The 72,089-nt window shown below is 35.4% G+C and overlaps 2 protein-coding genes across 4 annotated transcripts; one reads left to right on the forward strand and one right to left on the reverse strand.

Moving 5' to 3' along the window:
- The first annotated feature begins 16,815 nt into the window (after window positions 1-16,815).
- On the forward strand, window positions 16,816-57,587 carry LOC131166851 (uncharacterized). 3 transcript variants are annotated; one of them, XM_058125449.1, is made up of 17 exons: window positions 16,816-17,057; window positions 17,173-17,204; window positions 17,303-17,414; window positions 17,718-17,815; window positions 18,239-18,335; window positions 18,439-18,528; window positions 18,639-18,701; window positions 18,837-18,911; window positions 18,996-19,061; window positions 19,142-19,219; window positions 33,208-33,318; window positions 33,421-33,498; window positions 33,594-33,713; window positions 36,793-36,836; window positions 36,980-37,007; window positions 37,272-37,331; window positions 43,597-43,866. In XM_058125449.1, exons 1-16 carry the CDS (start codon window positions 17,025-17,027, stop codon window positions 37,272-37,274), a joined length of 1,128 nt encoding a protein of 375 aa, XP_057981432.1. In that variant the 5' UTR covers window positions 16,816-17,024; the 3' UTR covers window positions 37,275-37,331; window positions 43,597-43,866. The 3 variants fall into 3 exon arrangements, with proteins under 3 accessions (XP_057981432.1, XP_057981434.1, XP_057981431.1); XM_058125451.1 differs by lacking the exon at window positions 43,597-43,866 and adding an exon at window positions 57,363-57,587 and having other exon boundaries at window positions 16,876-17,057; XM_058125448.1 differs by lacking the exons at window positions 37,272-37,331; window positions 43,597-43,866 and having other exon boundaries at window positions 16,876-17,057; window positions 36,980-37,013.
- On the reverse strand, window positions 44,446-46,166 carry LOC131166734 (uncharacterized). The gene is made up of 2 exons (XM_058125308.1): window positions 45,663-46,166; window positions 44,446-45,160 (listed from the first exon to the last, which is right to left on the reverse strand). The coding sequence occupies exons 1-2, from the start codon at window positions 46,164-46,166 to the stop codon at window positions 44,573-44,575; spliced, it is 1,092 nt and encodes a 363-aa protein (XP_057981291.1). The 3' UTR covers window positions 44,446-44,572.
- Window positions 57,588-72,089: the final 14,502 nt, after the last annotated feature.

Below are 72,089 nucleotides of genomic sequence, written 5' to 3' on the forward strand. Positions count from 1 at the left end.
GACATCGAAAAAATCTGGTGTCGGTCGAAGTTTTCATAAACTTCTTTCTACCCCCGATTTTGACCTTAAAGCTATTCCAAAAACTTTGTATGATTTTGGTCTATTTAGAAAAGAGTTTTCGGTGAGATGTGCTAGTCCCTAGGGTCTATCTACGTTCGTTTTGAGCATTCAAACACATCATGCAGATGCATGCAATATTACAGACCAAAGATAAAAAATAAATGCATATACAAATTAAAAACAAATGTTTTCATCTTTTTGCTCTTCCGACTTCACGAAATGCGCTTGATCATATAGTCTTTAAGTCCTGCAAGCTTCCATCGTTGTTGCCTTATGTGTGTGTTAAATTAATGGACCTATTCACATGCTAAGCACACACACATAAGAAACATGTGCATTATCACCATCAAAATAGGGATCGGACTCAAAAAATCAACACACGCCCTATAATGTGGGCGGCAGTGCTTTAGATTATGACACTAGCAAGTCAGTAGAGGAAGAGTAGGATAGGATTAGGGATAACCGTTTATGATCCCTGTGGTTATTGTGCCTCTGCAACACAATTTTGTTTTCTTATCTTTCTTGTTCTTGTCCACCATGTTACTGTGGCAGTTTTTGTACTTGTAACTCTTTCTATGTAGTGTATTGCCTTGAATATGAATGAATATGCATGGTGCTACTATGTGTCTTTTGTGCTACAGTGTATCCTTGTATACATGCTCTTTCTAGATTCTATAATATGCAAGTACACTGTTTGTTATTATTGGCACCATGCACTATCCTCTCCCATGCCCGAGTTTTGTCTTTCTTTCTACACTTTAGTCAGGACACTAAAGTTCTAAGTTGGGGGTAGGGGGTGGCACACTGCATGGCACATTTAATGCTCAAAAATGACAAATTTCCAATTTTTGAAAAATTTCCAATGAACTCTATTTGTCTAGGCCATGCTAATACATATATTATACCCTCTACAAACACCTATATAACCTTGTGTTACATGCATAATCTTCTTAGTTACCTGATTTTTTTATGCTCACTAACAATGTAGTGAATTAGTTGTGTAAAATTCACATAACATGACCAATATCTTGGTATTACTCCAGATAGTTTTGACTAGCGGTTTGTTTAGGTTAATACGACTGTGTAAACTCTTGTATTTACATAGTACTTCATGGGGCTAAAAACACACTTACATGTGATTTGTAGAACTTAGGGTTCTTTGAGAGCACTAAGAGAACACCCATGGCAACTATGACACCTTGTGAGGTACTGTTGAGCCTTTTCTTCATTTCTCGAGTTGTTGACCTCAAACTCTGAGTTTGTAAAACTCAACCTTCCTTCTTTTGCCAGATGTCCTTTGCCAACTAGTCTTCATTTTTGCATTTTCTATCCTAGAGGGGACATCAATTGGGGAGATATAAATCTAGATCTTGTAACTTACTCAAGACATGAAGGTTAAGCCACCCCTAAAGACAGACTTTTTCCATCGACTCCTATTCGAGCTACATTCCCATTGGAAATATGAAGACAATATAAAAATGTGATGATTGTCTTAGCTGACCATATAAAGAAAGAAAATGAAAGAGGAAGAAAAACCTAAGCAGAGAAAAATGAAGACAAAACTATACACCTACTCCGAAAAAATATAAATAGGTCAAGCTAAGGGCACGACACTACAATTCTGCACGTATGAAGGATCTTCTACTAACCAATGCACTTACTGAATTCACGCTTAGTCTGGGAATAAGTTCATTAAGGGTGGTCTTGAATAACTGTGGTGAGTAAGTGAGAAGATGTTAGGGTGAAGGACCCGACACCTTAGTAAGGGTTGGATTCCTTTCCTATAAGACTAGTCCACTCCACATTTCTAGTGTTAGTTCTTCAAATATGTGGGATGTTTGATCATGACACTCTTCCACACATATAAGAGTGAACCCATTTTCTTGAGTGAATTTTGTGGGAATAAACCAATGAGGCTAAGTCAAGATGACCGTTTTGTAGGTGTCCTAGAGCACTCAGAGTGGGACAAATCATATACCTTACACATGCCTTGTGAAGTGGCCTATTCATACCTGGACTTACATGGTAATATTAACTCTGAATTATAATCATGGGTCGAATCTCTATGAGTTGTGTCTTGAGATGGTTGTACCTTGTTGAAATTTGCATGATTAAATTATTGTAGAGTGTGTGTATAATGGAGTCATGTATGAAAAGGCCAGGATGTAATTAGGGTATATTCTTGTATGTGTATAAATTTTGTTCCATGCGACTTTATTTCATGATTCACTGAACAGGTGTTTGTGGGTATCGCCCTAGAAAAACCATTATGAGACTAGAACTTGTCCATTAGGATCAATCTAGGGGTTTAAAGCCTTGTTGCATATGGTAAATGCAACCGTGTTTCCCGCGAAAGAGGATGCAGGCAGGATTTAGTAGTTGTCTTAGATTTTGCTTTGCTGGAGGACTAGCAAAGTGTAAGTTGGGGGTTATGATGAGTCCCTAAAATGCATGATTTTAGACCCTCATTTATCTTTGTTTATCCTCATTTTACTATATATTTACCCAAAGTTATTATTGTTCAGAGTTGTGCAAGGTTTGTTTATCTTTTCAAGAAAAATAGGTTAAAACCATGGAGTTAGGTATTACGAGAAGCCAAAGAGGATTTGGAGAACTCAAAATTCAAATCAGATGCTCAACCAAGCTCCTGAAGCTTCAGATCATCGAGGGATGAGAAGACAATTTTCGACCATGTGGCGCGATCAACAACACAGAAAGGCAACTTAGTCTTCCATTGCAGACTCCAAGGTTCAGACTGAGATCAAAATTCTACAAGGTTCGGTCAAGTCCTCAACCAAGTGACTCTCCAGGGTGACCATGTCGAGATACTGAACTAGAATTGAGATCAGAATTACCGAGAGCCTCAATAAAGTGTTCGACCAAGAGGCCTTAAGGGGCGACTATGTGGAGTTCTTGAGATTTCCTCAAGATCGAGATCCTGCAAGTCTCGATAATCAACTCAACTAGCAAAACCCTAAGGCTTGACACAGTCTAAGACATTGAAGATTTGAATTCCTGATTTTTCGCAAGTCTCAACCAGGGCACGTACAAGAATGACATAGGGGCGACTTGGTCGACAGCGACAATCTTCTGTGCAAGATTTGCTACAAACTTTCCTAACTTATAAAACAAACCTTGTAAACCCTAGAGCCTATAAGTATTTGCTATGATCATAAGATCTGGGTTCCTTTTTGGCCTCTCTTAGGTTAGTGACAGACTTAAGATGTCATTGAGAGCCCTTTTAGATTAGGAGTATAGTAGATTTCAAATCCTGTTTTGGCCTGTGCGTGAAGTGTCCGACGGCCTATGACAACCGGTGGTGTTCTTGTGTTTCCGTGTATATTACACGATCTTCTTTTGTACTTCCTGGTGTTAGTGATTGACGTGATGAATGCAAAGGGATGATCTGTTTACATGCTTTCTCCTTCACTTGCTTTCACTTTACTACTTTCTTTACTTGCTTTCAATTTCTTGTTGTGTGTGTGATGAAAGGTTGCAGATAAGGATAAGAACTACTACATCTCCATTAGAGGGAAATAGTTGGCCACGGATTCCCTAGAGGTGTTTGTGATCATTGAGACAGGGTATACGCTGGTTCCCGACCGTGCTCCGGACGGTTGGTGCACTCTTACTACCCTATGCCCTCGTACATCCCTCTCTCGTTTTGGCATGAGATTCTTGGGTTGGTACTTCTATCAAAGCCTGAAGGAGTGTAGTCAGAGGAATAGCGTGCCGCGCCTGATTCAGCCATCAACATTGCTTTGTAAGAGTAGGGTAACATAGGTTTTACTTGCTTTCTGATAGTGTTAATTTACATGCTTTTGTTTAATTGTTTTCCAGTAGTTAGATAGAAAATACCCTCAAAAATATCATATTTTACTTCTTTTCATAACAAGGCTTTAGTAAACTAATTTGTAAGAGGTCTTATAACTGCGCTTTAAGTCTCCGTGGATCGACACTTGACTTCCCCACTTTCTACTGAACTTGGGATACTTAGGTAGTATAAATTTTATCTTTGGTAGTTAAGGACCCAAGCCTTGGCGAGTGTACCAAGCAAGTTGTTGATCTTGTTGCTGAGCAGGTTTTGAAGCTTAGCGTTTGCGCCTTCCAAATTTTGGAAACCAACCTTGATCATGCTTTTCATAACCCATTTGTTTGAGAGTGGTCGAAGAGAAAAGGTCATAGTGGGTTCACTTAATGAACAAGGTGGAAAGGGTGACTACACTTAGGTGTGCAACGATAAGATTTAAAATGCCACCATATGGAATAATCGCTCATCAAGCTTCCTTTCTCAAGATCATCCACTAGAGAATTAAACTAGGTTAATCAAGCTTCTTACCTTTAAGCAAACACCACATGACAAAACAATCTAAGTATGAAACGTGGCCGTGTGATCTGGCTCGAGGCAAAATATTGTTTGTGATGAGCTTCTAGAGGATCTGAGATTGCAAATTCAATTGGTTTAAAAGTGGAGGATTTCCAAAATAAACAAGGCCTTCAGAAATGACTAATGGGAGAAATTCTTCAGGAGAGAAGTCCTGAGCCATGATCCAAGATGATCCAAAAGATGGACACTCAAACTCCCCTTAGGTGATACTAAAATTTTTTTCCAATGTTTGTGGAGTGAGAGCAAGTGATTTCCCCATTACTTCCGTTAAGGTTACTATGTCGCCTTTAACCGTATTCGCATAAAATTTTTTGACTAAGTTTGGATACACTCCCTTCACTTGATAGGTAATGAATTTTTTCCATCCTAAATTTTTGAACATGGGTAGAATGTCTGGAAAATCAGTGTCAAAGAAGGTAGTGTCTAGAACTTTACCAAAGATAGGATCAGCTACTCGAAGGTGATCTTTGTAGAGTTTCTTTGCATGAGGACTTATAAGCCTTTGCTCGATGTTCTCGCTATCATCTTTCCTAAAGTAGGATACTTTGTGTCCAACGGTTTTCATTCGTGGCATGATGATTCGAACGGTAAAACCTTAGAAAAGTGAGTGATAATGAAGTAGAAAGGTGAGACACAAAGAGTAATCAAAAGATTTTGAGTGAATAAAGGCTGGTATATAGAGGAGAAAAGAGTTTAGAGAAGAGGAGAAAAAGGATCAAGAGACTGAGGGTTTGAAAAATAAGAGTTATTTGTTCATGGGAATATAACCCGCTGATCATTAGTCGATTGAAATAGAGGGGTTAGTCACGTGACGTTTAGTAGTTTTAGAATTTGAACAGGCCCTATCAAGTCAGTCGAATGTGCTTCATAGAGCCAATTGCTTGACTAATGAAATCCTAGAAAAAATTTTCAAACAATGGCTAGGCAGTCGACTGAGCCACATGAGTCAGTAGTCTGTCCTGCAATTTTCCAAATTTCTATTCAAACTACATCTTTACTATGCAATAAGCCTAGTTCCCATCTTATAGAGATAAATCTATCCTCTGGAAGAGGTTTTGTAAATATATCAGCCCATTGATTACTTGTATTTACAAATTCAAGTAAGATGTCTTCTTTTTGCACATGATCTCTTTAGAAGTGATGTCTTATGTCTATATGCTTGGTTCTTGAGTGTGATATGGGATTTTTGAAAATATTTATGGTGCTGGTATTATCACACTTTATAGGTGAGTATTCCAAATTTAAATCTTTTAATTGTTGCTTCATGTAGAAAGTTTGTGGACAATAGCTACCTGCTGCCACATATTCAGCTTTAGCAGTAGATAAGGCTACGAAATTTTGTTTCTTGGAGAACCAAGATACAAGAGATCTTCCTAGAAAGTGGCAAGTACCACTTGTGCTCTTTCTATCAATTTTTCATCCAGCATAATCAGCATCCGAATAGTTGATCATTTCAAAGCCTGAGTCTTAAGGATACCATAGACCTAAGTCAATAGTACTTATTAAACATCTTAAGATTCTTTTGACAACTATTTGGTGAGATTCCTTAGGGGCTGGCTGAAATTGGGCACACATGCATACACTAAACATAATGTCTGATCTACTAGCTATCAAATATAGTAGACTTCCTATCATACCTTGGTAATATTTCATATCTACCGGTTTCCTTTTTTCATCCTTATCAAGACTTATAGACGTACTCATTGGAGTTCCTATAGGTTTGCTACCTTCCATGTCAAACTTATTAAGCATATCCCTTATATATTTTGATTGATTTATGAAGGTTCCAGTTTTAGCTTGCTTAATTTGAAGTCCTAGGAAGTAAGTCAATTCTTCCATCATACTCATTTCAAATTCATCTTGCATACACTATGCAAAATCTTTACTTAGATCTTCGTTTGTAGCATCAAAAAATGATATCATCCAAAAAGATGTGAATAATAAGCATATCTTCATTTTTAGATTTAATAAACAATATATTGTATACTTTTCCTCTAGAAAATCAATTATTCAATAGAAATTCACTCAACCTTTCATACAAAGCTCTAAGAGCTTGTTTTAGTCCATATAGTGTTTTTGTTAATCTAAACACATGATTAGGATTATGAGTATCCTCAAAACCTAGAGGTTGTGCCACATAGACTTCTTCATTTATAAATCCATTTAAGAATGCACTCTTCATATCCATTTGATAGAGTTTAAATTCTTTGTGAGATGTATAGGCTAATAACATTCTTATGGCTTCCATTCTAGCTACAGGAGCAAAGGTCTCATCGTAGTTTATTCCTTCTTCTTGATTATATCCTTGAGCTACAAGTCTAGCCTTGTTACGCACTACAATACCGTTTTCATCTTTTTTATTCCTTAATACCCATATGGTTCCAATCACTGAATGGTCATCGGGTCTAGGAACTAATTTCCATACTTTACTTCTTTCAAACTGATTTAATTCTTCTTGCATAGCTATTATCCAAGAATCATCACTTAAGGCTTCTTTTATATTCTTGGATTTTTCTTGAAATAGAATGCATAATGATTACGTAAATTTTTCAATAAGGATCTAGTGGACACACCGCATGAAGGTTTGCCAATGATTTGGTCTTTTGGGTGATTTCTTACAAACCTCCATTCTTTAGGTAGTTCAGATTTATCTGTAGGTCCATCATTTGAAGTTGATTCATTGTTCTCATCTTTTATTTCTTTAATTTCTAAGTCTTCTAGTTTTTGTATTGTTTCAGCTTCCTCACTTTCATTTGTTTTAGTGAATGGATTTGCCTCATCAAAAGCTACATGTATTGATTCTATGATTATGAGTGTTCTTTTGTTGTAGATTCTAAATGCTTCACTATTTAATGCATACCCTAAGAATATTTTTTCGTCTGATTTCACATCAAATTTTCCTAAGTCATCTTTATCATTCAATACAAAACACTTACATCCAAATACATGGAAATAAGATATGTTTGGTCTTCTTCCTTTCCAAAGTTCATGGGGGGTCTTTTTTAGGCTTAATCTAAGAGATACTCTATTCATCACATAATAAACAGTATTTACCGCTTCAGCCCAAAAGTACTTAGGTAAATTGTGTTCATTTAACATAGATCTAGCCATTTCTTGGAGTTCGAGAAGCTGAAAAGTTGTGAGCTATTCCATATTCATCACAAAACTTTTCAACGTATTTATTTTTTAATTCTCTTCCTTGATCACTTCTAATATTTAGAACTCCACACCCTTTTTCATTTTGGAGTTTCTTGCACAAGTTGATTAGCATTTTGCAGGCTTCATCTTTAGAGGCTAAGAAGAGTACCCCAGGTAAGCCTGAAGTAGTCATTAATAATGACGAAAGCATATTGCTTTTCTCCTAGACTATGTGTTCTACTAGGTCCAAATAAATCCAAGTGAATGAGTTCTAGGGGTCTACTAGTAGAAATGTGTTTCTTCTTTTTAAAACTTGTCTTAGTTTGCTTTCCAAGTTGGCAAGCGTCACAAATTTTGTCTTTTACAAACCTTGTGCTAAGTAGACCTTTGACTAAGTTCTTTTTAGCTAATTTAGACAACAAGTCCATACTAGCATGTCCTAGTCTTCTATGCCACAACCAGCTAGCTTCATTTATGGCTATTATGCATGTGATTTCTTAAGCTATTAGATTTTCAAAGTTTATACAATACACATTATCAACCCTATTAGCAGTGAACAACACATCATGTTTTTCTCGATTTTCAACTACACACTTATCTTGTTTAACGATTACATCAAAGCCTTTATCATTTAATTGACTAATGCTAAGTAGATTATGTTTTAGCCCATCTACTAGTAAAACATCATCAATGGTTAAGGAGGGTTCTTTACCTACTTTTTCGATATCGTTAATTTTACCTTTAGCATTGTCACCGAAGGTGACATATCCACCATCTTTTTGCATTAGTGTGGTAAAATTTGATTTGTCTCTGGTCATGTGTCTTGAACACCCGCTGTCCAAGTACCATTTGTCTTTTGATGGAGTGGTCCTAAAGTACACCTGCTAGAAGGGTTCAAGGTGTTACTTTTGGTACTCAAACCTTCTTAGATTTTTTTATTTCAGGTTTATTTTCAGTTTTGATTCTCCATACTTCTTGATTTTAACATTTTTCCTTTTAAATGGACATTCGAACTTTATATGTCAGTTTTTCTTACACAAGAAGTAAGTAGTGTGTTCATAAGCATTTGTAGAAGATGTGCTAGCATAATGTCTTGATTCTTTTACGAAGTATCCCATATAGAGACTCTTTTTCTTCTTGTTTTCAATTCCATTGTATCCAATTCTTTCTTTATTTAATGACATTCTTTGCGTTCCAATCAACTTTTCAAATTTTCTTTTCCTTTTGTGAAGTTGTAGATGATTTTGTCTTTATCCTCAATTTGACTTTTAAGGTTACTTATTTCTAAATCCTTTTTACTTTCATCATTTACTTACAGCTTTATTAAGTCTTGAGACATCTTCTTTATTTTGTCCATGAGATCATCAATGTGTGAGTTCTTTTCTTGTTCAGCAGATTTTGAGGTCTTAAGTTGGTTCTTGAGTATTTCATTTTGCTCTTTCAAAGCTAAGTTTCTTTTGGTTACTCTTATGAACCTTTTATGCAAAGTAAATAGTTCAGCTTGGATTTTTCTATAAAAAAGGCAGCTTTCACACGAGTCACTACATGATTCATCACTAGATTCTTCAGATGCGCTAGTGTGGGAATTTACCTCAGCATCAATTGCCATGGAGCAAAGGTTTGCAACATCTTGATCACTTGATTCGCTTTCTGATTCACTTGAGCTCAAGTCATCCTATGTAGTTGCTTTCATTGCCTTCTTTTTCTTCTTCTTGGATTCTTTCTTTTGCTATTGACAATCAGGTTTAATATGTCCAGCTTTCTTGCAATTATAGCATAAAGGAAGTTCATTCTTTGTTTCTTTCTTACTAGTTTCTCCTTTATCAGTTTTCGAGCCTTTGAATTTTCTAGTAAATTTCTTGTTTTTCTTGAAGAATTTTCCAAGTCTTCTTGTAGTTAAGGCTACATCATCATCATCAGCATCATCTAGTTCGTTGTCTTCCTCTTCACTAGAACTTTCTTTTTCAGCCTTAAGGGCTATTGATTTTTTGTTTTTCTTACCTTCATAATTTCTTTCATTGATTGTCATCTCATAAGTGAGGAGTGATCCTATTAATTCATCTAGAGACGTGTTTTTCAAGTTCTTTCCTTCCGTTATTACAGTGGCCTTAGGTTCCCAAATAGGTGTAAGTCCTCTAATAATTTTTTGAATCATGTCATAGGTAGAGTAGTTTTTCCCTAATGCATTAAGAGAGTTTATAATATGGGTAAACCTAGTGTACATACTGGTGATGTTTTCTTCAAGGTTCATTCTAAATGCTTCATACTTGCTAGTGAGCATATCAATTCTACTATCCCTTACTTCAATCATCCCTTTATAAGTTACTTCAACCTTATCCAATATTTCTTTAGCTGATTTACATGCCATAACCCTATTGAATTCATTTACATTAAGGGTGCAATATAGTACATTCATTGCACTAGAATTTATTTGTAGCATCTTTAGGTCATTATCAGTCATCTCTTTTCTTCCTTAGGTATGTCTTTGTTGTCTATGTTTTTAGTAGGGATGAGGTCACCATGTGTGATTACTTTTCCAATCCATAGTTTGCAAGTAGATTCTCATTCGTTGTTTCTAGAAGGTGTAATTAACACTACAGAAGATAGGTGGTCTAGAAGAGGATTGGCCTTTGGAAAAGGGAGATACACCTAGGCATGCCATAGGGATCTTTATGTAACTTCTAGATTAAGATTTACTATAACCTAGTACTCTAATACCAATTGAGAAGTAAGGTGTAATCCTAAGAGGGGTGAATTGGGTTTATTAAAATTTCTTTAAAACTTTTGTTCTAAAAATTCCTTGATTTAAGAATTAACCCAATGAATTAATATTCAACAATTACACAATTACAATGATATTGATTTGAAACCCTACAAGCACAGCCAACAATCCTTTTAAGTTAAGACAACAACTAATCCAAGTTCAATCCTTTAATGAATAAATGATGATAAAGATCAGTTTGAATAAAATCTTAGAATATTCAAAATCTGAATTTTTAATCAATGAACAATTAGAATAAATAGTTTTCAAAGATTTGATTTTTTAAGACCTGAAACTTTCTTTTTAATTGATGGAGCAAGATTAACTTCAACAGTGTAGTAAAATCAATATTCAAGATTACTTCTAAGTTTGTCAAATCACTTAACAACCAAATAATGATAATCAATATATTTCTTGGTTTTAAATATGAAACAAATTCAGTAATTCAGTGAGCTTCAAAATTTGATAATCTAATTTTTCAATCAATCAATCAATATAGTATGTTGATTTCAAAAATGGATCAAAGTAAGAAACTTCACCAACTCTCAATATTTAGCAAGTGTTAAATAATCATACACGCAAGTTATATGTTTGCAGAAAATTAAAGAGAGTAGGGAGAAAAGCTGAAGACCGTATTTTTTACAAGGTTCGGCTAGTGGCCTACGTCCTTACCCCAAGCAACCGCTATGAGGATTTTCCTTTCCAACTTATTTAGAGGCCAAGTTACAACCTCTCCGTATCAGGTGGAGATCCCTCTCTAATAAGAATACCTTTTCTCGTTAGCCAACGATTCAATAACCCTGAATCGTCAAATAACAAAAAAAAAAAAACAATTTTATGTACAAATATAACTCTCTTAGCAAGAGCAAATTAGTACAATTTAAAATCAAAATATTTCAATCAATAATCAATATAAAAGAGTGAAGCTTAGATTATTATCACCGGGATTCTGATTTGATTTGAAAATCTCAGTAGAGAATGATCAGACACCGTGAGTTATATATCAGCACAAACACAGCAAGACTTCAGAGAATATTTGAGCAAGAAAACTTTGAAGAGTAGGAAGAATTTAGATTGATTGCTGCTTGTAGGTGTGTATAATCTTTAGGTTTACCATGTATTTATAGATATAAAAAGTAAATTTTCATATTCCCCAAGTTTCTTAGAGTGTTTCTCAAGTTTTTACAAAGTTTGGGGTCAAGCAAACAATTTTGGAAACTTCCTTCACTGTTTTAAAATTTAAAAACACGAAGGTCAGTCACCTGATCCCGAAGGGTCAGTCGCCTGTGCCTTGAAATTACAGCGTATTCTGAAAGTTAGTACTAGGTTAGTCACCTGAGCCTTATGGTCAGTCGCCTATTGCAGTTTTGTTTGCATACTTAAAAACACATAAAAATGTCAATCAACTGATCTAACAAGGTTAGTCGCCCAAACTTACAACTTTCAAAAAATCTTTGATTTTCAACACTTTATCCCTTTGATCTTGGAAAAACTTAAATGAGACTTATTTAAAAACATTTTTGGGGGTTTTCAAAAATTGGTTTCTAAGTCAATAATGATTCCTAAGAACTTCAACCATTTATATTGAAATATATGAAGCTCTTACATGAGACTTCTCAAGACTTATACATTCTAAACACTAAGTTTTCATGTTTTTGCTTCCATTCTTTGAGTTTTTCTTGACTTCTTTCTTCAATACACTTTAGCTTTATCAGATCTTCTAACTTTGAGTCCAAGCTATTAATGTACTTTATCTAGCACTTGTGATCTTGAACCTTTTATCAAAAACACTTGAATCCTGAAACATCATCACTTAGCCAAATATATTAAATTCCCTTGATTTGTTATCATCAAAATAAGATTCTTAAGCCTTGTTAGGCCAGCATGATACTTTTTTCTAGTGCTATTTTTTGTGATCTTGGTTGAGATATACAGGTCAATATGAAGGATCATTTCTCGCAAGTCAATGGCCTCGAATGTATCACCTTGAACAAGAAATTCACTACCTTGTCCAAGGCAATACATAGATAGCCACCTACTTTACTAAGCTAAAGTTCTTATGGGATGAACTTGCATCACTTCAATCTCATTTCTTCGGAGGAGATATAGTTCAATACTAACAGTACCAGTGAATTATGAAGTTCCTCATGGACCTTAATGAATCCTATGGTACCATCCATGCTCAGATCTTGTTGATAGATCCCATTCCCACAATTAATCACATCTACGGCTTGGTCCTTCAAGAGGAGTGTCAACGAAACATTCAATTTCCTTCACCCATTGATGGCATTGCATTAGCTACCAAAGGAATCATTTCCACTCCAAAAGATGGTAGACCTTTTCGTAAGACCAAATTGGAATACACTCACTGTCACAAAGAAGACCACACTATTGATCATTGCTACTTCATCCACGGGTTTCCATCTGGCTCCCGCAAGATTGGATCGGGTCCCCAACCAAGTGCTCACCAAGTCTCTTCCGCTGACAACCAACCATCCACCAGCAGTTTCCTTTTCACCAGCGATCAATGCCAACAACTTCTAGCCATGCTCAACCATGCCACCTAGACACCTTCTATGGCACACCATGTAGGTAATGCTGAGTCATCCTTATTAGGCATACCATCTCGCCTTTCTCTTGAAACTCTTTGGATTCTAGAAAGTGGAGCCATCGACCATATGGTGTATTCTCCCGCCGATTTAACATACTTTATCCTTGTGCATGGTCGTACTGTACGACTACTGAATGGATCTCATATTGCGGTAACCCATATTGGATCCGTTGTTTTTTCTCCCTCTCTCATCTTAAAAAACATCCTTTGTATCCTTTCATTCCACTTCAATCTTATATCCATTCGCGTGTTATGTCAAACTCTTAATTGTCTAATCATTTTTTTTGCTCATATGTGCCTAATTCAGGACCTACGCTCGATGAAGATGATTGGAGTGGGAATTGAGTGGGATGGCTTGTATTACTTTACAAAAACAAATCTTGCTCGTTGTCAAGTGGCTACATCAAACTCCCAACTTTAGCATTGCCGACTCGGCCATTTATCCAATAAAATTATGTCTTTACTTTCCAATAATGTTTCTGGTATTTGTTCAAATTTAGAGCCATGTTTTATTTGCCCATTGGCTAAACAAACTAGCATTGAATTTCCTTCTAGTTCAATTTTTTCTCCTGCAACTTTCCATTTAATACATGTGGATATTTGGGGCAGTTACTGTGGTCCATATCTCACTAGGGCTTAATTTTTTCTAACTAGTGTACATGAATGTACCTGGGTATATTTAATGCATCATAAATCAGATACCCGTTAGCTACTCCAGTCTTTTATTCGGCTCAGTGAAAATCAATTTTCAACCACTATAAAGATTATACGTAGTGATAATGGGTCAGAATTTTATATTTCCTCCTGCTATTCAAAAAAAGGAATCATTCATCAAACTAGTTACGTATCTACTCCCTAACTAAAATGAAGTAGTGGAACGTAAACATTGTCATCTTTTGAATGTTTCTCAGACCCTCCTATTTCAAGCGAACATGCCTAAACATTTTTGGGGTATTGCTTTCCTCACAACAGCTTACTTGATAAATAGAACACCTACTCCCATTTTGGGTGGAAAATCTCCTTATGAAAAGCTATATAAGACCCCACCTGAAATACAATCACTTACGAGTCTTTGGATGTCTTTGATATGCCTTCACTCACTTCTGACATCCTTCAAAATTTGATCCTCGAGCCATCCGCTATGTCTTCCTTGGATATCTGTATGGACAAAAAGGTTATAAACTTTATGATCTTACAACTCATAACACCTTTGTGCCTCGTGATGTGATATTCTACGAGGATCAATTTCTTTTTAGCCAAACTATTTCTAAGTCACCCTCTTTTGTTTTACCTTATCCTATTGATTCCCCAAATCTTCTGTCTAAACCTTCCACCCAAACACCTTCTTCTCCTATACTTGACTCTTCCCATTATCCCACTCCCACCATCCTAATTCGGTGATCCACATGCCCCATAAAACCCCCTGCCTACTTGCGGGATTTCCATGTCGAACAAGCACTCCCATCTCGGCCTGCTCCATCCTCTAACTCGATGTCGGTCCACTCCTTAGGCATTCTTTATCCCCTCTCACATTTCCCTTTTTATGATTCTCTTTCTCCTGCACGACGTGCCTTCACCACTGCCATATCCCTTGCACAATAGCTCAAGTCCTTCTTACAAGCCATGTAGGATCCTCAGTGGTGTGATGTTATGCGTGCTGAGACTGATGCTTTGGAAGCCAACCACACTTGGACATTGACTTCTCTTCCACCCAATAAGAAACCCATTGGTTGCAAATGGGTGTACAAAATCAAACACAACCCAGATGGTTTTGTGGAACATTACAAAGCTCGTCTTGTTGCCAAAGGCTACAATTAGAAAGAAGGTATCGACTACTCTAAAACCTTTGCTCCAATTGCCAAAATAGCTTCTGTTTGGACAGTTCTCGCCCTTGCTGCCGCATAAAATTGGAATCTTCATGATGTCAATAATGCCTTGTTGCATGGTGACCTTGATGAAGATGTCTACATGCATCTTCCTCCTAGTTTCAGACGAAAGGGGGAGACTAGAATCTACAAACTCAACAAGTCCCTATACGACATCAAACAAGCATCAAGGCAATGGTATGGTAAGCTTTCTTCAACCCTCATTAGTGCCGGATATAAACAGTCTAAAGTAGATTATTCTATGTTCGTTTGATTCCACAAAAACAATTTTACCATTATCTTGGTATATGTAGATGACATCATCTTGGAAGGAAAAAACTTGGAACAAATTGATGCACTCAAGAAATACTTGGGAGAATGTTTCAAACTCAAAGACCTTGGAACTTTGAAATACTTTCTGGGGATAGAAATGGCTCACTTAAAAACTGGCATCTCTTTATCACAAAGGAAGTATGCCTTGGAGACAATTGAGGAAACTAAATTTCTTGTGCTAAACTAGAAAACCTACCCATGGAACCAAATTTGGCTGTTAGTGAGACTGATGGAGAACTACTCGCAGATCCATCTTCATATCGACAATTGGTTGGAAAACTCATATATTTAACTATCAGAAGGTCAGACTTAGCATATGCAATACACATACTAAGTTAATTCATGGACAAACCTCGAGCATCTAATTTAGATGCAGCACATCGAGTCTTACGATACCTTAAACAATCACCTGACCAAGGAATTGTTCTATCAACTTCTAGTGATATGCAAATACATGCATGTTGTGATGCGGACTAGGCTCGATGTAGAGATACTTGTCAATCTGTTACTGGGTATTGCATCCTACTTGAAAAATCACCAATCTCTTGGAAGACCAAAAGGAAAACTAAAAATTCATGATCCTCGGATGAAGTAGAGTACTAATCTATGACATTAACTTGTTGTGAAGTCACTTGGTTGAAGCAACTTCTAACGATCTCCAGATAACACATCCACAACCAGTCAAGTTATATTGTGACAACAAAGTAGCTATTCATATTGCATCAAACCCAGTATTTCATGAGCAAACAAGCATATAGAGATCAATTGTCATATTATTCGAGAGAAAGTCCAAACTCAAGTTATTTAGACAATCCACATACCCACAAGTCAATAGTTCGCAGATTTATTTACCAAAGCACTTGGACCAACACAATTCTACCTATTACTTAACAAGTTGAGTGTCATTAATATCCACTCGAACTTGAGGGGGAGTGTTAAGGAAATTGCCCAGACAAAGACAAATTTGTCGGAAACAAATAAATGCAAGAAATCATGCTTTGAATTGGTCAAAACAATACAAAAGGAATACTCACCAGTCACAGGCTAAATTGTAGTGATGTGAATTTGATTTAAGTATGATTTAAGTAAATTGTCTATAAATCTATATGTATAAGTACCCTTACAATGCATTGTAATATTCATACCGAGAAATACAAGATATACATTTCTCTTCCTCCTTTCTTGTCTTCCTTTATGTTATTTCACATTTTGAATTTTTTCACTTATAATTTCATCCAACATTTAATAAGAAAGGAATATGCATTTCCACGGTGAAACTCGAAAATAGTTCTTTGTTATTTATTTTTATATAATGAATTTTTTTTACAATAATAATATATTTTTATATAATTAATTGTAACTAAGCATAGTTAGTTTATTGTTAAGAAATGACATCCTATGATTCCACAAACCAAACATAACATAATAATTTTAGAACCATCAATGCAACAAATTGAAGTTTTTGAGATTTATGTATAGTTGTCTCACAATTGTAGGTCGGACAAAGTATAATTTACCTTTTTATATTTTAAATATTTTAAAAATACAGGAGAAGATTTTCATGTTGAATGACATGAGTGTCTTGTGTAGATTATTAATAAGAAAGTGAGAATTTTATAATTTGGATAATATAAAAATAAATTTTGAATGAAATTTATGAGAATGTTCTTTGCATGAATTTTTTTTGATGCGCAAACGATTGAAAAGCCAAAAAAAAAGGAAAAGAATCTAAAGCCCCTCAGTTCAAATGCGGCCCAGCCTTGATCAGACTACCCCTCCCATCCTCTTCCTTGCACCTCCCCTTTCACTCAACCGCACGCGGCATCTCTCTCTCTCTCTCTCTCTCTCTCTCTCTCACAAACGCACACAATGTCTGCAACGGATACCGACTTCAACCTCAGTGTACGATCTCCCGAAACCCTACAATGTGCTTCATAGTCAACTCTCTCTCTCTCTCTCTCTCTCTCTCTGACTTCGCTCTCTCTTTCTGACTAATTTTCTTTCTCCGACTTCGCAGCCATCGTCTACTCAGTCTACCTTCGGCATCGTGTAAGTTTATTTCTCTTTCTCTCCGACGGGGTTTCTTCCGAGTCACAAATGCCAATGCGTGATACTGAATCTCTGGGGCTTTGATCCGAATGTTTCAGGGACTATGCATTTGCTGATGCAGGAAACCTGGAGCACTGCGCCAAGTACCTCAACCAGACGCTCGTCAACTTCGGCTTCCCCGCTTCGCTCGATCTCTTTGCCAGCGATCCGGTACTACTTTTACTGTTTGCATTTGCTCTGTTGGTTGCGGCAGAGTTATAGGGAAAGAGATGAATACATAATTTTGAATTTGTTAATTTTTTCTTAGATTTGAGACCCGAGACAAAAAATCTTTTTGAGTTTCTTGACTCATGCGAGCAATATAATTATTTGCCATTCAGCGATCATTGGATTAAAACTTATCTTCGTAATTTTTTGTTTACTTTAGTTGACTTGGCGGACAGTGCTGAGCTTTTATATGTTTAAAGATTTGTGGTGATTTTTTTTTTCTGACGCAGCTGTTGTTCTTTGTAGGTTTCGATTGCACGGACTTGCAATTGCATATACTCTCTTCTCCAGCAAAGACAACGCGATATTGAATTCAGAGAATCTGCCAATGAACAGAGGCAGCGGTAAGGGGTTTAGAACCTCCTTTTGGGTTCCATTATTCTAATTGAGAGGATAATATTTTTGATTTTGAAAATTTGGTGAAATGAGCTTGATTTGGGTGCTTTTGTAATGGTGTTTTGATTTGCAAATTGTTTTCAATAGTTGTTTATTTAATTATTTTTGCAAGAACAATGCTTTTAAGCTCAAGTTGAGCAATTTAATAATTAGTTTTGGCATTCAAATGACTTGGTTGAGTAATAACTTTTTAATTATCATTTTTGTTATTTCTTCTTCCTGTATTTGGTTTTTGTTTTTTTTACTCTGATCTGTTTTATAGCATTTCTCATAATCCATGTATATTTTTTCCCCTAAAAATATCTTTCATTTTCTATAGGAAAAAGAATGATTTTCTTTTCTCCTAATTGATCTTGTAATTACTCTTGTAGATTTCTATCAGACATATCAAGATTAGAGGCCAAGGTTGAGAGGCTCGAGTCACTGCTATCAGCCAAAGATAGGGAGATAGCGACGATTACTCGGATGGTTAGAAAATTTGGTCAATTATTCTTGAAATTGCACAATGAATTGTTCTGTATCAGTTTGGTCTTTTTATTAAATTTTGCATGTGTTGTGTTTATGCCATTAGGAAGCTAAAGCTACTGCTGCATTTAAGGCTCAGATTGAAAAGCTACAGCAGGAGCGAGATGAATTCCAGAGGATGGTTATTGGTAATCAGGTTAGCGCAGTTTGGTTTATCAGATTTCTTTGTTGCATTGTGGCTTATGCTACATGGAAGTGTGTGGACTTCTTGCAAGCATTAATTCCAATTTGTGATTGCTGCAAAAGCAATTGAGGACTCAGCAAATACATGAGATGAAGAAAAAAGAAAAGGACTATGTAAAGTTGCAGGTTCGGTCCCTTTTACATGCACTAGTGTAAATAGGCACTATTTTTGAATTTATTTCACAAGAAGGATTGAATTACATGAACATGTACTATGGAGAAGTTAAGGAGCAATGACTGAAGGAGTTGTTTTACTTGTAGGAGAGACTAAACCAAGTTTTGATGGAGAAAAAGAAGGAATCAAGATCAGGCATGGAGATAATGAATTTACTTCAGGTATTGATTAGCCAATGGTTGTCACATGACCTTATTTTGGTAATGGATAGCCATGTTTAATAGCTTTTTTTGCTTTGTAAACAGAAAGAGGGCCGGCAAAGGGGGACATGGAATGGGAAGAAGGCTGATAATGACTTCTATAAGAAAATTGTATGAAAGATGGTTGATGAATTTAGAGCTCTGTAGCTAGTAGCCACTGCTTTTTGCTTATTTTTATATTGTATTTGTAGGTGGACGCTTATGAGGTTAAAAATCAAGAGCTGATGGCAGAGAATGCTGATTTGAGGGCCTTATTACGCTCAATGCAGGTATATGTTTAACGTCTCTCTATCTCATTATAATTTTAATTGTTTTGGTGGCATGTTATTATTAGAAGATAGGTTCAAATTGTAAAGTTATATTTCATATATAACATTGGCTAATGCCCAAAGAACACTTTTTTGAAATGACTAAAATAATTGAAACTTAGGGGCCGTTTGATATCATTGTCAAAAATTAGAGAAACGAAAATCAGAAATAAAAACTGAAAACCAGAAACAAAAACTAAAAACTAGAAACCAGCAGCTTGTTTGGTTAATATTTATAAAACTAATACAAATTAAAACTTAATTGAAAAAAATGCACATTTTCATTTTTAAATCAAAATGTTTATAAAAATATGATTAAAATAATAAAATTAAAAATTATTCACGTTAAAAAAATTATTATAATAAAAATAGAATTTGTTATAGTTATTTTACAATTGTTCTACTTTCAAAATTTACTTTACAATAAAAATTTTATTTGACATGACAATTGAAAAATAGTAAAAGTATTTTGTAATTGGCTTTATTATTATTTTTTGAAATTTATGTATATTATTCTTTTAGTTATATTTAAATTCATATGATCATTTAATTTTGATTTTAATTTAAAAAGTATAAAATAAATAATTTAATCCAAAAAAACTATTTTTGGATATTAAAATTTCCGGCAACAAGTTGCCAAAACAATTGAAAACCATACGATTTGATTTTAAAATTTTTGGCAAAACAACTAAAAATTGGCAATAGAAACAAAAAACTGATAATTGAAACAAACGTGTTTTTATAATATGTTTTTTCATTGTGGAGAAATAGAGATAGAAAAGAGAAAATAGCAACGATACCAAACAGGCCCTTAGCTTGCCGGGTTAAAGAGTTGTTTTGTTGATTAATGGTGTGATTATTGATGACCAAGATTTATGTTTTCATTTTTCTATTACAAATTTGAGTTTTATGTTGCACTAGGCAATTAAATCAATTGTTATTCTTTGAATGCATATGAGCTTAGGATATTTTTTAAAAACTTTTTAATGATTAGTATGCATTTTTTTTTTCATTAACGAAAAAATTATTAAGAGATTCTAGAATGTTCAAGGTGGATAAGCAATGCTCAAAACAAAACAAAAATGCAAGACAAAGCACTCTATACAAAAGAGTAGGTCATAGGCAAGCGTATTGCTTGAACAAGCTTGACTCATGACACATGGTTCTCTTATCGATGATTCACACTAAACCACAATCTAGGTACAATTGAATCATGTAGCAATAAATAGAGCTCTGACTCAGTTCACTCCATGTGAAGGGGCAGGCGGCACTAGTTGTAGCACATAGGCTTAATTAGCTAGCCAAAAGCAAACTTCAAACTTACTGTTAAAGCTTGATATGCATTGTTAGCCCACAATCTAACACCATAAGCTTTTAGGTAAAGTGGTAATCTAACATGGTATCGTAGCTGGTTATTTGGAAGCCCTAGGTTCTAGTCTTGTTGCCTGTGTTTATTATGTGGTGATCAAATGAAATAAACACGAGAAGCAAGCAGTAAACAACAAAGCAACATAATTCATCTTATCATACCTCCTTAAACAACGAGTGTTTAGCAAGGGAGCCCAGTGGGCTAAACATTTTTATTATAGTAAGTTATACAAGAGTTTTGTTTGCAAGCACAAGGAAACATCACCATCATACTCCTTTTTTTTTTTTCTCTAAGGTATTACTCTAGTTAAATAATAAACCCTACCCTACTATTTACATTCTGGTTACCCACCGAACAAACACTAAGATGAGTGGTCGGCAAGCTGAAGGACTTGAACAAGCTTGCTCATGGCTGCTAGTGTTGAAGGCTTGAAGTTATCCTTTGGAGTGTCACATTTCCTCACAAAAGATTGTTGTCCAGGAAGTCTTTATAGTGTAAGAAAATAAGCAGCTTCTTTGACTTCCTTTGTTAAGAAGCAGTTGATGAAAAGAGAATCAAAGCACAACAACGTCTTGAACATTATCAAGCTTACTTGTCTTAAGAAATTAATAACAAAATTCAACCATGATACTTTCAAATTGGCAAATTTAGTGTTGGTAGTAGGGGTGTTCATGGTTTGGATACCCAAAAACTAAAGTTTTAAAAAACTGAACGTAGCCAAAGGTTTCCGTTAGTGTTTTTGTGAACAGAAACTGATCCAAACTCATTGATTAACCGATAGTCTAGTTAATCAATGGTTTAGTGTGGTAATCCAATCTGAACTGATTCCCACAACATCATGGTTTTATTTATTTATCTATTTATTTTTTAAAGAATTCGATCTTTATTTGGTTTTTGATTTAGTGTGTGTAATCACAATTTATTTACATAAGCCAATCACCCAAAGATATTTGTACGTACTATTTTGTAACTTTAGGATATTTTATATATATTTCTATATAATAATATATAATATAAAGAATGTATATTGTAAATAAATACATATATGAGTTTGGTAACCATCGGTTAATGAATGTTACCAAAACCGACCTGAAAACCAAAAGCCATAAAAAAATGAACCAAAACTGAACTGAACAAATTGGTTGACTGGATTTTTGGTTTAGTTCAGATCAGATTTCGGATTGGTTTGGTTTTTAAATATTTTTGACTAGCCCTAGTTGGCAGTTAGAAGGCCAATTTGTCATTTCTCGCCTAATGGGCGATAATTCACATCAAATTCGAATGGATGAGAAATTGTTCAAGAAGTTCACAATAATTTTGCATTCAAGTTGGTAGGACAAAATGACCTTAGAATTGGTTTCGTAAGTACTAGTTTTTGAAGCAATCCTGCCCATAAGGCTATATTGTGCTTGTGGCCTGCATAAGCTGAAATGTTAGTGGTGCCTAAAAATATTAAAAGAATAATAAACGAAAAAAAGAGTCTGGCTAAAAATCTTGTGAAGTGCAATCGGGGCAAAAGTTGAGGCCAAAAATGTTGAGCTACATCATGACTTAATCCTTCATCCTATGATCGTATCCAGCTTGGTATACAGTGCCAAGTTTAGCGACCCAAAAGAACGGTCTCATTGTATGTTGTTAAAAGATCCCATTAATTAAATATAATGACAAATCTGAGGTTTGCCATGTGTCACTAGATTAATCCAAAGGAATAAAATGAAAATTTGCCTCATTAAAGATAATGCAGTCAAGCTGAGAAATTAGAACCATATGTCATTGCTTGATGCTTTAAATGACATCGCAAAAGCAGACAAAATAATTCCATGCATCTTTTAAGCTCCATATGCATTTGGATATAAGTATCCCATTCTATTTATCCTTGATATATAACATCAAAGGAATATATGGATGACATTTTATGGAGTTTCAATACGTGTTGCCCACATGTTCCCTGAGGTCAAACCAAAGTATGATTGTTTCCTTCAAAGTAAAGGTTCCCTTAAGGATTTAGGGCAATAATCTTGGAACTAGGAGGCTCTGACGAATTCAAGCCTTAAAAGCCTTGAAGAACTTCAACTTTCATGCCTTTAAGCTGTCAAGAACATCAAAACCACAAACAGTCCTGGGAGCCTGAACTGGTGGTATCCATCGTGGGTTGAATAGGACTCCTGCCAAACATACCTTGACACGTGGCATAATTAATTATTTTATTTTTATTTTTAGACATACTGAGACACCCCTTGACACATCCCAAGACGGCGAGAGTGTGTATGTGATCTTCTCATAGTAAAACTCTGCATTTTGTTGCCCCCTTTAACTCAGTTAACAAAATCCAAAAAATGTTTTGTTTGAGAAGCCAAGAGACTGAGTATCAAGAAGTTCTCTGACATTTGAGGGATTGGACTTTGGAATCCTAGCATCATTGTGCCAGCCTTATAGAGCATTGCTGGACCACCTATCCCCCATAATTCTTATGCTCCACTAGTGCCAAGATGACAGTAGGAGTTGGGGCTTGCCAAAGGAAGATCTTTAGCTTCCTTGCTTCTTCATTTTGAGCTTGGAACCTAGCTGGCACGACTAATAAGTCCATTTTTCTAGATTTTTATTCTTATTATTGTTGTTGTTGTTATTGTCGTTATTTTACAAATTTCTTGATCAGCTATGCCGACCAGCCATGCCCTTTAGTTGTTTTTTGTTGTAGCAATATTCTCTAATATGAATTTGTTGATGATTGTATATCTATAGTTTGTGAAATATGCGATTGATAATTGTATTTTTATATTTCATTTTGAATTTAAATTTCCTAAATATTTGTCATCTAAAAGGAAAAAGAGGCCTAAATTTTTATATGTATATATTCTAAATTGGTTAATTATTGTATCCCTGCTGTATCCTATCCTAAATTTTCCCAAATTAGTGTATTTCTGTGTTGGCATTGTGCCATATCCATGCTCTGTGTTGGTGTTTGTGCTTCCTGGATCAAGAGCTTGTTCATAAGTCTCAGGCTAATTCGATCCCTTCTTTTCTAAGTGGTGGTCATCTTCTCTATTTGTTTGAGATAAAGTCTTTTAGATCCTTGATACAAATTTTTTGCGAAGAAAAGAATCAGAGGACACTAAAGCAATTGTCACTTAATTTCTTTTTTGTCTTTTTTGATTTGAAATTTGTGCAGACTGATTCTGGGCCTGTGATTTTACTTATCTTCCCAACTAAATCATGTTTTGGCTGAGAATGGGTTGCTTCATTAACATTCCCGATGGGGCCAGCTTATGAGCCTCGGTACCACCTTGGATTTGACAAGTCTCAATTGGAACAAAACCCTACTCAATGGCTTGCCCAAGTTGAAATTACAGGGAAGAATGGCTGGCCTACTCCAATGCATGGTGTCTCCAAGATTAGATTCGCATGTCTCATCTTCTCCCCTTATCACTGAAGTTGGAAACCCTAGCTTCAAATCCTCTTGTGCACAGCCACCTACATCTTGCTTTAAAATGCCTTCACACAACCACTGTTTGAACAATGACCACCATTCTCTAAGGAAGCCAACCAACCTACCCCTTTATAATGTCATTCCAACCGACACCCGTCTTCACATTCGCCAAATCCACCCCCCCCCCCTTGCTTTGTAGAGGAACCCTCTCTTGGAGATGCTTCAAATTCCATCAGTTTTTGGTTCTTTATTTTGTGGATTAATGGCTGCAGTGTTTTTTTCTTGGTGTTAATTTTCAGCTGTTTGTTTTTTGTTTAATGTCTTCCAAAAGCTGGATATTAATGGTGGTATTTGAATGGTCAAATACCATTAATCTGCTGCAATAACCGGCTGGAAGTTACTCCTCTATGCAGCCTATAGAAAAGCTATCTCCAGCCCTTTCCAAAACACAACCAACGAAACATATCTCTTTTCTTTCTTACATATTTTTTCTCTCCATCATCCAGTAGTAGTCTCTTGTAGATATCTTGTTATTATTTTCTTTTCTATCATCTGATTCTTTTTTTTTTCCCTCTACATTGGATAACCGTATACTATAGCTCCTAAAGCTCTGTAGTTTGTGAGTGCACACAAACTTGAGCCTAGTGAGTAATCTTGGAGACCGTGCGCGTTGTCATTATTTGCTTTGAGAGGTTTTCTCCATAGGCACGAAATCGGTTTTGATGATAGTGGTCCTACCATGCCTTAGCTTCTCTTTTTGTAATTGTTTCACTAATTTAATTTAAATTATTATTTTTATTACATCTTAATTCATACCACGCCTCGGCTTACAAGTGGAATTCTCAATAATATCCCCCTCCCTCACTTCTGAGTTCCAATCACTCTTCCTTGAATGGAAATTGTCTTCCTCATGGGAGTAAAACTCAATTCTCCAACATTTTCTGAATTGTGCCTCACCCCCACGCCTTACGTGCCTTGAAATGCATTCTTGACCATATTTCGATCCATCTACTAGGTCTAAATGATTCTTATTGGCCTCGGTCACACACTTAATCTTCCGATTGTTAGCACGTCAGATGAATCAGCTTCACACCTCGACTTTATGCTGTTGCTCGCCTAGAGTTACGAATCGTCGACTCTGATTCCACTTGTAATGATTGGGGAGTCCATAGGTGGGCCTGATACACATGGATGAGTACCAGTTTGACCCAAAAGCTTAAGCCTATTAGCTAGATAAGTAGAGGCATGTAGTTTGTTGAATAATTGGGTAAAATGGAAGACCTCACCTTAATGATAAGTCTCTCCCTATTTATAATATATGTCAAGTACAATACCAATGACCATAATACCCTTACTAACTCACACAATCACACTTATTAGCATAACTCTTAGCACAATAATAATAATGCTAAATGGCTAAATAACCACTAATACTTCCCCTCAAGATGGAGCATATATATAATACACTTTTAGCTTGTTACGAATGAATTTCACACAAGCACCTCCCAAGGCTTTAGTGAATAAATTAGCAAGCTGAAACTTAGTCTTCACATAAGTGGTTGTAATGAGCTTCTGTACAAGTTTCTCTCGAATAAAGTGACAATCAATTTCAATGTGCTTTGTTTGCTCATGGAAGACCATGTTGGAGGCAATACGAATAGAAGCTCAATTATCACACATTAACTTCATAGGCTGAGAATGTGGAAAACTTAGTTCTTTCAATATGTTCTTCAACCAAACTAGTTCACATGTAGTATACACCATAGCCTTATATTTTGACTCGGTACTTGATCTGGCCACGACAGTTTGTTTCTTACTTTTTCAAGACATCAAATTACCACCTACAAAGATACAGTAATTGGTTGTGGATCTTTGGTCAAAAAGCGACCTGGCGTAATCTGTGATTTGTTGCCTAACCTAGGATGGTACCAAAGACTTGTTGGAAAGTTGAATTATCTTACAGCCACTTGACCAGATATATCCTTTGCAACAAGTGTTGTGAGTTAGTTTCTCAATTCCCCGAGAACAAGTCATTGGGATGCAGTAATTCGCATTTTGAGATATCTCATAGGTGCACTAGGGAAAGGTCTCTTATATTAGGATTGGGGCCATACCCATGTTTGGCAGTAACTTTCTATTGGGATCCACGGGTGTATCAACAAGTTTGGATCCTAATAGCCCGTCTCATCCAAAAGATAAAGAACATAGTTCCTCTAAAACAAGATAGTTCCTATACAAGGTCTCGGTACTTCTATACCCAAGAAGTACTTCAATGGTCCCAAACCCTTTGTCTGAAAGTTAGTTTCCAGGAAATGCTTTAGGGTTTGAATACCTTGATCATTATCACTGGTAATCACAATATCATCCACATGCATTATAAGTAGAATTCTTCTGGATGGTATGGCAATAAAATATAGAATAATCTACTGCACACCGTTGAGGGCCAAACTCAAGTACTATAGTACTGAAGCGACCTAACCATGCCCTTGAAGACTATTTTAAACCATATAGTGACTTCTTAAGTCGTAGATGGTTTGGGCACTTACAACGTAGGCCACATAGTGCACCAGTGAGGAGGAGTGAGATAGTCAAGGTCTTAAATTTCGATTTCGACTCAAATTTCGAAGCTCCTAAAGTATGGAAATTTTGACAGAAATTTTGTTTTCGATGTCAATTTCGATTTTGATTTGAAAAAACAATGAAAATTAGTAGTAAAACATGGAATTTATGAAACTTTAGAAATGGTTAACAAACATCATAATATAAGTTTTAGGACTAATATATTACAAATTAAATACATCTATGTTTTGTATAAGGTGAAAAAGTTGTAAAATAGTATGTGTATCAAACATATTTTTAAGATAATGTACATTAAACATATTCAGTTAATACAAATGAAATTCATAAATCATTTAAATATTATTTATTATACAAATAATGATAATTTAGACATGAATGGCTAAATAAAATGTTGTTGTAAGTTTATTTTTTCATATAAATCCAAAAGCACTTGTAATAATCTTTTGTTTCGATAAAATAAATATAATAAATTAAGATAGAAATTTCACTTCACTCCTAAATTTCTCATTTTGAATTCTAACGAAATTTCATCGTATATTTAAAATTTCAACAAGTTTCACTAGAATTTTGAGATTTCGATAAATTTCAGATGATTCATTGAGATTTTGACGAAAATTATGCAATACGGAAATCAATTGCCATTTCGATTTCGAGGGTGACAGAAATAAGAAATTTCGACAATTTCGTGGAAATTTAAGACCATGGAGATAGATATTGTGAGGGGCAATAGAAAGTATAGAGGTAGACCTAAAATAACTTGGAATGAGATAATGAGTAAAGATTTAATAGCTCTGAATTTGTCGAAATAAATTGTCCATGATCGCATAAATTGGCGGAAAAGTATTTATATAGCTGCCCCATCTAGTAGGACTTAAAGCTTGGTTTTGTTGTTGTTGTTGTTGTAATGACTTCTTGAGTCAACACACTAAACTTGACTCCCCTTGAGCAACAAACCTAGGTGGTTGCTCTATATAGAGCTCCTCCTAAAGATCACCATGTTGGAAAGTTCTTTACGTATAACTGGTGTAGAGGCCGATGATAGGTGGTGGCTAAGGAGATGAACAAACATATTCAGTCCAGGCCATGCACCTGAGTATATCCTTTAGCAACAAGGCGGGCCTTTAGTCGAGCCAAGGAACCATATGGATTAACCTTCACATTGTACACCCAACAACAACCAACCACAGACTTATTAGGAGGAAGACGTGCTAAGTCCAAGTATCATTATCTTGTAGAGTACATGTTTCTTTTATCATTGCATTCCTCCGCCTAGAATGGGATAGGACTTTAGAAATAGGTTTTAATAGAGCAACAAAAGACAAAGTACTAACAAAACAGTGATATGATGATGACAAGAAATCATAACAAACAAAGTTAGAGATTGGATGTTGGGTACAACTACATTTACCTTTTCGAACAGTAATGGGCGGATCAACATCTTGGGAAATAGGATCATTTGACAAGGGAACTAAAGGCGTAGAAATGGAAGCTAGAGCAGGCTCTCCTCCCTTGAGTCACTGTATGTATATCTGCAAATTGGGATGATCCAAGCAACGAGAAGGACTCAAGCTTGATGAATATGTTGGAGGATTGGGCATAGATATTAGGTTAGGATTTGGAAGACAAGGTAGAGAAAGGGACTCATTAAGGTCAATAGAACTCAAGGAATTAGGGTAGTATGGTGTAGATTCAAAGATGGTGACATCAAAAGTGCACAAAATCGATGTAAATTAAGGCTATAACATTGATATCCTTTTTGAGTATAGGAATACCTTAGAAAAATGCATTTGATAGCCTGAGGATTCAAATTATTCGTTCATGAGTTAACTAGTGGACAAAAGACACACAACCAGATATACGAGGAGGAAGGGAGAACAAAGGAGCCTTAGGGAAGATAAATGAATATGGAATTTTACCACCAAGGAGGGAGGATGGCATTTTATTAAATGAGAGAGCAAGTAGTGTGCCCAACATCACTCCAAAAAACTTTGGAGACATTCATTTCATACAATAGGGTACGAGTGACTTTGAGAATATGTCTGTTTTTCCATTTTGCAAGTCCATTTTGTTGAGTGTGGGCACAAGAAGACTGATGGATCATACCAGAATTAGTCATATAGTTATTGAGTTGGGTACTGAAGTACTCCTTAGCATTATCGTTACGAAGTATCTTGACTAGCATATCAAACTAAGTCTTAATTTGAGAACAAAAGGCACAAAAGATATTAAACAACTCAGAACAATCTTTCATTAAATGCAACCAAGTCATCCTTGAGTAGTCATCGACAAATGTATATGAAACCCCAAGTTTAACGTGACTTGGACCCCAACCACTAGAATGGATGAGCATGAAAGGACTATTTGCTCAGGAAGCAAAGGGAACGATGATGTTTCGCCAACTGACAAGGCTCGTACTCAAGACTAGACACGGAACTCAAGGTAGAAACTAGCTGTTTTAATTTGTTCAATGACGAATGGCCAAGGTGACAATGGATTTGAAGCAGTGTGGCAGCGGCTGTGCTGGCAATGGGAGAAGAGAGTAACTCAAAAGTAGTAGAGTCCATGAGCCTCACGTCCTGTATCAATTGTCTTCCTCATTTTAAATCTTGAATAATCACAAAATTAGGAAAGAAGGTTTCAGAGCGATTTAGTGCCTTTATAAGCTTATTGGCTGACATATGATTGAAAGGGGACTTAGGAATGTATAAAACAGAATAAAGAGAGGTGCAAGGAGTAGGATTTAATTTTCCTATCCATTTAATTGTTGTTGTGGAACCATCAGAAAGGGTAACTAGAGGTAGATTTTTAGGATATTGGAGTTCAGAAAAGAAGTTGGTTACACTTGTCACATGATTAGTAGCAGCAGAGTCGATAATCCAAGGACTAGTGGGAGATACTAGATGCCATACAAACTGTAGGATTACCCTTCTAAGCAAAAGATGTAATGTGATGAGATGCTTGTTGGGATGTTTGATATTGTAGGAACCTTGAATACTCCTCCTCTGGGATAGTTATAGTATGCTGCTCACCTGAACAAATGCCTGACGATGGAAACACACTTTTGGGATTTTAGGACACCATCCCAACACAGACAACCTCGGTGCAGCAGCAAATCAGAAATACACAGCGAACAAAATGCTCTTGGCATTCCAAAAAGTGAACTTCTGTCCGAAACAAGCACAAGTGGATTTTAAGACCAACCGAACCAAACACAAACGAGTCAACCATTGATTTAGCCATGAACGAGTCACCACAACTGGACATAGCACTGCCACAACCCTACAAAATCAATGTATAAATGCTGCCACTGCTCCAAGAGACTTAAACAATTGGAGATAGCACCACCACAACTCTACAAAATCGATGTATAAAGGCTGCCCCTCCTCCAAGAGACTTAAACACATTCCCAAGAAACCAACATGCAGCTCTAACAGTACCAAACAGCCTCTATACAGTAGAAAATCTGACATACACAGCAAACAACATCCTCCTGGAATTCATGGAAACCATCCCAACCCACAATATTCGAAAACCGGAGCAAACCACAAGCACACAATGAACAAGAAAGATGAAAGACAAATCAAGAACACAGCAATATCACTGTTTCAGGCCTCAATGAACTCTATAATTATTGACCAACAGTTTCAGGCATTAGCAAGCAATCATTCCTGGAATGCCGCACATGAACAACTGAAAAAGGTGATACCTTTGGACAAAAAGGATGACAAACATCTTGTTGGTGTGAGGAAGAATTCAAGATATTGGGGAGGAAATTGGAGCAAAAATGGCTGCTAAAAAATGTCTCACGCGCTGGTGCGTGGGGTTGGCATTGCCAGCTTTCTGCTGGCGTGTGGGGGGTGCATGGAGGATCTTCTGGCTATCAAATTTTGAGGCTGGCAGATCGGCAGGTTCTGTGGCTTGCTATGTGGTTAGTTTTGCAAAATATGAGGCATTTCTTGAGGTGTCGAAGAGGACAGCAGCATCCAGGATTTTTCCGGCGGCTGCATTTTTTTTCCGGCAAATGCTGAAGCTGCTCCTGGACTTTGGTGATGCTGATGACCCTTCTACTGCAGCTGGTTGCATTGTATTATGATATTTTGGGTTTGATTTAGCAGCAGTCATGCGACTAGGGTTTAAATCTGATCTTGCTTTGATACCATGTTGAATAATTGGGTAAAATGGAAGACCTCACCTGAATTATAGGTCTCTCCCTCTATTTATAATATATGTCAAGTACAATATCAATGACCATAATACCCTTACACTTATTAATATAACTCTTAACACATAATAATAATGCAATGACTAAATAACCACTAACATCGTTAAGTATATGTAACATTGTGGTATTTGCATTTTTTTTTGGGGACAAATCTAATGGACCTGTTAGAATACCATTTTACCTAGATGCTTAAACTGTTAGGTTGTGGACCAACAACATATATCAAGTTTTAACACATCCTTGCATGTGCAGTCTGACAGTATGTGGAGAGATAAACACTTGATAGATAACACCCATTATGGGGAATACAACAATTTTTTAAACACCACAACAAGTGCAGGCAGCAAAACTAGAACCCAGGACCTCGTGGTAACCAGCTCTGATACCATGTTAGACTATCACTTTACCTAAAAGCTTTAAGCTGTGTTAGGTTGTGGATCAACAATGTATATCAAAGCTTTAACAGGAAGGACCTTTTAGTGAGTCTGCAATTGGAAAATTTTGGTTTAATCAGAAGTAGTTTAACACCAACTAAGGGGTTTACCAATTAAGGCTGGTTCATTGAATTTTAGATCATTGAGAGCCTGTCCTCTATTAGATGCCTATTAATTGGCAGGTGTTTGCTTGCACATTAAGTTCTAAATGGGACTGATTCACTTAATTGACTTCAAATTAAGAGGGCAGCCATATTTATTTGCATACTTGAATGCCCTCTAAGTGCCTTTGCTGACTACCATCTCCACCATATTAGCAATGATCATAGACCTGGATCAGCTGTTATGAGATTTGTGACAAGCACCATTTCATCCTGCGTTCAAGGGCTCTGGATTTCTCCTGCAGTCTATTTGTTCGCCAGTGATGCATTTCTCTGATTTGAGATCAATTTGGCCATGGGGGAAACCATTGCCAATGATCTGGAGTTCTCCAGTTAGGGATTAAGTTGTGATCTGTGGTTCTCCATCTTCAAATTTCAGAGTTTGGTTGCAGATTTGTGATGAAGGGGGTCTGGCTGTGTTGTTTGACCGTGGGAACCATTGCCATTGTCTATGCTGTTGTTGGCAACCATGGTGCTGATTTATTTCTGTTTTTCCCCAGATGGATGAGCAGTTTTGATCATAAGTTTCTATAATTCTGATCAGAAACTTCTGTAAATTTTTAAGGTGATGCAGATGGAATTGCTACTATGATTTTTTGGGAGATGCAAGTTGAATTTTCTTCTGCCTTTTTTTTTTTTTTTTTATAAAAAGAATCTAAATATTCCTGTATTTTGGGTAATGCAAATTGTTTGGGTTACATAAGTCTCTTTATATTCTTATGATGCAAAATTTCCCCCCTTTTTGGGTGATACATGTTGAATTTCTATATTTTATTTGGGATGAAAGGCTACAATTTTCTTTTTCATTTTTTTTTTCGATTTTAAAAATTTATGAAGTCCAGATAAACTGGCAATATTTAAGGGAAGTAAAATATTCAGATATTTAAGAGGACTAATCATCAAACAAGCAATTGTTTTGTGTTCAGTGGTTCAAACTAGTTCTGAATTCAGTTCACTAATCTAGAACTTGAGAATTTAATGCTTAGTTTTATCAAATGACCCCTAACAAATGGGACTTAAGTTGGCACTTGCAAAACAACTGCAGGTATCAAAGAACGTTCAGCCTAACCCACCATCAGAATATTAAATGCCAGCAACCAATTACTAACATTTAATAAAAAATTCTGGAAATATGTTCTGCCATCTAATAGTCTATATGAGCCCCTCATCATGTCCACTTGGAACATACACTTCCTGCACTGACTCAGGAGGAACATGAGATCCAAGTATATTTTATAGTGAAACAGACTATACATTTTAGTGTGTTATCAAGGATGCATGTTAGCGTGTTATCAACGATACTGACAATATATTGGTTGAGGTATTAATTATTTTATCATGCCCAGCTGACATATTTATTTAACCTTTTGGAAAGTGCAAATTTTTGGCAAGAAGTTGTACATTTAAGTTCCACACTTAATGTTTTGTAAAAAGAGGTGGTTGTACCAATGTCTTTGTAGATATCTGATTACTGTGTTCAAAAGGAGATGGTGCAAATTTAAGACTCCTGCATCATTCTTTTGTGTGTGTGTCTCTATATGTGCAAAAGTCCAGGCTTTCCTAGCTGTGATGATTTGGCAATGAATGAACCCCTTCTTTGTTCTTGTCTTTCCTGCTAGTTATCACTTGAAGCTGTATTGCTGGGTTTTATCCATGGCATTGCATACTTCTATAGCTAAGAAAATGTTGTAAGAAGCTTATAATTGTTTGTATTAACAATGGTTCTAAGTTTTAGTCGCATGTGTCTGGCTTACAGGTGGATATGCGTGATTTCTTAAATGCTCCAAATGGTTTGGCTAAGCAATCTTTGGCTGTCAGTGAAAGACTTGACACTGATCGATTACAATCTCCATTGGGAGGGAGGACGGTATGGCAAAGTGGTGAAACTAATGGGAACGTCTTTTTTTTTTTTTTTTCTTCTTGATGGATCAAGTTCTACATTTAAGAATCAAGAGTTCATTACTCGCAGGATGTGTTTGACCTGCCTTTTCACATGGCTAGAGATCAAATAGAAGAAAGTCTCCGAACTAAGATGGCTTCTATAAAGGTAATTTGCTTTTTTTGTCACCCATGCTCATCTAGTGGTTTATGTTAACTACAGGTCTTGATGCATTTTTTCCCTTTCTACTTTCATATTTAAAGGAACGCATGGTTCAGCTGCAAGATGCACAAAAAGGAGCAGAAGTTACTTCTGAGGCAACTGAGAGGGAGCTTGAGCTTGAAGCTCAACTTGTTGAGGCAAGGAGCATAATCCAGGAGCAGGTGCTTTACCATTCTAAGTACAATAATAACAATAACAACAAGCCTTAAGTCCCACTAGGTGGGGTCTGTTTCATGAATCCTTTTCTGCCAATTCACCCGCTTCTATTAGATTAAAGGCTAAAAATCCTTCCTCACTACCTCATTCCAAGTTATTTTAGATCTACCCCTACCCCTTTTCATGCTTGACACAATAACTTACTCCTTATAGGTGCTCTACTAGGCCTGCATTTCAAATGGCCAAACCATCTAAGTCACTCTCCCCTTATCTTGTTGTCAATTGGTGCTATGCCTAAATTATTACGTATATGTTCATTTCTTGCTTTATCTTTTAATGTTAAACCACTCGTCCACCTTTACATTCGCATCTCAGCAACTCTTATATTTTGTACATGTTTCTTAGCTGCCTAACATTCTAAACCATAAAGCATAGCTGACTTTATAGTCGACTTATAAATCTTTCCTTTTCATTTTAAGGGTATTCTACGATCACACACTACACTTGACGCCATTTTACCTAGCGTGTTTTAATTCCATGTACTACATCTTCTTCAATTTCCTCTTCAACTCGCATAATAGATACAGAATATTTGAATTTATCAGTGCTATTAATCTCTTGATTATTAAGTTTAATTTTTACTCTATTTCTACCCTTACGTTACTTAAATTACATTTCATATATTTTGTCTTATTCCTACTTATCCTGAACCCTTTAGACTCTGATGTGGCTCTCCAAAGTTTTACCTTAGTTTCCGCTCTGCTCCTACTATCATCAACCAACACGATATCATTTGCAAACAACATACACTAAGGGATCTCATTTTGGTTATTCTTAGTTAGTTCATCAATTACTAAAGTAGAAAGATAAGGACTCAAAGTAGAACCTTGATGTGCACTTATTATGATTGGAAAATCTCTAGATTCACCTCCTATAGTCCTAACACTAGTCACTACTATATTATACATATTCTTAATGACCTGCGTATATCTATTGCAAACCCTCTTCTTTTCTAAGACCCACCAAAGAACTTTTCTATATACTCTATCATAAGCTTTCTCTAAGTCAATAAAAATCATATGCAAGTCCCTCATCTTTTTTCTCAACTTTTTCATTCGACTTCTTAAAAGATAAATAGCTTCTGTTGTTAATCTCTCAGGCATAAAGCCAAATTGATTTTCTGAAATCTTCCTTTCTAATCTTTTCTATGTTCAATTACCCTTTCCATAATTTCATCATACGACTCATAATCTTAATTCCACGATAGTTATTACTATTTTGAATATCGCCGTTGTTTTTGTACACTAGTATTGATGTACTTTTCCTTTCATTTTTTTAGCATTTTCTTGGTTTTTATAATAGTATTGAATAGATTAGTTAAACAAACAATTTCTTTATCCCCTAAACATTTCCAAACTTTAATCGTTATTTTATTTGGTCCTATAGATTTCCCACTTTTCATCTTTTTTTATGCAATCTCAACTTTAAGAACTCTAATTTTGCGAATAAATCTTCTATTTGTAGTCCTCTCCTCATTTGTCACTTCCAAGTTCAATCGTTCATTTTGGTTTTCATTAAACAACTTATCAAAGTATATCCGCCACCTCCCTTTTATGTCTTCTTCTTTAATTAGACATTATCATTCTCCCCCTTTATACATTTTACATCATCTAAATCTTTGCATTTTCTTTCTCTAGCTCTAGCAAGTTTATAAATGTTTTTTTCTCCTTTTTTGTATCTAGTTTAGTATATAAAGTATCATAAGCTCTATGTTTAGCGTCACTAATAGTATTTTTTGCATTTTTTTGCTTCTTTGTATTTTTCAAGATTTTCTATATTTCTACAATTTTTCCATATTTTATACCATTTTTTTTTTGTCTTAATGACTTTTTGAACTTTTTAATCCCACCACTAACTTTCTTTACTACCCGAGTATCTTCCTTTGGACTCACCTAAAACCTCTTTTGCTATCTTTATGATAGAATTTGCCATTTTATTCAAAACAGTATTTGCGTCAACCTTAGCCCCCACTGTCCAATCACACTCTTTGTTCATTTTATCTTTAAATTTTATTATATTATTTCCCTTCAAGTTCCACCATCTAGTTCTTTTGCATTGATTTATGCTACTCATCCATTTATTAATATGTATATCTAGTTCTAAGATTCTATGTTCTGTGGACAAACTTTCACCTAAAATAACTTTACAGTCCTTACAAGATAGACGATCCTCATTCTTAGTTAAGAAGAGATCTTTTACCATTCTAAGTAATGCAAATAAAAAATTAAATTGAACTCCTTGTAACTGTAGATTCAGGGAAAAAGAATGTGTAAGCTGCATTGCCTATCTTCGATTCATGCTCTGTTCTATATTATGCTTGTCTTTCTGTGTTAGCTTTGAAGCTCTTCTTCTTTCCATTTCCATAAAATCTTCGTCTGATTATTTTGTGGTTCTGAGTTTATCCAATCCATTAACCCAGTTTTTTTTTTTTGGTATTTCTTTGATATGCTTTGCTAGTGTTTGATTTAGGTTGTAAATTGCACTTTTTATTTAATTTGGATGTGTTTGGTGTTGGAGGTGTTTTTTATAATGGTTACGCTCATTTTAAATTGTCCTACTGCAAAAAAAAAAAAAAAAAAAAAAGCCTAAATCTATGCTGAATCTATTTCTGGAGTTTGCTTGTTTATGGCAGATTCTTCTTTTTTAGAACTTTGTCCATGATCCACTAAAACAAAAGTAGCTTTTATGGGCTAGTTTTCTTGGTGGGGTTAGGTTTCCAAAATTTTCCTGTAAAATATCTAGCATATTTAAAAAATTTTCTTCACTCCTGTAAGTAGAGCCATGTTCATTGTATACTTTCTGGAAGTCCAACAGTTCAAAAAACAAGAAACGTTTCATCAATTATCACTTATTTATTGCCATTTTCTTATTTTCTTTCATGTCAAAATGAGAGCTAAGGTTGTATACATCATGCCCTCCCTAGGATCTTGATATGGGGGCCTTGTGCATTGGGGTTTGCATTTGCATTTCACACTTTCTTTCATTCCAAATAATTGGAATATAATAATAGCTTAATTATTGCAGGCATCTATAATGTCAAAACATCTTGCGAAGTCTGAACGGCCAAGGTATTCCCTATATTCTATCTCCTCCACAAGTACATATTCAAACAGTTATTATGTACTTTACATAGTAAATATTCAAATATTTATCATCAGACTTATATGTTTTTGCGCAAGAGACTGAATGCTCATTTGAAATATTTTGACAGGGAATCTATCATTTCATCACCATCTGAGGTATAATTCTTTCATTCCTGTGAGATTCTCCTCTACATATTTTCTTTTCATCACACATACAATTTGTTTGTTGAGTGGGAATTCATTGTTTCATTGGATGATGACGAATGGATCATTAGTGATATTGACTCGTACATTATAATCCTTGTTGTAGCTGTTGTGCTTGGAAAATGAGCTTGCTTAGTTTACGTGTGTTTTGATAATGATACGTACACATTAAGATGTGCTTTGATTTTTGAATTGTTTTCTTTTTATGTTTTGCAGTGATTGTAATTTGGAACTCAACTCTGCAGACTATGTCAGGGTTCAAATCTTCTACCAAAGGTTTTCATTCCTATTTTAACAATACACTTTTGCTGTGTGCTTGCATTAGACATGAAAATATAAAGCATAGTACTGAATTGGTTATGTAGAAATTGATTAGTTTCATACTGTCAGTGGCCCTTTGACGCCAGTGCTCTCTGGTTTGTCTTTGAAGTGCATGATAGCCTTGACAAGCTTAATAACTTCCAAAGTTCTATTGAGCAGTGATTGTTGAGGATGCTGAAACTTTTGTAGGAAATAGGGCAGAACTTGTGTGTTTTCATTGCTCATTTCTTGGTTAGGTTTAGTAGAGGGTGGAGGCTGTCTGTTGCAGTGAACAGAGGCAAGGTACACCAATCATAATTTATCACCAACCTAGTTATCAGTTTCATGTACTTCATAATTTATCTATCAAGAGGGCAGGATGATTATTACATGAAGGTAGCGTTTGGTTCACGGTTGAAGTTGGAATCGTAATTGAAATTCACTGGAATCGGAAACGGAATATTAGATTCTTCTCTCATGTTTGGCTCGGCAAGGAATCGGAATCAAATCGTGTTATAGTGTTTGGCATATATAAACATAGGAATCAGAAATGAGTTTAATTTATCAATTATGTCATTATAGCATAAAATATTTATTAAATTAATTTAATATGGAATAATAACATTATGAATATGTAATTATTACATACTATTATTTTATTAAGCTATATAATAAATATTTTTTTACAATAAAACCAACCATTTTGATAATTATGTACTTGATTGTAATTTGCATATTATATTTTATTATTATCTTGTTTTAATTATATTATTAATATTATATTTTATCTTATATTTTATAAGTATTATTTTTTAATATGTAATTTATTAAATGTAATAAAAATATCATGTATTATAGCACTATAACATAATTTATTATTTAATATAAAATAATAATATAACAAAACAACCACCATAGCATTATATTTTATTACACAATAGTATTTTATTATTTTTTATATATTTATCATTGGTAAAATTTATTATTATATATTTTTATTAATGATATTAATAATTAATATTTTATTTTATTTTAAGTTTATACATAATAATAACCACAATTATATCATTAGTATTCTATAATTTAATACTATTCAATTACTTTTTGTGTTATAATATTATTATATATAATATAAATATTAATAATACTGGTTAAAATATTTTATATTAACAATGTTACTATATATTTATATTCGGTGATGTTAAAATATTAATATTATTTTTTCGATTTATGTAATTTTTTATTATATTATATTATATATAGTATTATATTAATATTATTTTTTATATTTATGTAGTATATATCTTGTTAAATTACAATATATATGTGCAAGCATTAAATATTTTTCTATTCTATATAATTTTAAATTTTATTATCATATATTTATAATTGATGGTAATAAATATTTGATTTGATTTTATTATTTTTAAGATTAAAAATAATAATATAATAAATCAGTAATCATATTACAAGTATATCATAACATTTAATATTGTTCTATTAATTTTTATATGTTATAACATTATTATATATAATAAAAAATATTAATAATGATGATTTAATATTTATATTAAAATACATTTTAAAATTTATGTAATACATACTATATTATATTGATATGAATTAGCTTATTATAATAAATACTGTGTTTTCAAGAATCAGAATTTGATTCCACAGTAAAAGTCATGAATCAAAATGTAGATAAAAAAGGGGAACCCCATTCCTGCATGGAATGAGATTACCGTAAAACAAACATTAGGAATGGAAATCAACTATTCCGATTCCGATTCCAATTCCTATAGTTGATTCCCAATTACTAAACACCACCAAACTGTAACACGAGTGATTCCACAGTAAAAGTCATGAATCAAAATGTAGATAAAAAAGGGGAATCCCATTCCCACATGGAATGAGATTACCATAAAACAAACATTAGGAATGGAAATCAACTATTCCGATTCCGATTCCGATTCCAATTCCTATAGTTGATTCCCAATTACCAAACACCACCTAACAGTAACACGAGTTATTTCTCTAATAATCTTTTTACAGGAGGAATAAAAAAAAAATCAATCCAGAACATAATAAGGTCATAAAAGGAAAAATAACTGGCTTTTAACCCATTCTTTGGTGTGGCTAGAAGAAATTGTTTTAAGGATACCTCACTGGATAGGGGGAGGGAGAGAGAGAGATTGTGCATGAGTTCCCTAATTTTTGGCAAGTCACCCTTCCTAGAGCCACTTCTGACCATTTCCTATTCTGCTGGTATCTAGGAAGGTGGCTTAGGGTCCTACCCCCTTTAGATTTGAAAATATGTGGCTGGAACAGGGGAACTTTCAATCTTTGGTGAAGGAGTCTTAGGGTGAGGCAGTAGGTAGGGGTTGGGAAGGTTTTAGATTCATGAGGAAATTGAAGAGGCTCAAAGAAAAATTGAAAAGGTGGAATGGGGAGGTGTTCAGGGACATTAGGCTTAAAAAGATCCATATTTTAGGTGAGCTGGCTGAGCTAGATAGTAGAGAAGAAGCTTTTAATCTCTCGGGTGAGGAGAGCTGAAAAGAATATCCTAAAAGAATGAGCCGGAAGAGGTGATTTTTAAGGAAATGAGAAGTTGGAGGCAAAAGACAAAGCTTAAATGGGAAAGTGAAGGTGATTGTAATACAAGACTTTTTCATAGGCTAGCAAGCGGGAATTTGAGGAGAAATTCTATTAGGGAGTTGGAGTTGGTTGGGTTGGGGGGGGGGGGGGGGAATTATCTTGGATAATAGTAGGGATAGCTTTGGAGATCACTGATTTTCATTGTAATTTGTTTTTTGAGGAAGATGATTATAGACCGATGGTGGAAGGGCTAGCGGGGGACCCTTTATCTAGTGATAAGATCATGGTTTTAAATTGCGGTAGCGGGTAGCGTAACGTAACGGTAACAGGTGTAACGGGAAGCAGGAGTAGCGGATGTTACATAACGGGAAGCGGGTGTAACGGCCGTGAATTTTTTTGAAGCACGCACAACGTTGTGCATATTAGCGTACTTGCATGTTTTAAACTTTTAGTCATTCTTAGAAAGGGTTTTAGTGTATCTTGGACCCTTTAGTTCGAGTAACTAAGTTATTTGGTAAGGGCAACAAGTGTACATTTGTTTTAAACCATCATTGATAGAAAATTACGTGTGTGCGCGTATTTATACTTCTCATTGTTCTTATCTGTGATAAATTCTTATGTGTGATAAATGAATTAATAAAATAAAATACATTATACACTCCATTAATCTATTCGAGACATAAGACATATGAATAATATAAATATAAAATAGCTAGAAAAGAAAGGAGGTTGAAGTTGAAAAATAAAGAACATAAATATCACATTACTAATATTATTAAAAAAAAAAATTTCCTAACAAGTTAGTATTTTGAAATTGTTAATTAATGCATCTATTGTGAGTATTTAAAGAAATAGTAAATTTTGCATCAAAGTCATCCTCATTATAATCTTTTCCCCCTCTTGCGACTTGGTATATTGAGAATGATATATTAAAGAGAGAGAAAAAGTAAAAAATAAAATATTTTTTTGGTGTAACAGTCCTGTAGCGGTTACGTAATGGCCGTAGCGGCCTTTATGTAACAGTCGCGGTCCGTAACGGCCGCTACGGCCGTGATTTTTCTTCCCACCGATTTCGCGGTGTGTAACGGTATCGGTAACCCAAAAAACCTTTACGTAACGGCGTTACGTAACGGTCGCGGCCTTTATTTAAAACCATGGATAAGATAGCTTGGTTAGAGAGACCTTTCGAGGAAGTGGAAGTAAGATCAATGAATAGGGATAAAACTTTGGGGCTGGATGGCTTTAATTTGGATTTTTTTCAAGATTGTTGAGCAGTGGTTAAGGATGATTTGATGGTCTTTAATGAATTTTATTGTAATGGAATTTTATGCAAGAGTATTAACTCTGCCTTCATAACTTTGGTGTCTAAGAAAAGCAGGTCTATCAAGATTTCTGATATAGGCCTATTAGTTTAGTATCCAGTTTTTATAAAATGATCACTAAAGTACTAGCTAGAAGATTGAGTGTGGTTCTTTGTAAGACTATTACTAAGGCCCAAAGTGCTTTCGTGGGGGTGGTGGGTTGGGGGGGGAGGGTGGGGAGACAGATAGTGGATGCAATTTTGATCAAGAAGGGATTAGGATTTGAGTTGGATTTTGGGAAAGCCTATGTTAGGGTGAGTTGGAATTTCCTGGACAAGATTTTTATGAAGGGTTTTGGTGAGCGATGGCGGAGATGGATGAAAGTCATGTCTAATGTGTTTTATTCAGTGATAGTGAACGGGGAACCTAAATCTTAGTAAAGCTATTAGGGGGATTAGAGGTTGATAAAGCTGTGGTTAGAGGTTTAGTGAAAGGCTTGCAAGTGGGGAGGGAGGAGGCAATGGTTTCACATCTTTAGTTTGCTGATGATAGTATCTTCTTCTTAGAATATCATAGGTCATATTTTTTCAAATAATTTGGGGATTCTACATATTTTTGAAAGGGTTTCAAGGCTTAAGATCAATTTGGGGAAGAGCAGTATTGCCACCATTAATTTATTGGAGCAAGTTAGGGAGTTGGCCTTGGAGGTAGATTGTGTTGCTTTGGAGTGGCCGTTATCTTATTTAGGAGTGCCTTTGGGGGGTAATCCTAGATCAGCTTGTTTTTGGGACCTTGTTATCGAGAGAGTGGCTAAGCATTTAGATGGTTGGAAGGGTGTGATTTTCTCTTTAGGAGGTAGGATTACTCTCATTTAAGCTTGTCTTTCTAGTATCTTGCTATATTTTTTTTTGTCTATTTTCAAAATACCTGTGGGTGTGGCTAGTAGAATCGAGAGAATTATGAGGGATTTCCTTTGGTAGGTGGGGGGGTGTTAGGGATCATTTGGTGAGTTGGGGGGTGGTCTTTAGGCCTAAATAGGAGGGTGGTTTCAGTCTTGGGAATTTGGTGTCTAAAAACACGACTCTCTTGGCCAAGTGGCTTTGGAGGTTTCCTTTAGAGATTTCTTCCTTGTGGCATAAAGTTATGAAAAGTAAATATGAGCTTGATGGGGAACGAATGGGATACCAATTTGGGTCTTAGATATTCTTTGGAGAGTCTGTCTCTCATTTTTATTCATTCTTTATTCTCCATAAATTTATATTGTGTAGGATAATATTCGCTTTTGGAAAGACCTATGGTTGGGGAATGTTGTTTTGTCCACCTCTTTTCCCTGCCTATTTTGATTAAGCTCAGAACAATCTATTTCTTCTTTCATTGTCGAACCGGGTGGTCCTTTAATTTCTTGGGATTTTCACTTTAGGAGATCATTGAATGATAGGGAGATGGAGGAGTTATCCTCACTTGTTAGTCTTGCTAAATAATTGTCGAGTCTCTTTGGAAGCTGACAGTCATTCTTGGTACTTGGATCCCTTGGGATTTTATTCCTGCAAATCATTTTGTGAGTTTTGGACTAGCTCTGGTTTTCCTTTCCTCTATCAAACTATCTAGAAGGCCAGAGTTCCCTCTAAAATCAAAGCTTTTATCTGGCTGGTTGTACTTAATGGGACTGACATCAATAACTAGCTACAGATTAGAAGACCTTTAAAGGTTCTATCTCCGGATGTACGTGTGTTTTGTTTTAATTGCTCTGAAACTGATTCACATCTTTTTTTACGTTGTGATTTTGCCTGGAGGATTTGGAACAAGTTATTTTATTATTTTGGGGAATGCTGCGCTTGCCAAAGATGGTGGATGAGTTGTTGGCAATTCAGTTTGTTGGTTTGGCAGGAAAAATGAGGGTAAGGAGTTGTGGAATTGTGCCTTATTTTCTGTCCATTGGGGTTTGTGGATGGAATGAAACACTCGCATTTTTGGTGGGAAGAAGTTCTCTTTTACTGGTTTGGGAGAGGATTCAACTTTGGCATCTCTTTGTTGTGTGGGTAATGGGAACTTCTTTCGTTTTTCAGATACTCAGCGTAATTGGCTTTCCTTGTTGAAATGATAGGGCTCTGCAGATTTTTTGGGTTGTTTCTAATGTTCCTTTTGTTTTTTCTTTATTTCCCTGGGGTTACCCAGAATTGTGAAAGGAGATGCCCTACTCTGTCCTTGTATCCCTATTCTATCAATGAACTTTTTGTTATTAAAAAAATAAAAAAAAAACTAATGGCAACAAAATTTGTTTTGTCAAACATAAAATTTGGAAACTGTTTGATGATGTTGGACTGACAATTTTCATCCTCGTTCAGGGGGTGAAACTGGATACTGCAGATGGTTCCCCTGCTTCAATTTTCAATCCATTCAAAGTCATCATGCCAAGTTGTCGTCATTCACCAGCAGAGAAGAATGTGTAATTATGTATGCATAGTTGTAATCATCTTATGTTATATATTTGGGGTGCTTGGAAGACTTCGGCCTTAGTAAATCTGTATGATGTTAACATGATCAGTATCTAGCTGAGTGATGCCTTATGATGAAACTGACAGCTTTCTTATAAAATGCTTTCTTGTTCCACATCATACGTAACTGATGAGTGAACCGTGAAAGACTTCAGTTTCACTTGGATATAGGTTACCCCTGTTCAAAAACACCAACTCAAAAACCTAGGTTGCCCAAGCTTGGTGAAGTATTTTGATTTTCAAATGGAGTGCCTGTCTGATATAGTTGCTAGCATCCATCCTATTATGTATTATCTATGCATTTGCCGTAAAAATAGAATTGATTCAGGCATGGAATCAAATTTATTACTCCATTTTGTCATGTTTTTCATTCAAGTTTTCGTTCCATGTACTTCATTCCTTTCCATTTCACAAACAGCTCGTGATGCAAGTGTGTGTTTGGAATGGAATGAAATGGAATTGAATTTCTTTTGTTACTTGAATTTTGTATGATATGTATTTAATTTTTTAAATTTCATTTCATACTTATTTCGTTTCATGTAGATGTGAGTTCAGAGCAGTGTAGTTTGTGTAGTTTTATTTGAATTTAGCTATCTACCCATCCTTACCTCTGTCGCTATTCCAATTTCAATGTTGTAAACTATCCAAAAAGCCACATATAACTTGAAACAATTTTCAGATGAAGTTAAAAAAAAAAAAGTAATAAATAAAGAAAACTGAACACTGAAGAGTTCTACGTGCATGGAACTTGGTAGAAAGGTAGATAAAAAATTTAGGAGGATAGAAGCTACTTCAAAAGCCGATTCTATACAATAGAATCAACCTTTCAGTTGTGCAGTGGGAAGGCAATATCAGGTATTCTTTCAAACTTCCAACTGCCATTCCCACAGTTTCCTTCACAGCTTGTCATAGAAACACACCACAAATAATCTTCTCTTCTAGACATCCCATCTCTGATTTTAGCTGAAATTCCTGCAACATGGACTCCCCTAATCAGAATCCCACTCTCTGTTTCTGTTTCCGTTTCCTTTTCCTCAATACGTGCTTGGACAAACCCAATCATGACATCCCCGGCAGCCTCATACTCTTTCTCAGGATCTCTCATCTGCATCAGCATCACCTCAAGCACATATTCTTCCCCAACACTAGTTCTCTGCCTACTCCCCTTTTTCTCATCATTCTTAACCTCTCCTCTTTCCCTATGATCATTCTTCTGAATTTTCAAACCCTCCATGGCCAGCTTCTCTAGCTCACCTACTGCGCTCAAGAAGATTGTTTCCAGAGAAGCATCTTGGGTGTGCGGTAGGATGGGATATCCTTTAAACCCCGTGCCAGAAATGTCACTCATCGGCATTGACTCAAGGAGCCAGAGGATCAACCTGTTCTTCCCCATTGATGCCATCCGATATAAGACCTTATCATCAAAATCACAGCAAACCAACTTGTTATAATTTTCCCTGGATGCCCAATAGTATAGAGAACGTATTCAAAATGAACGTCAAAATTAGAGGTAACAAGCTTGGCAGCAAAAACAGAAAAAGATGAAACTGAAACTTTAAAAATCAAATTACAAAATTCGGGAAGTGAAGTGTAATTCACTTAAATTTTTTAAAATAAAGCTACTACAATTCAAAATACAGGAAGTAGAGTGTAATTCAGTGAAACGTTAGGGACTTGTTTCACTTCTAATAAAATGACTTTGGCCATTGACTTCGTATGAAGCATACAGATTAAAAATAAAACAAATGTTGTTGGAAAAGCTTCCACACTTCAATCGGTGGATGCTTGATTCCTAAGCAGCACACGTTCACATTTATATTGATACAGAAAGATCATGCTGTCAAATGTTTCAGCTACATGAAATATTAATATGACAATCATAACTGCAGATCTTAGTTAATTAACAAACTAATTACCTCCGAAATATTAACTGAGGCCCTGCCTTCCACTGGAATGACCGCCGGCAGGGAGACTTGCATGGCGAAATTTCGAGCAGACCTTTCCAGCAATGCACTGCGGGCGTTAAAACAGTGGAGATATCCGCCATCGCCCTGCAGCCTCAGGATCTCAGGAATTCTGCTTTTCCTTCCCGAATGATCAGATGATGGTGCATCATTTGTCTTGGCATTGAGCCACTCATCCAGTCGAACCAGCTCGTGTTCTAGCTGCTGCACTCTTTTCCGGTACTCCTGAACCGTCGCCCGAGCATCATTAATGCGTTTGTGATAAGTTGGGATATTGGGGGGAGAAGGATCATTCGAGGATAAAACTAGCGGCTGTTTTTCTGGCAAGTCATGATTATGAGACGATGATGATTTGGAGCCAAAGAAATGGAGGTAAGATGACTTCTTCAACCTGGAACAGTCGGTTGATACCACTAATGGAGAACACAAATTCTTCTTCCTATTCTTGCCTGCCATTTCCGTTTCTCTAATTCAATTCATTTTTTTTTTCTATATATATATATATATATAGTATTATTAGTTATAGGAGTCTCTTCCGGCGGGACGTTTTGAAATTTGAATGTTTGTTAGGAGGGTGAGAGGTCCACCCAACGGGCATTATATTATTTAAGCCCAGTCCGTGAAGAAAGGAAAGTTGTTCACTCCAACGGCCACAAAGTCCGTTTCTCCCTCCCTCCGCCCTCTCTCCATCTCTCTCCAGGGTTAATAATTTCTTCATTGGTGTAGACTGTAGAGTGATACGCAGCCCCCTTTGTGCCGCCACTTTTATTCTTAATAAATTCTCATATACTTCTCCAAATATATATATATAAAAGATGTAGCCAAAATACAAGGGATAATTGTTTTAAATTTAATTAAAACAATTGAAGCCCAGTCCGTTTCTTCACAGTTTTCTTAATTATTCTATTTGAGTTCGTTTTTATGTAATAATGCTCGAACCCTTATTTAATGTTGAATAATTTGGATAAATCGAAATTTGAAAACCCTAAACACTAATTAATGAATCCAGTGATAGATGCTATAAGGGAACACAATAGCACTCCCTATTAATTTTCTTGAGGTTAGGAAAGTCTTACATTCTAAATCGGAATACCATGGGAATGCAAGGTAAAACAATATTTAATGTCAAGGTAATCTTAATAATGAAGGACAATAATTGTGGATTGGTGATCGTGCGTAGCTTAGTAGGTTTTGTTCATAGAACGAGTGTATAAAGAGTGCTAATACTTTCCCCTGATGTAAATGTACTCCTAAATTTGGACTTTGATATGTAGACCTTTGACCATTGGTTATTTGGACATAAGGGTAGCTAGTTGACCAAATTAATAGGTAGTAATTAAATAAAATGACCAAATTAATAGGTAGTAATTAAATAAGTTGACCAAATTATTCAATATTAACTAAATAGGTATTCTAACCTCACGTAAGATAAAATAGGTTAGTGAAAACTCTGTTTACATATTTTTTAACCATATCTAGTCCTCCAAAAAACAAATTTCACAATTCGAGCTCATCATTTGTATAGAGGCGATTTGAAGATTCACCTTGGTAGAGGTGAACTTTTGGAACGTATTGATAACCACCTTATGTGTGGTTCCGTTGGTTGTGATCTTTTGTCGCTTACATCTTTTTTTTTTTTTTTTCTCCCTAATTGATGGTAACTGGAGACATTATCACTACATTTTCTTTTTATCTTTTTGAGTAGATGGTAGTTAGACATATTATCACAACATCTTTTTTTAATTTTATACGCTAAGATGATAATTGACATGTTACCATGCGTACTTTTTTTTTTTTTTTTCTTTCATGCACTGAGATGTTAATTGAAACATTATCACTACATACTTAATTTTATTTTTGTACGTTGAATGGTAATTGACGCATTATCACTGCGTACTTCTTTTTCTTTTCATATGCTGAGATGGTGATTGACACGTTATGACTACATACGATCTTTTTCTTTTCATGCATTGAGAAGGCAACAAAACACATTGTCATAGCATCTTCTTTCTATCATAATACATTTTGGCAATCTTTTAATCCTTCTGCTTGTTTGACTATCTAAAAATTAGCTCTAAGAAAAAAAAAATTTAGATTTGTTGCACTTTTCTAGATAGAAGAGATGAACAAAAGGGGCCTACAATTGTTATCCATTTTTTTCTGAGTCCATTCTAAATCCCAATTTTTGAATTTCAAGAGGTTGGTATGTTGTGAAAAGAGAGTGGTGTAGCCTAAAAAAGGTATGCCAAAAACGCTTTTATAGTTGATACATAGTTTAATGTGTGTTGTAATAATAGATCGGATAAGTAGGATGCACAGCGGAATAAAAACGCACAAGCAAATCAAACTCAACCAGTAGACATGAAATAACAAGCGCAAAAACAAGATGTACATGGTTCGGTAAAGCCTACATCCACAGAAGCAATCGACACAAAAATTTCACTAAGAAATTTGAGAATACACAATACACTTCACAATGATCTCTCTCATGTCGCACAATACTCTTAGATAAGGATAAATAGACATTCTTTTGGAGGTTTCCCTCCAATTACCCAACGATCAAATTCAAAATTTAAATTTCTTCACGCACGAGAACAAACGATTCATCGACGAGTCAAAGAAGCCCAATCGCTGACGAGTCTATCCTTTCGTCGACGAGTCTTTAACTCTAAGATTTTCAGGCTCTCGATATCTACTCGTCGATGAGCACAAGGCACTCATCGATAAGTCTTCTACTGCTAGCACAAGAAGACTTCTCTCACATGTTTTTCTTCCTTTGTTTGTGATCCCACTAAGTATAAGAGCCACGCACAAATATAACAATCTCCACCTTGGCGATTATATGCTCCTTAGGGGAACCCGAAAAACATGACTGATTCTTGAACTTGAAACACTCAGTTGGGATCATCTCCTTTCTAGTACTTAAAGTCATGCACCAAGTCCAAGCAATGTCGCTTGAACTTTCCAATGGCAGCTTCAGTTTCTACCATCAAATCTAATACGATTGTAGATTCACCCAAAAACTTCGCCCTAGGCTTCCAATAAGACCTTCTCACAACAATAAACACAAAAGCTGTTATAAGTCTTATATCACTAAAACCCCCTGCGTAGTCTTCAATGGAACTAACAACTGACGGTCCACTCCGTTGCCTATTGAAACACTCCATTACACAATCATGGAGGACCTTTGACATGTCTTGGAACATCACAGTCCGTTCTTGGGTACCGAACGGTAGACATTTCACAACGATTCTCTATAGAACCTCCCTGAAACGGAAAACAAAGTCTCAATGTGGTTCCGTCCACAAAACCACCTTGAGATAACACCGATCTCCCTGCAGTTCTGTCTATGCAAATCAGCAAAGCAAGACCCATCTTGACCGTACCCAACTCATACATGTCAAAAACTTTTAACAGAGTTTTCAACTAATTAGCCTCAGTTGAACCATTTCCTGCTAATAACATGTCATTCACATACAACAGATACATCACTTCATACATTACTATCACCCTTTTCCTAATTGGAAACCTCGCCAATTTATACCTGAATGGTGGTCTGATAGTGCACATGGGCCCACCGTGATCTTGCTAGTCCCCCAAGTTGAAACTCCCTACAATATGACCAATGTCAACTTTGCCCTGAGTCTATTGCTCTACCTGCATCACATGCCCATTCATACCGTGATACTATTGACTTGAGTTGGAACTCTCCACATTTCTACCTTGAGTCCCTAACTCCACGTGAATAACATAATTGCTATTGCCACAGTTTTCTGACATTTGCTTCTCTTCCTTTACCTGAGTACATTGCCCCATGACTTTAACAACAAAAGTCATGTCCTCGATCACCCCTTTGTTTGCCATAGGATCACTTAGCTTGCACCCACCTTTCTTATAACCCAGAAAGATGTACTGTCCGGACATAACACCAAGTCTAGATCCTCCATCACTAGAACAGTGCACCAGTGGACATACACTCACAACTGAGTAGTCTACCGCAAAACTTGCCCACAATTCACTTGCAACTTTCCCATCTAGCGATACCTTTGGTGATTGGTCACACGAGAAACACGCCATACTCACTAACTTCACCAAGAAGTACCCTGCAAGCCCTGTATATGATCTGCCCTGCTCACAAAACTCCTTAAACAAAACCAACGTACTCAGTCCCAATGGCTGACACGAGGATTTCTCTCTTGGTCTGGTACTCCACCTTAACCACAACACCTCAGCATCAGGCTTGTGCCACATGAGATAAACCAAGACCTTCCGTGATACATTCATGAAAAACATATGTCTATCCTTTGATGCTATCATCATCGGTCCCCAAACATCTGAATACATGTAGTCATCCACATGCTTAAATTGCATATGCCACAAAGTATCTGATTCATTTTCAACAGTCGTAGCTCCACCTACAACGGTAACACCCTGCAGTACATATACATTTCCCGCTATATTTTCTCCTTTCATCACAATCGAGTCGCCTTCACACACTTCCATTTCTCCACTTTCAAACTTGTAACAAAATTCATTACAGTTTAAAGCACCCAATGAAATAACAATCTTTCCTAGACCCTCAACATGTCTTACATCACATATGGTTCTTACAACAGCATCATACATTTTGATTTTGACATTTCCAATACCACGTATTTTGTATAAAATATTATTTCACATCAAAACACAACTAATATTGACTGACCTGTAGGTGTCAAACCATTTTCTATTTGCCGTCATGTGATAAGAGCATCCGGTATCTAGGATTCAAGAATCATTTGTAAGACACTCCGAACCCGATGAAATACATAGCATATCCCCATCACTACACTCCAAATCTTCTTTCACTACTTTTTCAGATTCTGACGCACTTTGCTGATTTTCAAAATTCCCCTTCTTCCACTCTGGACACTCCGGTCTTATGTGCCCAATTTTACTGCACTTAAAACATTTCACGTCCTTCTTCTTCTTCCTAGATTGCAACCGAGATTTGCTTGGGACTTACGTCTCCTATGTTCTTGATTACTTTTTATAACAAGTCCTTCACCATGTGAAGCTTCATTGCTAATCATTTTTCTTTGATGAAAACCAAGCAATGCACTTGTCACAACTTCCAAATTTAGGCTATCCTTGCCCCATGCAAGAGTTGTAACCAAATTTTCATAAGTTTGAGACGTATGTAGGGAATTTAATAGAATCAATGCTTTGTCTTCCTCCTCGAACTTTACATCAACACAGGTCAAATCACTCACAATTTGATTGAAAATGTTGATATGTTGGTTCAAATCTGAACCCTCAACCATCTTAAGCCAATACAATCTTTGCTTAAGAAAAAGTTTATTTGACAAGGATTTAGACATATAATGGCTTTCTAACTTTCGCCACACAACCGCTAGAGAATCCTCCTCCATCACATGATAAAGAACTTCATCGGCCAAACACAAGCGTATTGTAGAAACGACCTTTGCTTCCAATTCTCTCCATGTTGCCTCATCCATTCCGATCGGTTGAATGCCAAGTAGAGCCTTAGCCATTCCTTGTTGCACAAGTATATCCTTCACTCTCCTCTTCCATAAACCAAAGTTCCCGGTTCCATCAAATTTAACAAAGTCAAATCTTGCAAAAGATGATCCCGATGCCATATCAACAATCACTCTGATATCAATTTGTCGTAATAATGGATTGGGTAAGTAGGATACACAGCGTAATAAAAACGCAACAAGAAAATCAAACTCAACCAGTGAATATGAAATAACAAGCACAACAACAAGATGTACGTGGTTCGAAAAAGCCTGTATCCACAGAAGCAATCGGCACAAAAATTTTACTAAGAAATTTGAGAATACACAATACACTTCACAAAGATCTCTCTCATGTCTCACAATACCCTCAGATAGGGATAAATAGACATTCCTTCGGAGGTTTCCATCCAATTACCCAACCACCCCAATGTTCAAATTCAAAATTTAAATTTCTTCTTACAGCCCAGGCGCACTCGTCAACGAAAACAAGCGGTTCGTCGATGAGTCTATCCTTTTGTCGACAAGTTTTTAACTCTGAGATTTTCAGGCTCTCGGTATCTACTCGTCGACGAGCATAGGGCACTCGTCGACGAGTCTTCTGCTGCTAGCACAAGAAGACTTATCTCACATGTTTTTTTCCTTTGTTTGTGATCCCACTAAGTATAAGAGTCACATACAAATATAACAATGTGCAAGAAGAATGGGAAGAGAAGAAAAGGGTTTAAAGAGATGAAGCCATCACATATATAGAGGAAGACATGAGGGGAATTCAAATGCCATATAATGATGCTATGGTGGTGTTCTTACTTATTGCGAATTATCATGTCAGAAGGATCTTGATCGATAATGTGAGTTTAGCATATACAATGTTTTGGTTGGTGCTACAAGTGATAAAGATAGGTCAGGATTGTTTAAAACCAATGACCACCGCATTGGTGGGATTTTGAGGAAATGTAATCCACCCATTAGGGACCATCACACTCCCTATTATAATGGGAACTCAACCTTGATAAGTTACCATCATGACTAGTTTCTTGATGGTAGACTACTCATCAGTTTACAACATGATCGTTAGGCACACTACCCCTAATATGATGCATGCAATCATTTCCATTTGTGGCCTAAATGTCAAGTTCCCAACTTTGAATGGTGTGGGAGATGTGTAGGGATCACATAGAGGCCCGAAGTTGTTATGTGATGTCTTTCAAAGGAATGTCTAAAATATGGAAGGCATTAGCAATGGAGGACGTAGACAACAAGAATAAGAAGAATACATAGGTGGGAACTCCAACTAAGGAGTTGATATACATATTATTGAGAAAGAAGAAGAAAAAGAAATATATTTGGATCAAAGCACTCCATCCAAAATCATTAAGACAACCACATTTGGTGTTACTAAGGGAATATGTAGACATATTTGCCCAGTTGGCGAAAGACATGCCAAGCATTGATCCTAGAATCATTAAGCATAGGTTACAAGTAGATCTAAACCACCATCTAGTAAGGCAGAATAAAAAAAGTTTTGCTTTAGATTAGGTAAAAGCATTGATGAAGAAGTATTAAGTTCTTGGAGTCCGGATTCAATAGGGAAGTACACTATCTGGAATGGCTAGGTAATGCAGTATTGGTAAAGAAATCAAACGTAAAATGGTGAGGATGCATTGATTTTTACAAACCTTAACAAAGCATCCCCAAAGACAGCTTTCCACTCCCCACGTATAGATCAGTTAGTGGATTCAACCTCGGGACATAAGCTCTTATGTAATAACCCAAAAAAAAAAGAGTAATTATTAATTAATTAATGAATTAATTAAATATTATTAAATAAATAAATAAGAATAGTAAAAAAAAAATTGGAATAAAGATATATATATATATATATATATATATATATAAAAGTTAAAGTATAAGTTTAATGTATATATATATAAGTTAAGTTAAAGTAAGTAAAAAGAAAAAAAAAAAAAGAGACAAGGAAGCAAGGCTTCCTGCGAAAATTACAGAGAGAGAGAAAGCTCCTTTGCTCTCTTTCGTCGTCCACTCCTCCATCTTCTCTCTTTCTCTCTCTCTCTCTCCCCTCATTTTTGGATGGAAATTTGACTGATCGGGAAATGAAAGGTATCATTGGATTCTTAGCTCCGCCACCGACATTTCTACTGGAGTGAATTTGTCATAGGCACCATTCCTGAGGTAAGGAAAACTTTTCCTAATTTCTCAATTTCTTGTTAAATATTCAGTCAAAATCGACGATCAGGCACCACCATGTGGTCCTAGTCATGATCATCATCTTTTTGACATGAGTAAATTTTCAATTGAGGTTTTCTAGGTCCCACTCCAAAGCGAGAGTGAGATTTGAAAAATTTGGCAAATTGGTTATATTTGAGGGTGTAACTGTTTATTTGGTATTTAAGGGTATAGGAAATATTAAAATAGTATTTTATTTACGATTAATTTAATGGAATTAGGATTTTTGATTCAGGGTCCGGGTGAGCGCCGTAAGTATTTTCAAGGTCCCTGTTGGTGTAATTCAAGAAACCAGGTAAGGAAAAATTATATATTAAATCAGATTTTATGAAATTAAAACTAATAATTTACGTTATATTATATGTATGTTTTGATGTGAATTATTAAAATGCCAACCATGTAAAACTATGATTTCTGAGCTTAGGACTACTTATTTAGTTATGTATTTGTGGAAATGAACTGAAAAAAGTGGAAGGAATTTTTTGGATAATTATGTAAGAAATGAAAATTGTATTTTCAGTAATTAAATGCTAAATGTGGGTTGACTTATTTTACAGGAATATGTACGAATTTTACTATTAAATTGTGTGGTATGAGATTCTGTGCAAATATATGTTAAATGTATGAGATGCAGGCTAAGTAAGTAAAGTAGTGAGAATAAAATATGTTATGGATTATGTTGCTCGTGTATGCTAAATGCAACCATGTAAATGTAAGACAGGTGAAAGACAACCATGTTAGCAGATCTAGCGCATTTCTATGTGGACTAATTGATGACAGCTAAAAGGAACTGTGTTAGCAGATTCTAGTGCATTTTTATGTGGACTAACTGACGATGGCTAAAGACCAGCTGTAGTACAAAGAAATGAAATGAAAATGACTAACTGATGATGACTAAAGACCAGCTGTAGTACAAAGAAATGAAATGAAAATGTTATGTAATGAAATGACAATTGAATGACCATGAAATGAAATGACAAATGTGAACGATGTAAATGGGAAAGAGTCACTTAAAGTAAAATGCAATGCAATGTTAAGTTATGAACATGAATGGATATGTATAATTAAATAAAGATAGAAAGAATGATGTATTATGATATTATAAGTATTTATGTATGTAGAACATGTTACAATTGGGCGAGGCAAACTCTTCGCCCGAGGGCTTGTTGAGGAAGGCGAGTGCACTAGTAGCTTCAGATGTGGTAGTAGCTGTATAACGCACTAGGGCAGACGGAACCTACTTGTATGGACGGGTAGATTTCTCTATCCTTAGAGCCTTTTCCGATAAGCTATTGTTGAACGGTGTGAGTACGAGATCAATATAATACTTGAGGGCTTACTGAGTAAGGTGAGTGCCCTAGTATGCTTTAGTTGTGACCCTAGGGTTGCCCGAGTATCAGAGCAGAGGGGTGCTACTTGTATGAGCGGGTAATCACCCCTATCCTTGGGTAATCGCATGAGTTAAACCTTTGCGTGTGATTATTTAGATTTAGAGAATGATTTTAACGTTTATAAAAATACTTTACAAACGTTATTAAAATGATATTTATATATCTCATGTTAGCCACACACTATTTTAATATATTGTTTCTTCCCTTACTGAGATGTGTCTCACCCAAATATGAATTTATTTTTTTCAAGACATGTAATAACTCGAAAAAAAATTAAAAAAAAAATTAATTAATTAATTAAAAAAAATTAAAATTAAAAGCAATTATTGATTAGTTAATCAGTTAAATATTATTAAGTTAATGTATTAAATAAACAAATAAAGAAAATAGAAAAATAAAAGAATTATATTTAATTAAAATTATTTATTAGTAATTAATTAGTTAAACATTATTAACTTGAATTAATTAATGTAAGTAAAATGGTGATTATATATATATATAAGGATATGATATATAAATATAAGTATATGATATTTAAGTTAAAGTAAGTAAAAAAAAAAAAGAAAGCTAGAAGCTTCCTTCAGATTTCAAATTGAAATCTGAAATCTGAGTTGATGTAGAGAGCTGTGTCCCTCCCCCCTCTGAAATTCCTTCGTCGTCTCCGTAAATGCCTCTCTCTCTCTTCCCTCATTTCTTGACGAATATTTGACCGATCGGGAAACGGAAGGTGCCGTTGGATTCCTAACTCCGCCACCGACATTTCTATTGGAGCGAATTTGTCGTGGGAGCGGTATAGGCACCATTCCTAGGAAAATGTATATTTTTCCTAATTTCTCAATTTCTAGTTAAATTTATTGTTGAATTGACGATCAGACATCACTATGGGTCCTAGTCGTGATCATCGTCATTTTGACATAAGTAAAGTTCCAATTGAGGTTTTTTAGACTCCACTCCAAAGCGAGAGTGGAATTTGGAAAATTTGGTAATTTGGCTAAATTTAAGGATATATTTATTTATTTAGAATTTATGGTCCTAAAAAATATTAAAATAATATTTTATTTAGGGTTAATTTAATGGAATTAGGATTTTTAATTTAGGGTTCGGGTGAGTGCCGCAGGTATTTTTTGGGATCCCTGTTGGCGTAGTTCAAGAAATCAGGTAAGGGGAAAAATATATATTAAATAAGATTTTTTTATAAATTTAATGAAAAATAAATTGTGTTATATGTACGTATATATGTTTCAGTATGAGTTTAAAATCCCAACCATTTAAATTATGTTTTTTCGAATTTAGGGCTGTTTATTAGATATGTATATGCGAAAATGAACTGATGAAAGTGAAAAAATATTTTCAGGGTAATTATGTAAGGAATGAAAGGTATTTTCAGTATATAAACGTTAAATGTTGGTTGACTTATTTTACGGGCAATGTATGAATTTTATTGCTAAACTGTGTGGCATGAGATTCTGTGCAAATATGTATGTTAAATGTATGAGATGTAGGTTAATAAGGAATGCATTGTAAATAAAACATGATATGGACTATGCTGCTTGTGTGTGTTAATGCAACCATGTAAAACAGCTGAAAGATGCTGGGTAAAACTGATGAAAGATGTTGGGTAAATGTGTAACAGTTGAAAAATGTTAGGTAAAACAGCTGAAAAATGTTGGGTAAATGTATGACAGCTGAAAAATGGTGGGTAAAACAACTAAAAGATGCTAGGTAAATGTATGACAGCTGAAAAATGCTGGGTAAAATAGCTGAAAGATGCTGGGTATGAAATGAAATGAAATGAAAAGGGAAATGAATGGAATGGAAATAAAATGCGAAATGTGAACAATGTAAAATGGGAAAGAGTCACTTAAAGTGAAATGTAATGTAATGTTAAGTTATGAATATGAATAGATGTGTATGATTGAATAATTATAGAAAAAAAATATTGTATTATGATATTAGAAGTACGTATGTATGTAGAACATGTTACGATTGGGTGAGGCATACCTTTCGCCTGAGGGCTTGCTAAGTAAGGCGAGTGCACTAGTAACTATAGATGTGGCAGTAGCTGTATAACGCACTAGGGTAGAGGGAACCTACTTGTATGAGCGGGTAGAATTCCCTATCCTTAGGGCCTTTGCTGGAAAACTATTGTTGAATGCGTGAGTACGAGATCAATTTAACACCTGAGGGCTTACTGAGTAAGGTGAGTGCCCTGGTATGCTTAAATTGTGACCTTCGGATTGCTAAATGTATCATAGCAGAGGGGTGCTACTTGTATAGGCGGGTAATCACCCCTATCCTCGGGAAATCTCATGAGTTAAATCTTTTGCATGTGTTTGGTTAGGATCAGAGAATGATTTTAGAAATTATGTTAATGATTTTCAAATGTTAAATAATATGTTATTATATAAACTCATGTTGGCCACACATTGTTTTAATATATTGTTTCTTCCTTTACTGAGATGTGTCTCACCCGAATATGAAATTATCTTTTTCAGGATTTCCTCGAGATCGAGCTTAGGGAGCTCAAGATTTTATAGCATTTTTGGTAAATAGAAAGAGAAAATGGTATATTTTTATGTTAATTTTGATATGTATATTTTATGTTTTATGATTTATGTTTTAAGTTTTATAAGATATGGATGGTTGTGATACATACTGGTATTTGTGGATAATGTTTTGGAGACACGTATATATTTGAATACAGGTGGATGATTAATTAATTATGGTTGGTAGTTAGAATTAGTAAACTCTGGTATTATGTTATATGGAGATTATGTTTATGTTTTCCGCTGCGTATATGTTGATTATGGATTATCAGGGATTTTATCAGGTATAATGCACCGGACCCAGCATTAAGGGCTCGGGGCGTTACAAGACATTCTCGAGGTCGGGCTTAAAGAGCTTGAGGGTTTTTAGACTTTTTGAGGAATATAAAGAGAAAGGGTATATGTTTGATAATACTTGGGGGTGTATATATTTTATGTTTTATGTCGTTATGTTTTAAGTCAGTTATGAAAGGAATGATAGTGAAAATACTGGAATGTTTGGAGAGATATGTGTATATATGGAAATGCAAGTGATGGATGCTTTATTATGAATTATAGTTAGAATTAGTAAACTTTGGTAATATGGTATTATATGTATACAGATTATATTTTTGTTTTCCACTGCGTATAAGTTGATTATGGATTATCAGGGATTTTATCAGGTATAATGCATCGGACTTGGGTTTAAGGGTTCGAGATGTTACATCTTAAGCTTCATAGATGCTTGCTCAAGTTATAATCAAATTCGGATGCACCCTAAATATGAGAAGAAAACCTTTTTCATCACTTAAAGGGGTCTTTCCTATTATAAAATGATGTCGTTTGTTCTGAAGAATGCTAGAGAAAAGTCTACAAGCAAATCATTAAGTGGTATATCTAAGAAGCGCATTTGAACTCCGTCAAAAATATCGCATGAAGTTGAATCTGACCAAGTGTGCATTTAGAGTATCAACTAGTAAACTATTGGGTTTTGTGGTGATGCATAGAGGCATAAAAGTGAACTCGAACAAGATACGAGCCTTGATGGAGACGTGTTTCCCACAAAATCGCCGGGAAATACAAGTACTCACTAGCTGGGTAGTATAATTTAGTAGATTCGTCTCCTACTCAGGGTAAAAATGCTTGCCATTCTTCAAATCATTATGGAATACATAAGACATTGAATGGGGTACACAATAAAAGAAGGCATTTAGTCAATTAAAGTAGTATCTAAGTTACCCGCCACTCCTAACTAAGAAATTATAATAGAAGACCTCTTATTACATAGTAGTAAGCTCGTTTAGTTCAAGAAGAAAGTCATTGACAAAAACTGATATATTATGTGAGTAAAGTTCTGAAAGGAACAAAGATTAATTACCCACCAATAAAGAAGGAAATATTTGCATTGTTTTAAACAACTAGAAAATGGAGACCGTATTATCAAGCACATATAGTTGTGGTATTAACTAACCAACCCTTAATGCAAGTTTTACAGTGACCAACCCACCTAGATATGGCTACAACAATCTAATTTTCTCTAACGGCTAATGCCAGGTTGATCGGTCTAACTAGTATTTGACCCCAATGGAAAGAGATGGCTAGTTTTGCTCTAAACTCTATATATACACCCTCTGTCATCATGTGTGGACCAACATCTAACGGCTCAACTGCAATGGCTATCCAAAGATGTGTTAAATGTACATTATCTTGTACTTTTTAGTTTCATTGAGTCACCACAATCCTTTTTTTTCTTGGTGTCGTTAAGTTCATCTAATTACTATCAATTAATTGGTCTCTAGCTAATCCTAGGGTCCAAGGAACGAATAATCTATAGTCTATATTTCAAAGTCATGTTCAAGAGTCCATTTATGTGAGGGGAAGGTACTCGCACCCCCTACGCACCCATCGTTTCAAATGATACCATGATAAGTTTGAGATGTTCAAACATTAATTATGACTGGTCTTCGAATCTTTATTTAGTTAGGTTACCTTTCCTTTAGATATTGGTTCACCACATAACCATTGCGTAACCCATTAGCATTGTGAGGCTTCCCCATCACCTCAAGAACCACATAGAGAACAATAACATGTTCTTCAAGGATTCATCATCGAATTCATTAATGTAATATTATGACTTTGGCCAAAATGGTTTCATCGCATAAATCATGTAGCACACTCTTTCATAGTCAATCTCAAATCAATACCAAATATGTAATTACTTCTCTTCTTGATCATATATACAAACATAATCATGTTCACGTGATACAATATGGTTTAATGGTTGAGGAAGAGTGTTTAGTGAGCTTTATTTACTATGCCATTAATAATTGTTCCACCTTACAACCATCGATAACTTGTCAACATTGTAAGATTTCTCTCACCTCAAGAACTACATAAAGAACAATAACATTCTTTAGTGATCCATCATCGGATTCATTAATTAAGTTTTAAAGTTTTCAAACATTCAACATGCTCTCGTGTTAGATAAGAAGCCAAGAACCATTTCACAATAAGTTTAATCACATCACAACACAAAACCTACACACATCATTGAAATCATGCATACCTTCTAAATCAACATAATCTTCAAAATGAACATTTAAAGAATACCATTCAACTGTATTTTGGCATAAATCTATCATCCCAACATAGACACATAAATAATAGCATGAAAATCAAGGAATTGGGTACCCTCGGGGCTCAAGATTTGACATTTTTTAACTTTTGTATTCAAATTAAGGTGGAAATCTACTTAAAACACTTGGAAAAATCCTATAAAAAATAAATTAAAACCTCTCTGGAACTTTTTGGTATTTTTAAAGAATTTTATGCATTTTTATGAACTTTTATTAATATATAAAGCTTAAAAACACCAGCAAATCCAAGAGAAATTAACAAAAAAATATTTAATATGAAAACAAATCCAACTAAAAATCCTTAGATATTTTAAAAAGGCTCCCTAAAATTATCAAATAGAAACCCAAAGAAAATGTCAAAAGAATTTTTTTATTGTAAATTATGCTTTCTTTCAAATAAGATCTTTCCTTCCCATTGGTCTCTAGCCAAGGCTTGCAGTCAAGCAAACCAAGCTAGTTCCTTTTCTTTGGTCAGTCATTCCTACCAAGCAATGAAGCATACTCGAAGCAAAGGAGGCAAAACAGTTCCTTGAGTTTGTCGATCGAGCCAGTAGCATGCTTGCAAAGGGTTGAAAGCGGACATATGCCATCGAATCATATGTGAACAAATTCCATAAATCCGCTCTTAGAGTCTGAGAATCCAAGCACAGGCAAGTTAGCTAGCAAACCAAGGGGCAAACAAAGGGTAAAAAGCCAGTTCCATGCCTATAGTCACTCCTCTCTCTAATAGCAATTCGGTCTCCTAATGTTAGTAAAGTAAGGAACACGAGCAAGTTGAAATCATTTTCATTCGAGTTAGGCAAGTGGCTTCTAACTACATGCTTACTACAAGGGCATCATATGGATGACGTATTTCAATTTTGATATTTTTCTTTGTAGAGAACTATGTTCTAATAATACTTGTTTTTATCATCCCAAGGCTATTTTAATAAAATATACATCTCATCAAGATTATATATACTCATATCTGGATGATTCAAACCAAAACGATTATCCACCATCCTCTCTCATCATCATCTCAAGCCCCACACCTATATCTACCTTTCCAATTATCATCACCTCCAACTCATTTGGCTCATCCCAAAATGGACATTCCTTCACAAAGTGTTTGCTACCTAGATACATTAGGAAAGTAGTTTTAAAAGAAAAAGAATTTTTTTTTGGGACCGACTCCTATTTCATATATTTTCGGCATTCAAAATGAAATTTTTATTGATTTTTTAAAACTAAAAATATATTATTAATGAGCTAACGATTCAACTAAGCAGTCCATATGATTTAGGGGATTGCAGCATATGTGAAGGAAAGCTGACGGCCAGACTTACTGTTCCAATGTTGTCTTTGGCAAATCACAAGCAATAGTGTTGAAAATATGAAACACCATTTTGTTCGTTTTGGCCTTGTTTTTTCATCCAAATCGAGCACCGACACCTTCATTCAACTTCCTTCATTTTCGGGCACATTTCCCGACCAAAAAACCTTAAAAAATTTTGCAAAAATGATAAAATTTCTCACTTGGCCAGCCGTCCCCAATGACTATGGAGATGGCCAAATTTTAGGCATTTTGGGGTTGTTTCCACCTACTTTTCTACCTATTCTAACCCTAGGGTTTGTATTTTTCTTATTTTACCTCTTTTTGACACCCCATGCACACAAAACCTCACCTTTCTTTGCTCTCCTACCTTCTCTCTCTTTCCAGCTAGCAAAACTCCAACAAACCCTCTCTTCTCTCTCCTTTCTCTAAAAAACACACACAATAAAAATTAAAAAAAAAAAAAAAAACCCTCTTGGACTTGACTATAACCTTTTTACAAAGAAAAAAAGGCCATCAATACATAAAAATGCAATCTTTACAAGAAAATGAAGCCAAAACCATAGTTTTGGGTATTCTTACCTTCACGAGATATTGGATCATCATCTTTGGCCACAATACATAGTTTGAACATATAAGATGTTGCATTTTAATGAGACAACGAGATTAGATGACCTACATTGTGTCTTGGTGCATTGAAACAATGAGAAATCCAACAATTTCGCGCATTGGCCCTTTGATTTCAGTAGAGTTCCCTTCTCCCTTTCTCTTACTCTTTCTCCCCTGGGCATATCTCCCTTCTTGTGCTCAACATGTGTCTCCTCCCTTGCCTCCCATTTCCTTATTTTTCTGTAAGCCTTAAACTACCTTAAATAAAGAAAGGCTAGGGCTTTTAGCCTTTCTTTATCCTCTTCCAAAAAAGCCCCTATACTTAAAATAATCTTTCTTTCATGTCTAGTGGGGGTGTTTGGGCCTTCTTTTTATCCTATTCTTGTCCAATTTTAAATTAAAATGAGGATAGCCTCCATTCTTGATTAAATAAGGATCAAAACATGAAATTAAGGCTCCATGCTACTCTGAATGCAAGATTCGCAAACCAAAATGTAGATAGAGATCTTCCATTAACTATTTTTTAACTCTGATTGACTCTTGAATTTCTCTTCTAACTCACAATTAGCCCAAATTCTAGCTAAGGAGTCAATAACTGCCCTTTTGTTTATGTTTTCTACTATTAGTACTTACTTAGGATGCATTCTTCTTAACTCTTATAAGGTAGAAGGTATATAAAGACAAAGACCACTATTTTGGTTGTGGGGCAATTTAGCCAATACACACAAATGAGTGTGAGATGAAACCTAAATTGAGGGGAATCCAAAATCAAACTCTTTATAGCAGGGTTCAAGAATGAAACCAGCCCTTGGTCTAGGTTGAGAGCTACTTTAAAGAAGACTAATGATTGAATGACTACTGAGAAATCTATAAGATGTTGTGGTTATATAACTATTAACCATGTCTGCAAAAAGCATATGGGACCATCGAGTAAGTACCAAGTCAATTACATAAAGGGTATCCTAAGTTAGAAAAGTGAAAGAAATCACCTAGTAAGAACCTAGCCAGTTACATAGGGATCATATTTACTTGAAAAGTTAGTGAGGGCCGCCTGGTAAGTACCAACTCAATAACACAAGGGTATTTTGAGCTAGAAAGCTAAAGGAGTCACCTGGTAAGAACATAGTCAGTTACATAGGGATCGCCTATGCTTGAAAAGATGATAGGGACACTTGGTAAGTACCAAGTAAATTACACAAGGGTAACTTGAGGTATGAAAGTTGAAGAAGTCACCTAGTAAGAACCTAGCTAGTTACGTAGGGGATCTACGATGCTTGAAAATATGATGGAGTCGTTTGGTAAGTACCGAGTTAATTACACAGGGGTAACCCTAGGTATAAAATCTCAAAGTCACTTGGTAAGAACCCAACCAGTTATACAGGGATCTTTGACACTTGAAAATATGATGAAGCCACCTGGTAAATATCAAGTTAATTACACAAGGGTAACTTAAGGTATGAAAGCTGAAGGAGTCACTTAGTAAGAGCCTAGCCAATTACGTATGAGATCTCCAACACTTGAAAAGATGATAGGGCCACCTGGTAAGTATCAAATCAATTACGCTGGGGTAACTTGAGGTATGAAAGCTGATGGAGTCACCTGGTAAGAACCTAGCCAATTACGTAGGAGTCTCCAACGCTTGAAAAGACAATAGGGCCACCTGGTAAGTATTAAGTCAATTACACAAGGGTAACCTAAGGTATGAAAGCTGAAGGAGTTGCCTGGTAAGAACCTAGATAATTATGTAGGGAACCTCTAATGCTTTAAAAGATGATAGGGTTGCCTGGTAAGTACAAACTCAATCGCATAGCGATAACCTAAGGTATGAAAGCCGAAGGAGTTACCTAGTTAGAAACTAGCCAATTATGCACAGGACCGATCATCTCTACAGAAGCACACAAGAGCCAGATATGTACCCATGCAAATGACATGACATTGATGCAAAGTATGCATCATTCTTTATAAGAAATCATGATATGTATGCAAAGGATGCACATGGATCTAAAGTATGCCTGAATTATGTAAATGACATGATATAAAGGCAAAGCATGTTCATATTGATGTGAATGACATGATGCGGATGTAGTGCTTGAATAAGCACCCATAAGTCCAACCATGATTTTCCCTATTAAGGATATGAGAGACCATTGCACTTGATTTTCTCTGTTCATCTTCTAGGAGTTTATTTGATTGCCCTCTACTTTGCTGCAGTATTTCCTTACCAATGGTCCTTTCCTATAACCACCCTCCATTTTATACACACACACACACACACACACACACACACACACACAATATGAAAAAAAAAAAAAAAAGAACATTTGCAACCCGTAACAAACATGTTTCCAAGTTTTGAGATTCTATAGTGAACAACTAAGGAACAAACATGTTACTAGTGATTGCATTTTCTTTTGCCATGGGATCACCTCTTGAATTCTAGTCTTTTGAACATGTATTTCTAAGTTTTTTCCTTTTGCCTTGTGGGTATACAAGCACTCGATCTTTTTTTTTTTTTTGCTCATCTCCCTTACTATGCCATTGTTGGTTTCACCTAAGGCTGGCTTGGCTTTAGAGTTGCCCTTTTGGGTTTTCAAGATCTAGATCAATTTAACCTCTTATGAAGCTATGATGTAGGAATTCATCCTTCCTTTTGATTCATGAATTGATTTCAAATCAAAATTCAATCTACACGATACACATCTTAATTGAGCAGTGGTATTATCCTTTTACCCTCAAGGTGAACTTTTCATGGCACAAGATTGAACATAGCCCAAGGTTTTTAAGTAAATGAAGAAAAGGAATCTAATGCTCGATATCTCAATATACACCCTTTTGCCCATAGTATTATTGATGATTTGACTGAACTTGCTTGGTTGAAACAAGTTGCCTATGTATCTTTCCAAGATTATGTCATTACCTAGTTCAAGTTGCTTGTGTATACAACTTATTTGAGGTAAGCAGACATATGCCAATCAGGTCATGACTTTTCCTTTGGACCATAATATATGTTGAGGGTATTTGGTTTTAATAATAAAAGGGCATGATGGCTTAAATTTTATTTTCTCCAAGTTATTTCTATCAAATATCACCTTTAAGGTATACTTGCCCAAATATTTCTCTTGACTTTCCTTTCACCTTTACTTTTGAGTCATTATGATCCCTGCCGCATTTTCTTTGAAGTTGCTTTATTTGGAAGTGCTTTTTTATTTTTTTTCTTTTTTCCTTACTTTTTCATTTTTTTTCATCATCTTTCTTTTTCTTTTCATTCATACTCCCTCTATTGATTCCCCAAGGTGGGGGGTGATCCTTAGATGGCTGAAGAAAAGAAATATGTTTAGGTTCAAATGGGCTTTACAAAATGTATATCTTTTATAGGGTTTGTCTTCCTTTTGAATCTTGCCTGTACCTTAATTGAATTGACATGTTAGTGGTCCCCTTCCTCAGTTATCTTTAGGTAAGTGACTTTATGAAATGAACTGGCTTTCTTTTTTTCTTTAGGGAAAAATAGGCTAGCAATGGAAATGCTTTTACATCATTCGGTTATAAGGTTATGTTAAGATGAAATTTATGAAATTGCACATAAAATTTATGAAATGAAATTTTGTTCATTGAATCAATGAAGAAACAATATTTCATCAAGTATAATATTTCCTTACACCATCAAAATTGGTAGGTAAAGGGTAAATCATCTCTAATCATGTCTGTTAACATAACTGCTCCTCCAAAAAATACCTTCTTTACAACATATTGCCCTTCATAGTTTTGAGTCCACTGCCCTTGGGGATCATTATGGGTTGGTAGAATTTTTTTTCAAAACCAACTCCCCTTCTCAGAACTATCAAGGTCGCATCTTTCTTGTTATACACCTTCATCATTCTCCTATGATATAACTGTACATATGCCACAACTTTTAACCACTTTTTATCAATGAGTTTAACTAGTCCAATCGAGCATTAACCCATTCTGCCTCTTCTAAGTGTACTTCTTTTAGGACTCTCAATGACAAGATTTCTACTTCAATGGGAACAAATACTTCCATTCCATATAGCAATGAATAAGGGGTTGGCCCAATTGATGTTCGCATTGTAGTTCCATATGCAAGCAACGTATAGGGAAACTTCTCATGCCAATTATTATATGTGTTGGTCATCTTGTTCAAAATATTCCTGATGTTCTTATTAGCTAATTCCATTGCTTCCTTCATCTTAGGATGGTCAAGTGCTGAGTTATGGTGATAAATTTTGAATTGCACACATAGGTTGCCATCATGTTATTATTTAGATTCTTTGCATTGTGTGATATTATCAGCTCCGATAAATCATACCCACAAATGACCTCTTTGCATAGGAATCGACACACCATTGCCTATTTCACATTGGCATAGGAGGCTGTCAGACTCTTTAGTGAAGTAATTGATCACCAAAAATATAAAACAATGGCCATTCATAGATTTTGGAGTAATGAGAATGATTGCACCCTTGTCCTAGGTAGAGAAAGGCCAAGGCATGGATAATACTTGAAGTTGGTGTGATGTGCTTGAATTTGATTTGCATAAATCTAACATTTACGAAATTTTTTTTGTAATAGCTAACGTTGTCCTTCTCCATAGTAGGCTAATAATATCCTACCCTTAAGATTTTTTGAGTTTAAGAATGACATCTTGCATATGTACCATAGAACCCCTCATATACCTCTTTCAATATTCTATTTGCTTCATTGGCTTCTACCTAACGTAATAAATATAGATTATGGCTTTGCTTGTACAGTACACTCCCATCTAGGAAGTCCAAGGGACATCCTTTGAATTATCCTTTAGTCATTGTATGATGATCCAAGTGGATATTCCTATTTGGTAATGTACTGTTTGATATCATGGTACGACAACATTCCATCTGCTTCCTACTCCACATTTGCATAATGTGCCAATTGTTCCATTGTTCTGATATGGATCAAATCAATTTCTATCCCCAATTTTACTTCCAAGAATTTTACCAAGATACATCTCGAATCTAATTATTCCCCCGAGGTCAATGACTAAATTCTATTTCCTAAAAAAATTTCACTATCTTTAGGATATACTGTAAATAAGGAATTTGGTTAAAGTCTTGAGTTTCCTATTGTTTATGGCCATATACCAAATGCCAAAAACAGAGATTGCTAAGCCCTTTTGCATTTTCTTACCTTTTTAATTTTTTAATTTTTTGCCTTTTTGCTTTGTTTTTGCCATTTTTGACTATCTTGGTGACTGGGATGGTCCAGAATGATAAGATGGGATTTGACGGTGATTTTGACCTTATGAAAACAGATTGATACAAAATCTCTGCCATTTTGGACATTTATGTCTCTTTTTTCCAACTCTAATTGCTCCAAGTGATTTCGAGCAGTCTGAAGTAGTAAGAAGAGGTATGTTGATGATTTTGACTTTGGACACAAAAATTAAGGCAAAATCCCTATTATTTCAGACTTTTCTAAATTCTTTTCTCCAAATCTAACTGTACCAGGTGATTCAGAGCTGTATGAAATAGTAAGACGATGTATGGCCATGATTTTGACTTTAAGCACACAAATTGAGGTGAAACTCCTATCATTTCGAGTTTTTCTGAACCTTTTTTGCCAAATCTAACTGCACCAGATGATTCAGAGCAGTCATACTCCATTGATTACATGAAAGAGTGCATTATGTTCTTCATCTTCATCTGAAAAGTTATTCCAACTTGAGGATTGAGTGAACACTCTTATCTTGTGGGCATTTATACATTTTGATTAAGCTAACTACTCTCACATACTTGCATTGTTTGATCTTGATTTTTGAAAGTAAGCTAAAGTTTTTCCCATTATATTTTATTCATAAATATTATTCGGGAAGAACTCCTCCTTGCTTGTGAATCTTGTTATCCTTATTGTAAGGTTCAAAAGCTTGCTTTGTGTTCTTGATAAAAATATTTTTGCAAGATTAAACCCCTAATATTTATTTTGCTGGATATTTGATAAAATATTTTGAGATATTTTTTTAGGGTTTTATAAACCACCTTTGATTATTCAATTATTGAATATACTATATTGAATCAAAGGTCTCACTCTCACATACACGTATTGACACACATATTGTTGAGAGTTAACACATTGGTTAGCGAAATCTCACTTGAGCATTAATTCCTAATCATCTGTGAGCGTATTAGTTGTATTGTGCATAGTGGTACATATCTGCTTGTGTAGAAGCATTTGAATTGTACGCAAAAATTGTTATCATCCATTGTATTCCAGGTGTGATTTGAGGGGGTGTTGATTTATCCCATAAGGATCGGTAGGGTCTTCTCCACCCCGTAAGGAGAGTGTAAAGGTTGAGGTCAGCCCTGGTGTAAATTGACTTGGTTGTAACTGGTGCCGCTCCACCCGTTAAGTGAGTAATAGTGGTAATCCTTGAGCTTGCGAGCTGAGACAGGGACGTAGGCACGTTTGCTAAACCCCGATAACATATTCAGTGTCACTTTTACTTTTCCTTCATTATATTTTGCTTTGTGCTTGATTTAATTTCGAAACTGAATATACTGCATATCTGGTTGACACGTTATTGTATTTGGTTTAGAGATATTGGAAATGTGTTGCATGTACTGAAAATTGATTGATATATCATCTCTGCAACTTCATACACATCTAGATTGCCCTTAGGTTTTATAATATCGTTGCTGGATTAGTTAAACCTAGAAAGAATTTTTTTAAATCTCCAATTCACCCCCTTCTTGGGATTGCACCAAAGTCAACATGCTCACATAAGGTTAAAAGCCCAAAACCACATCATTATATCTTGCATGCATTTATCCATTCATTCACAAAATTTAAATAGATACACAACAACCGTTTATATACTTGTACAACATTGAAATCATGAAGCAATAAAAAGGGACTATAATTTGTTGTTAATTAATGGCTCGACTCTCTAATGTCCCCAGTAAAGTCGTTAAGCTATCGCAACATCTCGGAGAAGGGTATGGAGTAGCGAGGCATGATAATATTGAAGGTTCGATGGAGTCGCCACTACCCTGTTATCTTCCTACGTGTGGTTAGTTCACCTAATTACTACTCATTGACTGGTCTCTTAACTAATCCTAAGGCCAAAGAACCGGTAGTCTTGACTTGCATTTACCAAAGTTGGGATCAATAGTACAATTATGTTAGGAGAAGTTACTAGCACCTCCTACACATATATTCTACGAACATACCTAATTAACTATGAATCATCCCTAAACTGAATCTAATGGTCTTTAATTAACTCCTTAATAAGCTAAAAAAAATTAAAACTTTTAAAAGAAAATATAAAATAAGGTGCAATTTAGAAATGTCTAATAATACCTCTAAAAGAGAGGATCTTCTTCGATAAACACCCCTTAGAACTAATATAGGTGAGGTCTAAAACATCTCTTTACCATTTTTGTAATTATTAGGATGCATACACACAAAATAGAACATATACAGATAATTAAATATGAAATAATTAAACAAATTAATCAAAATCAAGCAAAAAATCTTTAAAGCATTCCCAAATTTTTTTCAATATTTTTCTAGAAAATTTTAAAACTTTTTAGCATTTTTCTACAATTTTTTTGGGATTTTTAAAGAAAATTTCCTTCATTTTATTTATATTTTTGTATTTTCATTTTTCCATTTTTTATCTGAGTTAAAAATGACTCAAATAATTTTTTTCCAAAAATTAAAAAATCCATTAAAAATCAATTTTTAAATTTATAAATAAATGGACGATTTAAGATGAGTCTGACCAATTTATAAGGTCTTAACCAAGTCAATGGGTCAACTCAGGCTGACCTGGTTGGGGAAAAGGGCTCCCATGTGTCAAACCACATTGGCGACATGTGGCACAAGATATTTTTATTTGTATTATTTTTTAAATTTTAAAAATTTATTATAGTAAGGTGGCATTAGTGTGACGTCACCTGCCACGTGGTACATGTTGATAGGCGCATGGCTTATGACACAAATTGTTGACGTGGTAGCAATCCAGCCATTCCTAGAAAACACACATTGGATAGCCAAGATTGCATCACATTGCTTTCCAAACGTGCGGTCCTAGCCGTGCCACGTGTCACCCTCCGTATGGTGACACTTGTCCCACTTTTTTTTTTCTTTTTTTGAAAAAAATACTTAATTTATATAATATTTTATTTATCCCATCCTTTCCCTCTCTCTCTCTCTCTCTCTCTCTCTCCTCTCTGTCTCATCCTCTCACTCTCTCTTTGCTTTTCAAACCTTTCTCTCTCTCTCTCTCTTTCTCTCTCTCTCTTTCTCTCTCTCTCTCTCTCTCCTCTCATCTCTCTTTAATCTATCTGTTTCCTTCTTTATTTTTCAACTTATTTCACTTTTGATTCTCCTCTCGCAAATCTCTCTCATCTCTCTTTCGGTATATTGTGTGCAATGCCCACCTCCCATGAGTTGATTGACACACTTACCTGACATATGACTCAGATGATGTCGAAGTGGTAGACTGCAATGGTATTATAAAGACAGAAGACGTTCCCCTCCGAGACACGGGGGTCTAGGGGCAGTGCCACCAGTGGGGGTATAGGGGGCAGCACCCCCCAGACGGCAGGGTCTAAGGACTATCTAGAGTGAATGGTGGGCACGATAGGTGAGCGACGGCTACCGGTGTGAATGACAGCCGCGATTGGTGAATGATGGCCACTAATGTCAACGATGGCTATGGTAGGTGAGCTGCCACCACCTACCATGGTAGGTGAGCCACCTATGTGTTTCTTCCATAGACCAGAGGCTATAAATAAGACCCCCCCCTCCACTGGTGCAACACACACATCTCGACTGCAAGTCGTATCCTCTTCCGCTTTTTCTATTTGTTGTCCTTTCGCCATTGAAGCTCATCTAGTGAGCATGGTTGGACAAATTGTTGTAATCTAATTGTTGTAATAAAACCTTGTGTTATCTCTTCAATCGTTTCTTCAAAATAGATCTTGGTGTTGTTATTTTACACTCTCTTCAATCTCACTCTCTCTTGCTTTTTTTTTTACTTCTTTATCTTTAGATTCTCTCTTTCTCTACCCTTGATTTCTTTCCTTTTCAGTCTCTGTCTTTCAATTTTGATTTCTTTCAAATTTTTACTTTCCTTATTTTTCTTACAAGACAAGCATGAACTCAAGAAAATGGTAGAGAGCCTCAATCTCTCTACCTTTCTCATTTGATTCAGATCCATAAGGTAATTCTCACCCCTTTTCTTGCAATTTACATTTTTATTTTTTGTGTGGTTTTATTATCTTGGGAATTTGCTTGTTATATTGTGAACCAATAGGAAATTATGATTTTAAGGTTAACCCTAGTTTGAGTTACCTTTTGGGTCAATTTAAAACTAAGACTAGTCAAGTTATTGATTATTGGGCTGGTTGGGCTACTGGGTTGAATCGAGGTCAAATCTACTTGAGCTTTCTATGCTAAATAAACTAATGGACTTGGTTTAAATTTAGTTGGGCTTGGTTAATTGGGATGATTCTAATGAGATTATATTTAGGTTTTCAAATAGACTGGACCTTCAGCTGACTTAAGTAGGCTAAGCCAATTTGGGTCTAGGTCTAGGTCTAAGTGGGTTCAGGTCAAGGTAAAAGGTCAATGGTCCCAAATCAAAGTTAGAGCTGGATTTTGGGTCTTCAGGTCAACTAACTAGGACCCAGGTCAAGTTGACCCGAGTCCCCATGTCGGATCTAGGGCACTCGAATTTGGGTTATTGGACCTAGATGTGGGTATGGTTATTCGGATGTTGATCTAGATATGGGCATTCATGTCTTACTTTTCCTGATCCGGGTTAAATACCAGACCTTTGTTTAGAGTATTTTAAGAAACTTTTTGGATTCATTAGCTTAAAATTGATTTTTTTCTGTTCAATTTAAACTCTAATAACAGAATCTTGAGTTTAAAATTCAGCATGCCAGAAATCGAAACACAATTAATACAAAATTTAAAGTACCAACCTCTATTCATGAATTCTCCAATCTGTAACCTTTTCTTCCTTTATCCAAGCCTCTTAAATTTTCTCTAATGCCAATCTTCTGTGGCTTTTGTCATTTTAACCTTTCAATCTTTAATTTTCCTTAATTTCTTTAATCCCAATCTCTTATTCTACTC

Source organism: Malania oleifera, chromosome 10 (genome assembly GCF_029873635.1).
Source record: "Malania oleifera isolate guangnan ecotype guangnan chromosome 10, ASM2987363v1, whole genome shotgun sequence".
Taxonomy (NCBI): domain Eukaryota; kingdom Viridiplantae; phylum Streptophyta; class Magnoliopsida; order Santalales; family Ximeniaceae; genus Malania; species Malania oleifera.

Excerpts from the sequence above, each read along its gene's own strand:
- LOC131166851 (XM_058125448.1), top strand. The coding sequence starts at position 17,025 with ATGTCTGCAACGGATACCGACTTCAACCTCAGT. Across the intron at positions 18,912-18,995 it reads AGATAATGAATTTACTTCAG|AAAGAGGGCCGGCAAAGGGG; the intron begins GTATTGATTAGC and ends CTTTGTAAACAG. Across the intron at positions 19,062-19,141 it reads ATGACTTCTATAAGAAAATT|GTGGACGCTTATGAGGTTAA; the intron begins GTATGAAAGATG and ends TTGTATTTGTAG.
- LOC131166734 (XM_058125308.1), bottom strand. The coding sequence starts at position 46,166 with ATGGCAGGCAAGAATAGGAAGAAGAATTTGTGTTCTCCATTAGTGGTA. Across the intron at positions 45,161-45,662 it reads CCTCAGTTAATATTTCGGAG|GTCTTATATCGGATGGCATC; the intron begins GTAATTAGTTTG and ends TTTGATGATAAG.